At 39.6% G+C, this 72,089-nt stretch overlaps 2 protein-coding genes and 1 long non-coding RNA gene across 4 annotated transcripts; 1 reads left to right on the top strand and 2 right to left on the bottom strand.

Moving 5' to 3' along the window:
- The first annotated feature begins 17,216 nt into the window (after positions 1–17,216).
- LOC107779001 (uncharacterized) lies at positions 17,217–17,630 on the top strand. Its single transcript, XM_016599342.2, has one exon. The coding sequence runs from the start codon at positions 17,217–17,219 to the stop codon at positions 17,628–17,630; it is 414 nt and encodes a 137-aa protein (XP_016454828.2).
- Positions 17,631–18,599: 969 nt separating this feature from the next.
- Positions 18,600–24,341, bottom strand: LOC107779012 (serine/threonine protein phosphatase 2A 59 kDa regulatory subunit B' zeta isoform). 2 transcript variants are annotated; one of them, XM_075223409.1, is made up of 3 exons: positions 24,093–24,334; positions 22,643–23,707; positions 18,600–19,320 (listed from the first exon to the last, which is right to left on the bottom strand). In XM_075223409.1, the coding sequence occupies exons 2-3, from the start codon at positions 23,618–23,620 to the stop codon at positions 18,931–18,933; spliced, it is 1,368 nt and encodes a 455-aa protein (XP_075079510.1). In that variant the 5' UTR covers positions 23,621–23,707; positions 24,093–24,334; the 3' UTR covers positions 18,600–18,930. The 2 variants fall into 2 exon arrangements, with proteins under 2 accessions (XP_075079510.1, XP_016454839.2); XM_016599353.2 differs by having other exon boundaries at positions 22,643–24,341.
- Positions 24,342–30,499: 6,158 nt separating this feature from the next.
- Positions 30,500–43,194, bottom strand: LOC107778984 (uncharacterized). Its single transcript, XR_012695826.1, has 3 exons — positions 42,755–43,194; positions 31,216–31,407; positions 30,500–31,147 (listed from the first exon to the last, which is right to left on the bottom strand). It is a non-coding gene; the product is annotated as an uncharacterized LOC107778984 (long non-coding RNA).
- Positions 43,195–72,089: the final 28,895 nt, after the last annotated feature.

Here is a 72,089-nt window from a genome sequence, read left to right as displayed (position 1 = left end):
ACTCTCTTGTCACACAATACTTCAGATGCTAACCTCCATTTCATCCATCCTACCCCAATACGGTGTGTGACATCCTCATCGATATCCCCTCTCCCCTAGATAACTGACCCAAGGTACTTGAAGCTGCCTTTACTCGGGATGACATGTGATTCAAGCCTCACATTCATGACCACTTCCCCCTGCTCAGCACTGAACTTACACTTCAGGTATTCCGTCTTCGTCCTACTAAGCTTGAAACCCTTAGATTTAAGAGACTGTCTCCAAACCTCCAGCCTCTCGTTAACACCAGCTCGCGACTCGTCGATCAGAACTATGTCATCGGCGAACAACATACATCATGGCACATCCCCTTGAATGTGGTGTGTTAATGCGTCCATCACCAGGGCAAATAAGAACGGGCTAAGTGCAAAACATTAGTGTAACCCCATAACAACCGAAAAAGCATCAGAGTCTCCTCCTACTATCCTAACCCGAGTCTTTGCCCCATCATACATGTCCATAATCGCCATAATGTAGGGAACCGACATGCCTTTTGCCTCCAAGCTTCTCCAGAGAATTTCTCTAGGAACCTTATCATATGCTTTCTCTAGGTCAATAAACACCATGTGCAGGTCTTTCTTCCTATCTATGTACTGTTCAACCACCCTCCTAACAAGGTGTATAGCTTCTGTAGTAGAACGACCCGGCATGAACCCAAACTGGTTGTCGAAAACGGACATCGTCATCCCCAACCTCGCTTCAACCACCCTCTCCCACACTTTCATAGTATGACTCAGTAATTTGATACCCCTGTAATTGTTACAACTCTAGATATCACCCTTGTTCTTATACAATGGGACCACAATACTCCACCTCCACTCATCCGGCATCCTCTTCGCCTTAAAAATAACATTCAACAACCTAGTCAACCACTCCAAACCTGCTTTCCCCACGCACTTCCAAAATTCTATCGGAATCTCGTCGGGCCCAGTCGCTCTGCCCCTACTCATCTTACTCACAGCTCTCACGACCTCCTCCACCTTGATGCGCCTGCAGTACCCAGAGTCACTGTGACTCTCGGAATGCTCCAATTCACCAAGCACAATATCCTGATCCCCTACTTTATTAAGAAGTTTTTGAAAATAAGTCTACCATCTCCTCTTAATCTGGGAATCTTCCATCAATACTCTACCATCGTCATCCTTGATGTATCTCACTTGGTCTAAATCTCGAGCTTTCCTCTCCCTCAGCTTGGCAAGCCTAAATAACTTCTTATCCCCGCCTTTTTTCCCTAGTTCCTCATACATACGAACATAAGTCGCAGTCTTAGCCTTCGTGACCGCCAGCTTCGCTTCCTTCCTAGCTACCTTATACCTCTCCATGCATGCACGCCTCTCCTCCTCACCTATGCTCCCCACTAACGTCTGGTATGCCTCATTCTTCGCTTCCACTTTACCTTATACCACTTCATTCCACCACCAGTCTCCTTTGTGCCTGCCATAGACGCCCGTCGAGACCCCTAACACCTCTCTCGCAGCCTCTCTTATACAGTCTGATGTCGTTGACCACATAGTGCTCGCGTCAGCACTACTCTTCCAAGCTCTCATAGCCAACAACCGCCCCTCCAACTAATCAGGAGAAAAAGGAACACAATTGAAATTACTTAAAGAAAACTGAATTTTTAACAATTAGCTCAAGTACGCACTCGTCACCTCACGTACAAGGCATTTCAATTATCAAATATACCAAATCCTAAGGGGAAGGTCCCCCACACAAGATTAGGCAAGCCACTTACCTCGAATCAGCTCAAATCAATCCGAAACCACGCTCTTGTCACGAGTACTCAACTCCAAATGGCCCAAATCTATTCATTTCAATTTTATAATGTAAATAATACTTCAAGTAACTGATTCTACAATTAAGTTCTAAGCTAATACGCGAAATTAGGTAAAATAACCAAAATTCCCCTCAGGCCCACATCTCAGAATCAGGTGAAATTTACATCTTCAGAATCCTCATACTCTCACGAGTCTATACATAACAAGAACACTAAAATCGGAGTTCAAATTACCCTTCAAATACCCATTTTAAGGTCTCTTAATCTCAAGCCCTAATTACCCATTTTTCCCCAAATTTTTCACCACTAATTAGGTCTTTAATCACATATAAACCAATTATGAAGTCAAAAATATTACGTCCAAGTGATTCCCCTTTGGTTCCCTCACAAATCACCCTCAAAAGCCTCAATCCTGTTCAAAAATGGTGGAAAAATAAAGAAGGGTCGCGGATGGGCTATTTAAATACTGCCCAGATACTCTTTTTTTGCGAACGCGGAACGCCCCTCGCATTTGCGAAGCACAATTTCACTTGGGCCATATTTCTTCATCGCGAACGCGATGCCTAGGTCGCGAACGCAATTCAAAACTTTCTCCTCCTACGCGAACGCGGGAAGACCATCGTGAACGCGTAGCTATAGAACTCCCAGCTTCGTGAATGTGGGAGACACTTCGCGAACGTGAAGCATAAATTCCTCACTAGACCTAGCTCCTCGCGAACGCGAAGAAGGAAACCCGAACTGACTGCTGCAACATTTTCTGCAATTTCCTAAGTTCCAAAAATGACCCGTTGAGCATCCGAAACACACCCGAGACCCTCGGGACCTCAACCAAACCTACCAACATATCCCATAACATCATTCAAACTTGTTCCAACCTTCGGAACACTCAAAACAACATCAAAACACTAATTTAGCATCGGATTCAAACCTAAGAACTTCAAAACTCTAAAAATACGCTTTCGATCAAAAAGTCTATCTAACCTCGTCCGAATGACCTGAAATTTTGCACACACGTCACATTCAACACTACGAACCTACTCCAACTTCCAGAATTTCATTCCGACCCTCGGATCAAAATCTCACTATCGAACCGAAAACTTCAAAAAATCAACTTTCGGCATTTCAAGCCTAAATTGGCTACGGACCTCTAAAATACAATCCGAACATGCTCCGAAACCCGAAATCACCCAATGGAGCTAATGGAACCATCAGAATTCCATTCCGCGGTTGTCTTCACATTGTTCCGACTACGATCAAATTTCTAAAACTTAAGCTCTCATTTGGGGATTAAGTGTCCCAAAACTCTTTTAAACTCCAAATAAACCCTCCCAGCAACTCACAATTGCAGAAACAAACACGGGGAAAGCAGTTAATAGGGGATCGAGGCATTAATTCTTAAGATGACCGGCCAGGTCGTCATATCCTCCTACACTTAAATATTCGTTTGTCCTGGAACGAGCATAGAGACATACCTGAAGTAGTGAAAAGATGAGGATAACGGCTAAGCATATCCTTCTTGGTCTCCCAGGTCGCCTTCTCGACCGGCTGACCCCGTCACTAAACCTTTATTGATGCAATGTTCTTTGACCTCAACTTTCTAACTTTCCTTTCCAATATTGCCACTGGTTCCTCAACATAGGATAGATCGTTGTCCAAATGGACTAAACTGAAATCCAACACGTTCGACGGATCACCGTAATACCTCCAAAGTATCGAAACATGAAATACCGGATGAACTCCTGCCAAGCTGGGAGGTAAGGCAAGCTCATAAGAAACCTCCCAACATGCCTCAATACCTCAAAAGGGCCAACAAACCTCGTACTCAACTTCCCTTTCTTCCCAAATCTCATGAAGCCCTTCATAGGTGAAACCCGAAGCAGAACCCGCTCTCCAACCATATACGAAACATCACAAACATTCCGGTTCGCGTAACTCTTCTGTCTGGACTGGGCTGTACGGAGTCTATCCTGAATTAACTTAACCTTCTCCAAAGCATCATGTACCATGTATGTGCCTAATAATCTGGCCTCACCCGGCTCAAACCAACCGACCAGGGATCTACACCGTCAGCCATATAAAGCCTCATACGGTGCCATCTGAATGCTGGACTGATAGTTGTTGTTGTAGGTAAACTCCGCCAATGGAAAGAACTGATCCTAAGACCCTCCAAACTCAATCACACATGCACGGAGCATATCCTTAAGAATCTAAATAGTGCGCTCGGACTGCCCGTCCGTCTGAGGGTGAAATGTTGTACTCAACTCCACCCAAGTACCCAACTCATGCTGAACAGCTCTCCAGAATCATGATGTCAACTGAGTACCTCTGTCTAAAATGATGGAAATTGGAATACATGCAGATGAACAATCTCCCGGATATATATCTCTGCCAACCGCTCCGAAGAATAAGTAGTACACACAAGAATAAAGTGTGCGGACTTGATCAGTCGATCCATAATCACCCAAATAGCATCGAACTTTCTCAAAGTCCGTGGGAGCCTAACTACAAAGTCCATGGTGATTCGCTCCCACTTCCACTTTGGAATCTCTATCTGCTGAAGCAATCCACCCGGTCTTTGGTGCTCATACTTCACCTGCTGACAGTTGAGGCACCGAGCTACAAACCCAACTATATCTTTCTTCATCCGCCTCCACCAATAGTGTTATCTCAAATCCTGATACATCTTCGTGGCACCCGGATGGATGGAATACCATGAACTATGGGCCTCCTCTAGAATCAACTCTCGAAGCCCATCAACATTGGATACACAAATCTGACCTTGCATCCTTAATACCCCGTCCTTACTAATAGTCACATCTATGGCATCACCGTGTTGAACCTTGTCCTTGAGGACAAGCAAATGAGGGTCATCATACTAACGCCCCCTGATACGATCAAATAAGGAAGACCGAGAAACCACGTAAGCTAGAACCCGACTAGGCTCCGAAAGATCCAATCTCACAAACTGGCTGGCTAAGGCCTAAACATCCATCGTCATAGGCCTCTCCGGTGCTGGTAAATAAGCCAAACTCCCCAAACTCTCTGCCCGGTGACTCAAATAGGACACCACATTGGCCTTGCCTGGGTGATACAAAATAGTGATATCATACTCCTTCAACAACTCTAACCACCTCCTCTGGCGCAAATTAAGATCCTTTTGCTTGAACGGATGCCGCAAGCTTAGATGATTAGTATAAATCTCACAAGGCACACCGTATAAATAATGGCACCAGATCTTCAGGGCTTGAACAATGGCAACTAACTCAAGGTCGTGGACCGGATAATTCTTCTCGTGTACCTTCAATTGTCTGGATGCATAGGCAATACCCTACCGTCCTGCATCAAACACCGCTCCCAGGCCAATCCTCGAGGCATCACAATAGACTGTATAAGACCCCGAACATGTAGGTAGTATCAAAATTGGGGTTGTAGTCAAAGCTGTCTTGAGCTTCTGAAAGCTCGCCTCACACTCTTCCGTCCACTGGAATGGAGCACCCTTCTGGTTCAGTCTGGTCATAGGGGTTGTAGTCGATGAAAACCCCTTAACAAAACGGCGGTAGTAACCCACCAAGCCAAGGAAACTACGGATCTTTGTAGCTGAAGATGGTCTGGGACAACTCTGCATGGCCTTTACTTTCTTCGGATCCACCTGAATACCCTCACTCGATACCACGTGGCCTAAAAATTCCACGGAATCCAACAAAAACTCACATTTCGAGAACTAAGCATATAACTTCTCCTCTCTCAGAGTCTGAAGCACAGTCCTCAGGTGCTGCTCATGATCTTCCCAACTCCGAAAATACCCCAAAATATCATCAATAAAGACAATGGAGAACGAGTCAAGATACGGCCGGAACACACTGTACACCAAATGCATAAAGGCTACTGGGGCAATTGTCAGCCCAAATGACATAACAAGGAACTCGTAATGACCATATCGAGTCCTGAAAGCAGTCTTCAGAATATCTGGCTCCCGAATCTTCAACTGATGGTAACCTGAGTGCAAGTTAATCTTAGAAAACACACGTACGCCTTGAAGCTGTTAAACAGATCATCAATACGAGGCAAAGGATAACGGTTCTTCACTGTAACCTTGTTCAACTGGCGATAATCAATACACATACGCATAGAACCATCTTTTTTCTTCACAAATAAGATAGGAGCACCCCCAAGGTGATATATTAGGCCGAATAAAACCCTTATAAAGTAATTCATGTAACTGATCCTTCAACTCCTTCAACTCAGGAGGAGCCATATGATACGGAGGAATAGAAATGGGTTGAGTGCCCGAAAACATATCAATGCCAAAATCAATATCTCTATCAAGCGGCATGCCCGGAAGATCAGCTGGAAACACATCGGGGAAATCCCGTACTACTTGGACTGAATCAACTGAAGGGGTATCAATACTGATATCTCTCACATAAGTTAAATATGTGTCACACCCCTTCTCAATCATATGCTGAGCTTTAAGAAAAGAAATAACTCTTCTGGGAGTGTGATCTAAAGTACCCCTCCACTCAACACGCGGTACACCTGGCATAGCCAGCGTCACAGTTTTGGCGTGATAATCAAGAATAGCAAAATGGGGTGACAACTAGTCCATGCCCAAGATAATATCAAAATCTACTATGCTGAGCAATAATAAATCGGCTCTGGTCTTAAAACCACTAAGATCAACCAAACACGACCGATAAATGTGGTCCACAACAAGAGAATCTCCCACAGTAGTAGAAGCATAAATAGGGGAACTCAAAGAATCCCGAGGTACACCCAAATATGGAGCAAAATAAAAAGACACATAAGAGTAAGTGGAGTCTGGATCGAATAGAACCGATGCATCTCTGTGACAAACTAGTATAATACCTGTGATGACAGAATTAGAGGAAACAGCCTCGATACGGGCAGGAAGGGCATAGTATCGGGCCTGGCCTTCCCCTCTAGGGCGACCTCTACCTCCCCGACCTCTACCTCTGGCTGGTTGAGCAGGTGGGGTAACAATTGGAGCTGTAACCACAGCCTGAGAACTCTACGGGGTACGCTGTGGCTGAGAAGTCTGTGGAGGTGAACCCCTCCTAAGTCTAGGGCAATCCCTCACCACATGGCGTGTGTCACCATACTCAAAACAAGCTCTAGGAGGACGTGGTGGTTGTGACTAGCTCAGGCCAGTCGGCTGGACTGACCTCTGAAAGCACTCCGCGCAAGATGTGTGCTAGAAATCGGAGGTACATAATAAGGCTCCTGAGGTCTAGGAGGAGTTGGAGCACCACTGGCTGCTGGAAGAGCTGAATGAATGGGGCGACTCATATAACCCCTACCATGAAGACCTGCAACTGGGGTACGGGCACCAAAATAATGGCCCGACTCTCGAGACCTCTTGGCCTCTCTTTCCTATCTCTCTCTAGCATGCATACCCTCAATCCTCTTAGCAATGCTCACCACCTGCTAATAAGAAATATCTATCTCCAACTTACGAGCCATGCTAGACTTGATGCTGGGAATAAGCCCCTCAATAAACCGGCGAACCCTCTCGCGAACAGTAGAAACCAAGGCTGGGGCATGTCTAGCCAAGCGAGTGTAACAGACAGCATACTCTGAGACAGTCATAGCACCCTGGCGCAAATGCTCAAACTCTACACGCCATGCGTCCCTGAGGCTCTGAGGAACAAACTCTCTCAGGAACAGATCAAAAAACTGGGTCTAAGTCAGTGAAGCAGCCTCGTCCGGACTGTCTAACTTATAAGTGCGCTACCACTCATAGGCGGTGCCTCGAAGCTGGAAGTAGTGAAGGAAACTCGCTCGATCCTGATATACCCATGGTACGGAGAATACGGTAGCACTCTTCTAGAAATCCCAAGGCATCATCTGATGCTAACCCACTAAACACCGGAGGATCTTACTTCTTGAACCTCTCAAGTCTCCACTGCTCATCCTCTAAAGTTGTCGCCCTGTCCTTGGGCTGATGGCACTACAGGCGGTATAGGAATAATCTCTAGGACCTGATCAACATGCACTCGCTGCTCAGGAGTGCGGGCGGCAGGAGTCTTTGCTCCTCCCCTGGCTTGAGATGTGGCTGCGGCAAGGGGAAACAACCCTGCCTGAGCCAAGGTGGTGTACATGCTCATGAACTGCGCAAGAGTCTCCTGAAGAGCTGGAGTAGTAGTAGTAGGCATATCAGGTGGCAGGACTCCAGCTGGAACTGCTGGTGGTAACTCGACAGCAGCTCGCACAGGTGCTCTAGCTGCACCACGTGCGCGTCCTCGGCCTCTACCTCGGCCCCGGCCTCTGACGGCTGCAGTAGGGGCACATGTGCCTGATCATCTCGGGAAGCACGTGTCCTCACCATCTATGAGAGAATAGGAGACAGAAGTTTAGAATCGTTATATCAAAATCTCTCACGACAAGGAAATCAAATGAAGTGAAATTTTCCAAACAGTTACATAGCCTCTCATAGATAAGTACAAATATCTCTGTACCGATCAGCGAGACTTTAATAAACCGGTTTGTGATCCATGACTCCTATGAACCTAGAGCTCTAATATCAACTTGTCACGACCCCAGTTCACCCTCCGTGAACCATCGTGATAGCACCTAGTTTCTACGACTAGGTAAGGCTAAAATGCGGAAGATAAACCAAATTTGCGGAATAAAACAATTTGAAACAGAATATAATGTAATAAAACAACGTTTAAAAGTGTCGCTCGGCATACACAATATTAACTCTCAAAAACTAATATATTTTTCCAAAACCCGGAAACCCATGAATCACAAGCTTTAACTCCGGAATGTCTGCATCAAAACAAAATATAGAAGGGTTGTCACTACATAATATAATGGAAAGGGACTCCTCGGTCTGCGAACGCAGCAGATGTACCTCGAAGTCTCTGGAACAGTCGCCTCGCCTTAAGGGTGATGGGACTGAGTCGCAGTACCTAGATCTACACATGAAAAACATACGCAAAAAGGGCATAAGTACACCACAGCGGTACTCAGTAAGTGCCAAGTCTAACCTCGGTCGGGTAGTGACGAGGAAGGCCAGGGCCCTACTGAGATAAAATAAAAAATATAAGATATGACAGTATAAAATAAGCAGAACAATTGAAAACTAACAATAAGAATTTAATACGGGAAAACAAGGAATTCAATAACTGAAACAGAGGTAAAAACAATCACAAGGAGATAACCGGGGATCTCTCAGCATCCCGAGGATCTCTTAGTACCCTCAATACATGCCAGGGATCTTTTGGTATCCCGAGGAACTCTCGGTATCCTCAATATATGCTAGGGATCTCTTGGTATCCCCAATATACGTGCTAGAGATCTCTCGGTATCCCGAGGATCTCTTGGTATCCTCAATATTCGTGCTAGGGATCTCTCGGTATCCTGCACTTCAGCTCAAGTTATAAATACGTGCAGGGGATCTCCCGGGATGCCGTCCCGTAATCCCAAAGTAAAACACGCAGCAACAACACATGGAATACTCATTTAAGCTCAACTCCGTACTAAGTAAATAGGTAATTCTAACCTAACATGCTTCACATAATACAATTAAGGCAGTTTAAGCAAGTAAACAGTTAAGTCAATTAGACATGCTTTTCTAAGCTAACAACAGTTTTAAATTGCAAGTAAAATGAAACAGGAGAAAAAGGAACACAATTGAAATTACTTAAAGAAAATCGAATTTTTAACAATTAGCTCAAGACGCACTCGTCACCTCACGTACAGGGCATTTCAATTATCAAATATACCAAATCCTAAGGGGAAGTTCCCCCACACAAGGTTAGGCAAGCCGCTTACCTCGAACCAGCTCAAATCAATCTGAAACCATGCTCTTGTCACGAGTACTCGACTCCAAATGGCCTAAATCTATTCAATTCAATTTCATAATGTAAATAATACTTCAAGTAACTGATTCTACAATTAAGTTCTAAGCTAATACGCGAAATTAGGTAAAATGACCAAAATGCCCCTCAGTCCCACGTCTCGAAATCGGGTGAAATTTACATCTTCAGAATCCTCATACTCTCAGGAGTCTATACATAACAAGAACACTGAAATCGGAGTTCAAATGACCCCTCAAATACCCATTTTAAGGTCTCTTAATCTCAAGCCCTAATTACCCATTTTTCCCCAAATATTTTAACACTAATTAGTTCTTTAATCACATATAAACGAGTTATGAGGTCAAAAATGTTACCTCCAAGTGATTCCCCTTTGGTTCCCTCACAAATCACCCTCAAAAGCTTCAATCCCGTTCAAAAATGGTGGAAAATGAAGAAGGGTCGCGGATGGGCTATTTAAATATTGCCCAGATACTCCTTTTTCGCGAACGCGAAAGGCCCCTCGCGTTCGCGAAGCACAATTTCACTTGGGCCCAAATTTCTTCATCGCGAACGCGATGCCCAGGTCGCGAACGCGATTCAAAACTTCCTCTTCCTACGTGAACGCGGGAAGACCATCGCGAACGCGTAGGTATAGAACTCCCAGCTTCGCGAACACGGGAGACACTTCGCGAACGCGAAGCGTAAATTCCTCACTAGCCCCAGCTCCTCTTTGCAAACGTGAGACCCTACTCGTGAACGCTAAGAAGGAAACCAGAACTGACTGGTGCAACATTTTCTGCTATTTCCTAAGTTCCAAAAATAACCCGTTGAGCATCCGAAACACACCCGAGTCCCTCGGAACCTCAACCAAACCTACCAACATATCCCATAACATCATTCAAACTTCTTCCAACCTTCGAAACGGTCAAAACAACATCAAAACACCAATTTAGCATCGGATTCAAGCCTAAGAACTTCAAAACTCGCAAAATACGCTTTCGATCAAAAAGACTATCTAACCTCGTCCGAATGACCTGAAATTTTGCACACACGTCACATTCAACACTATGGAGCTACTCCAACTTCCGGAATTCCATTCTTACCCTCGGATCAAAAACTCACTATCGAACCGGAAACTTCAAAAATTCAACTTTCGGCATTTCAAGCCTAAATTGGCTACGGACCTCCAAAACACAATCCGAACATGCTCCTAAACCCGAAATCACTCTATGGCGCTAACGGAACCATCGTAATTCCATTTCGAGGCCGTCTTCACACTGTTCCGACTATGGTCAAATTTTCAAAACTTAAGCTCTCATTTAGGGACTAAGTGTCCCAAAACTCTTCGAAACTCCAAATAAACCCTCCCGGCAACTCACAATAATAGAAACAAATACAGGGAAAGCAGTTAATAGGGGATCAGGGAATTAATTCACAAGACGACCGACCGGGTTGTCATACTTCGATAAGCCGGATACCCATGGTTTGGTTTTTCCTCACTATAACGCTCGATTCACGAGATATTTTAGAGGAATATTCTCTACACTTGTACGTTCAGTTAGGTGAGAGATATTTCCCATATAAGTAGGAATAGAGAGAGAAGAAAGAGGTATGTAATATTCTATTAATAAGTTCTCTCATGAAAAGTTGACTCTCAAGTAAACTACAAACACTGTCTTTACAAAAAGATTCGATTTTGTTGTTGATTTCACATCTTTCTCGCATCAGATCCGAGAAAGCTTTCAATATTTCCACGTTTGTTTGTCTTACATCATTGTCATAGGGAGAATCATCCACCTTATTGAATATTTGGGTGAATCATTCTCCCTATTTATATTTATCGCCATTTAATATATTTATTGCTTGTCATTACTCCCCCATACATTTATAACATTACCATTAAATACCCCCTTTGTATTAAATCGGTTTAAGTGCAATTATTCGTTGTTCATATCAACCAATTTCAGATCTAGGATTTATTATGTTTAACTAGGATATTTTTTGGTCAAATACTACTGTCTGACGTTCTCCAAACTAATAGCTTGTTTAGTCAAGCTTACTTTTGGCCAAAAATATTTTCTCGGGTTAAAAGTATTGTTTTTAAAAGTTAAGTGTTTGACCAAGCTTTTAGAAGGCAAAAAATATATATTTTTGAGTAGAAGCAGAAAGAGTTTTTGAGAATTAGAAAAATAATAACTTTTCCCCAAAAGTACTTTTTTGAAATACATTTTTGAAAAAAACACTTAAAAATACTTTTTAAAAGCTTGACAAATACTAATTGCTCTGGTTTTAGAAAATTGGTCAAACACGCTACAAGCCTTAGCTCATCGGCAGGTAACTCTACCATTTCAAACAACCAAGATGATACTCCAAACCAACTGATTGTATTAGCTCAACACTAATTGTGATTACAACGCATATGCTGACGAGAGTAAGGATAGGAAAGCAGAAATCTAAGAAGAAAGGGGATGATAATTAGACCGATACATCAATGGGGATGAGAAGTAAAGGAGAAGGACAAAGATGAGAAAACAGAGCTTAACACTAGACAACTTTAGCATAAAATGGACTACGCCTTCTACTGTATTTATAACTAATTTTCTCACGCTGCACTTTCACACACTGAGAACCTGCTTATGCTCAAAATGGGTCTCACACATAATTTTCCAAATTGCCAAATATGTCCTCCATCGAGTTACTCACTGAGTTCACAATAATACAGCCAGCCTCAAAAAGAACCTTGTCCGCAAGGTTTGAGTAAACTAAAAATTGCAGCAATATCCACTTGACACTATCAACAGCAAACAAACAATTCAAAGCAACTTCTTTGCATTTGGTATAAGACATAATAATATGGTAATGGGAATAACCATCTGTCATCAAGGAAAGCCATCCAGATATCAGTGAATTAGTACCAAGGTTATCGTCTTGAAGTGAAATCAACTTCGTCCAATCAAAGGGATCCTCAACCTTATACATTATGTCATACCTTAAGGTACCCAAAAGAGCATCACAACAAGCTTAACGTATTGGCTTATCACTCCTGCATCAGTGCAAATAAATGCACATGAAAGAGCAACACAAATTAGTCTAATCTCAAAGTTAACAATTCCATTTCCTATCCCTAGTGTTAACATTGGGCAAGGCATTCCACGGAATTTTAACTTCCTCATTGAGATTATAGCCATGGAAAATAGATCTCGCCATCTAACACTAGGGATAAAATGATTGAAGGAATGTTGCACCCTTTTGTCCATGTAACGATGATCTGATGTCATCCAACCAGCATCTTACTCAACAATATCCGCAGCAGCTGCATTTAGTAATTTGGGTCGAGGTAGCAGCTCCACAGAATAATATGTACAACCACCACCAAGCACAACATTGGCAACAACCCCCTTCCTACATACCGGATCGTAGGCGTTAGCTAGTAGAACCTGAATTCCTGGATCATAGGGGTAAAGGTCGAAGCGTCGGCTCGCACTAACTTGCCCAAATAGTCATGCGTCCTCACATATTGCAAGAATAAAAACAACACATGATGCGGACTTCCCCTCACTATAAACCCAATCATACCATAGTGCAGCTATTGGATCATAAGTAGAAAAAATAACACTATTTGCAAACATATTCCCGTTGATAGCATATGTTATAACTATATTATGTATACCAGGATCAAAGAGAAGATTAGCAAACTTGAGATAAACAACCAAATCTACTATGGAAGATGAATAATGTTGCAAAAAATATATGATGGTTTGGAACCCCAGCTTGGCAAGCCCTCTAAATGGCTTCATGTTAAGCCCAACATCCAGTAAGTCCATATCCATGAATTCTACAACGTCATATATATAGTTTCCAGCATGAACTAATTGACTTGATCGACCAAGCATATCTACAATGATGACATATTGTGCATTGTCATGTTTGAGCTTCGACTCTTCCATTAAGTTGAAATAATGCAGTCCTTTTATCAAGCTTTAAGAAATTTGCTTGCACTTTGCTCTTCCATCCTTCTTTATTAGCCAACATAGCCAAGACCTTACTAGGTTGATACAACTTTAGAATTGTAGAAGTAGGAACTCCAACCCCGCAAGAAATCATCATTAAAATCTCGTATACGAGGCTGTAGCGAGTGATGTCTTCTTCATAATGAATGAGCTCCATTAGTAGCCAATGCATCACAGCAACTAGATACGCAATCTCACAGTGACACCACATCAAACCACTCCTAAAATACCTCAACTGAGTAAGCATGTACTGCTACTCAAGGTGAATCAGAGCACCATCAAAGGAATATAGAAATAAATGTGCTATAGACTCACCCAGTAGCTTGTATGATGTACAAGAATTTCGAAAATTACTACTGCATTCAACACCCGTTTCAACTCCACCCACAGGCTGCCAATCATACAACTTTGCAAATAAACAACTCCCTTTCCTAACTTCTTCAAAAAGTACATGTGCCTTCATGTTTTTTATCGAATCTGTTAGAGCCATGAACTCGGGACTAATTCCTGGATCCCATGCATAAAGAACCGTTGCAGTTACGGGCATGGTGATATCAAGAAAATCAAAACCAAGATCAAATGGAAACCGGCTCAGTTTATGGTGATAATTGAATTCCACATTAGATTTTCCATGCTCATCCTCATGCGTCATTTCATCTGGAAGAATTTCATTTGCTGGAATGCCATACACATTCTCCATAAAATATTTATCGGGGCATAGTTCAGCGAAAGTCTCAGGTTCCATGAAAAATTCAGCAACATATGTGTGTTCAAGTGTCTTAAATTCAATTTGTCATGTACTAGCGCCACAATCAAGAGAAAGTTTAGTCATACACCTATCTGGCCTATCTTTTTGAGGACTTTCATCAAATAGTTGGACTTTGTTGCTTTCAGGACCCATAGCTTTTTCATCGGTGTTGATTGGAGCATATGGTTGCACCTCTGCGAATTCTTTGGCACAACCGCTATGTAACATTTTGTCGAACACCGTAGGTGAGTGATTATCATCCAAATCAACTGCAAAGTGAGAGACATATGTGTTTGCATTTGTGTTTTGGGTCACTGCTGTAACAGGATAATTTTCCTCCACTGCTTTGGAAAAGACTCTAGTAGACATTTCATCGAACATATGTTTGGCCCCTTAGTTTCTATGTTTAAATGTGGATTGAAACTCAAAGAAGTTGGAAACAGGACTCATAGCAGTAAGAGGACTTCCCTGGGTCCTTGGTAGTTCTAACGTTTCATCACAATAAGAACAAAATTGGAGCTCAGCCGAACACCCTATCGGAGCAGGGGGGATCCATTTGTGATAATGCAGCTTCAATTTCTCCGTAAAATGCTTCCAGCCGACCAATTGCTTGTTCCGATAAAGCCACTGGAACCAAGCTAAAGCTTCGCCATCCAAGTAAGGTGATGCTAAAGCGAGCTTAACATCGTCAGCGATGGAGTAAAACTCAAAATACTTCTCCGCCTGTAAAATCCAAGACTCCGGATTTCCTCCGCGGAACCGCCCTAATTCCACTGGACCTTGGGGTGGAATGGACGTCATAGCCTTTTCCCCCACCAACTCTATTAACATCGAACGAATATCAGCGAAATCCTTAGAAAGCGAATCCTTCATTTCTTGTAGTGAATCACAAATTGAGTCATCAACGAAAGCCTTGAGTAACTTTTGGTCCTCCATTAGAGACCTCTGGATGAAAGCACCAATGTAACAACCCAGATGATACTCCAAACCAACTGATTGTATTAGCTCAACACTAATTGTGATTACAACGCATATGCTGACGAGAGTAAGGATAAAAAAGCAGAAATCTAAGAAGAAAGGGGATGAGAATTAGACTGATACATCAATGGGGATGAGAATGAGAAGTAAAGGAGAAGAATAAAGATGAGAAATAACTAATTTTCTCACGCTGCACTTTCACACACGAGAACCTGCTTATGCTCAAAATGGGTCCCACACATAATTTTCGAAATTGCCAAATATGACCTCCATCGAGTTACTCACTGAGTTCACAACAAATGCTCTTCTTTTTTTCTTTTTCTTTTTTTCATAGGTTGGATAAGATAAAGCGACAGTTGTGATAAACCCTCTCTATTCCTCAACACTCCACTCTCAAGGGTTTTAGAACAAATCTACCAGCCCCAGCTTCATCTAGGTTTACGAAAAGGGTAAGCTTATTTTTTTATTAAACCTCCTTTTGCGTTTTGGTTGCAAAATATTTCTCATTTTATTTCGTTTTTGTTCATAACATGTATAGATGGGAGCCCTTTTTTTTCCTTTTTCATTTTTACTCCTTTTTGTTTGAACAGAGTCTCTCTTTTAGAATTTGGTACTCCCTCAACTCCATTTTATATCAAGGTGTTTTAATGGACTATAGAGTTTGGATGTTAATCTGATTGTCTGTTATATTTGTGGTAGTGAAGGTTGAAATGTTAGTTTAGTAGAGAAAATTGACATCAAAATTTGAAATTTGAGTAAATAAAAATTTTTGGATGCGAAGGTTCTATAGAATCATATAATTAATAAATGGTGTAAATATTGTAGGAACCTCTCAAAATGAGGAAACTGTATTTCAAATATGAAGGGGGAGTAATTATTTTGCCGGAAGTGGATGGGACTGCTCTTCCCTTAACCAAAGGTCTCGGGTTCGAGCCCTGGGTATGGAAAAATCCTTGGTAGTGAGTGCTTCCCCCGAATGGGGCCCTACGCAGCGCGAATGCGAATCCGAATATAGTCGGGCTCCAATGTGGGTACCGGACACCGGGTGGGAAACCAAAAAAAAGGATTTTGGAAAATAATTCATATAGGCTAGAACATAACTGAATCAACTGCTGGTGCAAACCTGAAGTTTTGCATTTGCTTTAATCTATGCACTAAGCAAGGATGAAACTATCATTCTAAGCCCCTAATAGGTCAGGTTGATACCATCTTGTTGCTACTGAGCAAACCTGGTCTTGAATAGGCTTGAAATTTTCACATATTTCTTTGGAAAGTACGAGATAGGGGCCAGTTTCTCCCCAAGAAAAAAGGCTTTCTTTTGATTTTATCAGGTCAAGGCGACTTACTTTTATGAACTCAGAAGCAGTTGGCCAAAGCAGTAATGTACTTCCATATACATATACATTTGTTTGTTGTGATAAGTACAATTTGACTAGAAGATTCGAGATGAAATGCAGAACCTGCTATAAAATGCTCCAGACATATGATATTTGATTGGTTGGTTATACTTTAAACACAAATGAAGAAGCTTTAAAGAAGAGCAAATTAGGGCTATGGTAGTTCATTTGATTGAGATTCCTACATCAGGACTATCTATAAGTGATGCATCATAATCCATAAATCATGTAAATTATGCTTGTGGGATTTGTACAAGTAATTTGAGATTCTTGTATTTCTCTCGGACATTATGTTGGAAGACACAAGCAGTAGTTGCGTGTATTTTGATATACTTGCTTTGGACTATGTGACTAACTTCTGCTAACATTGTGCAGCTGAGACTGGCTCATTTTTCTTGTAATAGCAATACAAATAGAGTGCATCATATGGCGAGTCTCATAACAATGCCTGCTTTAAGCAACTTATCCACCAACACTAGCAGCCTAGAACGAACAAATTTTTCTGCATCCTCAAGGAGATATCGGGGAGTCAGGGCAATGAGGACAGAGAAACCACTGGAGGAGTTGTATAATGTGAGAGTAGAGAGAAATGTAACAAAAGATCGACTAATGGAGCTTGGAGTTCCACGATGGTCAATGTGGAAAACTGGCAAATGTAAGTTACCTTGGGATTGGCATGTGGATCAGCTGGTTTACATTGAAGAAGGTGAGGTAAGGGTGGTACCTGAAGGAAGCCAAAGATTTATGCAGTTTGTCGCGGGAGACCTTGTTCGGTATCCTAAATGGTTTGAAGCTGATCTCTACTTCAATGACTTCTACCAAGAGCGATATAGCTTTCGAGCATATGGAGATAGCTAGTGAATTTATTTCCTGCAACTAGGCTCATAAAGATTTAAATTTCCCGGTTTTTGTGGTGTAGTTTACTTATTATAAGTTTATTTGTTTCATTAGCATATTCAGGTTGCTGTTTTTGTAATACAAATGGCAGAACATGGTCTGTCTATATGTGTTAGTGGCCAGATAGCATTCAATTTAGTAAACCTTAACTTCTCCTTGGCCCTAGAAATAATGTGTTGCACTGTGATCAACTTTCTAATCCATCTGAGATTGTTTTGCCCGTGTTATAATGGACTGCTCAGGGTGATAAAAAGTCTTTTTCCCCAGCTGGGAGACATCTGAGACATGATATACTGCAAGCTGTTACTTCATCATCAGTGTTCTATTGGGAGGTTTGATCAGAATGTATATGGCACCAGACGCCAATAATAATACCAACATTATAATCCGTTACTTTGAGATTGTTTTTCATATAAGTGCATTCTGCATAAGCTTGGACCTTTAAGCTGTATTTGTTCTGCCTTGTGGACAGAAAAGATAAAGCACTACAAAAAAAAGGACTTGTGATCTTTTTTCTTAACAGTAGAACAAAAATAATAAAGCTCTTTAACTTAACAAGCCACAAAGGGAAATATCATAAACTCGGCATATTGAACTGCTTTAGTAGGTACAAGCATACGGAGAAACTTGGAATATAATTCCCCCATGAGTGTTTAGACAATATGGAGGGACAATCTGCCTCACCAGAAGACATACATATTTAAGAATGCTTGTTTGACTACACTTGCTGGTGTTAATTCTTTTTCTAAATGATGTAAAAACCTTTGTGGAGTTCATGGACTCATTACATGTAAGAAACCTTTGTGGAGTCACTGGAGTTCATCATGTAATAGCACCTGTAACAGGGACAGTCCCTCAAAAGGGTTGCAATTTACAGTACTCCGGTAGTGCTCAAGATGCTATTGCTGAAATTCAAAATTGAGCATCATATACCAAATAAATATTCCTTCTTTCAAAAAATATAACCAAATAAATATTACTATCAGCACCTTAAGTCTATAGTACAAACACCCCGTGCAGATGGGACCAAAAGCAATGAGCCGAGCACACCAGCTCCTCAGCCCCCAAAAGAAATCAGAAATTAAGAGAAAAATAAGAGAAACTTGGTATCCACGAAACCCATTTTGACCTTCATTCTCTGGCGGCTAAGCTCATTACCATGGATGTGGGACCAAGTAACAAAATACAATTCTTGGGCCCACATCTACGGTTCATCAACTAATTGAAAATAGTAAATTCTAGATTAGCAAGCAAGCTTTCTTCAACTACCCATATTTGTCCGTGAATTGTTGCTGGTAGCAATGACGACAGAAGAAGCATATCTAGAGACGAGCACAGCTTCATTACTCACAAAGTTGGAAGCTGCTACATCTTCTAAACGTTTCCAGGTCAATTCCCGTCTCTCCTGCATCTCCTTGTTTTTTATCTCAGCTTCTTGGAATTTCTCTAAACACTCATCAAAAAGTGCTTGATCAGCATCTGAAAAGATCTTCCTTACATTTGATGTCAGACTTTGAACAGCTTGGTTCCAGTGACCATTGGTGTTTTTCTCCAAAGGGGGGAAAATTATGGGTAAAATCACTTCACGATTCTGAATTATTAGGTTTCTAATGTGATCATTATTCCACAGGAATAGAGCACGTTCAGCTACCTGCCAATCAATGTGAAATGGAGACATTCAGCAGAATAGACTTATGCAGATGATGATTCTAGAAGTAACAACTTGACAATCGTTTCCAACAGGAAATATTGCCAGGGTGTATTTTGAGGTTTCTTGCAAATAAGAATAGGCAATGTGTATTTTGACGTTTCTCCAACAAGATTAGGTTGCTTTATTATTCTTATTAACAAAGAACACATGCAGCTTGAAATTATCCTCTAGGTTCTAGCCGTTTATGACACAATCCAATTCAAAAGTGACCTAGAATCATAATACAGAACCAATAAGGAAAATTGATAAATGGTAGTGTTAAAGAATTAGGACACCTTAGCAGAACAAGAGAAATGATCCATGAGCAAAATATGAAAGAAACAGAGGCAAAAGCATTTGACTAACAATTTAAAAGATTCTTTAGATTGATTACTGGAAAAAGTCAGGGAAGGCAGCAATGCCCAAGCCAAGCTATCTAAGTTAAATCTTCCATTCAAAGTGGCTTTTTATAAGGTAATAATTTTATTGATGTAGTGGGGGGAATCCAAGGCATACAGGGTAAACGAAAAGTAGATAACCTTGTCCAGAAAATTGCACCAAAATCATTCCTAATTGGACCTCATGGATGCCCCAAAAACTAACTAGAAGCAAAAGGCATGCCAAAGAGCTCAACTATTTCTTTATGTCCATATAACCCACATAAGGGCCAAAGGGCGAGAGGTTACATCCCAGCTCTGCATCTCAACGTTAAAGTGTTTCAAGGATTAATTCCCCCCCCCCCCCCCCAAAAAAAAAAACCCCAACCCCAAAAAAATTACGTGAAAGTCAAGAAAACAATTGTCCACCACAAAAACATTGTAAAACAGTATACAACAACTAAGCCTCAATCGATAGCTAGTTGGATTTGGCGGTACGGATCCTGAATATCCTGAATGCTTTATTTGGTCCATGAAATAGTTTTTTAGGAAAGGGAATGGGTGCCTATTCACAAGGAAAGCATGTTCCAACCATGTCTTAGAATCTTTTTTCAGCTTTCTCACTCAAGGAATTCCACATTCTGGCTAGAAATGGCATTTATCATTTACTTCTTTTTTCTTTGAGATCATTTATGTTTTCAAGTTAACTAACAACATAAAAGTCTTGCCTTCTCATTTATAGGTGGAACAATTATCCACTTAGTTAGACGCTCCATCAAGCTTAGATCCTAGAGAATATCAGAAAAGCGCTGAGGAAACTCAGCCAAGGAGAAATAACATAAATCACAAAGGAGATAGCACTCTGATCATGTGTTGTCGCTAAACACATAAATCACAAAGAAGAGTAGCACTCTGACCAAGTGTTGTTGCTCTACAGAACTCATAAATCACTAAAAGATATAGTTTTGCAGGAATAGAAGAGAAAACACCAAATACTACTTACTGTCCCTTTTCCCCATAGATTTTACTCATCCACTCATGAAAAGCAATACTTTTACACTTCCTGCACTAGCTTTTGTTATGCTTATGATGAATTGACAATGTTTGAGGTTATCATGCAAGTATCTCCTTCACTTCCTCTTTGATTTACAAAAGGCTATACACCTTCCATCTCATTTAGGAACCTGCTTTCTATTTTACTCCATAACAAATTAAACCTCTTTTCTGATATGCCAAAATAAACATTGCCAATCATAACAATACTCTACACATACTGGTAGCAATCATAGTGTAGCAACAATTATAGAACAGTAGTAGTAAATTGTTCTAACTTCTACCTCAAAGTTGCACAGCTTTCCAACATGTGCGAAAATCTTGTGAGCAGAAACAATCCACAAGAGTTTAATCGAATTCATTGGTGCTAACCAGTCAAAATAAATACAAGCTGAAACTCAACAAAGGAATTTTGCCTTATCTACTTGATACCACAACCAGGGAATGTGAAGGACAATTAATACTTAAATTCTGCTTCAAAATGAGTGACCTTAACCGTGAGTCATCCTTGATCAATCTTTTTTGCCTATTGCTGGAAAACTAAGAGCATGTAAATAATGTCTACGGAAACCATCCATCAACATATAACATGTCAAGGTTATTGGATAGACCTGACCTCTATTGGGAAAAAGTAACTTTAAGTGAAGCTTTAGCATCACAAATAGCTTGTGAATAATATTTATGTGTGTGTGTGTGTTTACCTGCATGTCTGTGTCTGTGTGTCATATAAGGTGCCTAAAATATGACAAGCTGCTGAGGCGAGCTGCGACAGCTTGAACCGAGTCTGATCATTTCCTCAATACTTCGGCAATCACAAATATCTTTAATGTACTTTTCAGTAAACAACGCTTGCTAGGTAGACTGGTTATTCTTTGTTTCCTATTTGCTAATTTGGTATGAGCTATATCTGCTATTCAGGTGGATTTGCAACTCTAACTAATATTAAAACTTAGATTAATTGTTTAATACTACTCACAGTTGTGTATCTATCTATTTAAACTGAATGTTTTTTGATCTTTTTGCCCTTCTCCGTTCATATGATTGATGATTTGATGATATATCACTTGTAAGTTGTAAGCCAATCCTAGAACCTGGAGCAGATATGCTCTTCAAAAAACCAACAGCACGAGGTTCCTAAACCTATGGACTGGTCAAATTGAACGTTGAATAGGTCTTCCAATCAAAGCAAAAAAACGATACTAACTAAAAAGAATGGTGACGCTTTGTGCATCATCAGCCTGTCAAAAGAAAGTAATAACAAAACCTTTTAAAGACAAAAACAGAGAAAACAAAAAACAGAATAACATGAGCAATAATAAGCATATACCATTATATCAATTTTAGTGTTTCATAATCATTCAGACATGACAAGTTCGCCAAATGGAATACCTCGTCATTTCTTCTTTATTATCATTCAAAAACCCACATTTGTGGTATTTCTTCTTTATTATCTTTCAAATTAAGCTACACTGAAATTATACTTTCCTCCATGCAGATACTGAAGATATGTAGCGTTCATCCCGCAATTTGTCATCTCTCCAAGACAAACATACTGAAAAAGCCAATCTCAATCCAGCAGCAAATTTGTCATTAGTTCAGCTAATTCAAACTAAAACTGAAGAGATCAGTCATTATTCTCCTCCAAATATTTAATAAACCCACACTCGACCTTGAGAATTCTCAAAGTGCGGGAAACCCACAATAGGCCCCCTCATCTAACGAAGCATCGAACCATAAAGATTTTTTAGCTTGAATTGCCAAGAAGATTGAGGTAGAAACAGGGACCAACCCCAACATAAACTGAGAATTTCGAGCTAACAAAAGATGAAATAAAAAGGACCAGGATATGATACCTGAAAATGCGAACTATTGAGACAACGACCAATCTGACGGAACAAAGGGACCACACACCGTTGAAACTCTGCAACTTGGGTAGCTTCCAGAACTTCCTCCAACTCACCAAGAAACATGACCTCCTTGCCACTATTGGTTACTGGCCAGTACTTCAAAAGTCCTCTGATCACAGTGTCTGCCAACTTGCAGTCTTTCTCCACAAATTGTGTGATGCAATACATGAGTTGTTGGTGATACATGGCTACACATTTAGGTTTGTGAAGGGGAATCAATGCACGGACAAGAAAAAGCTTGTGCTCTTCCTTTAAAGGCAGAGCAAACCCATTAATTATACTACCCAAGATCTCCAATAGTTCTGCTATTCCATTGTGCTTCTCAGTCTCAAAGATAAATCGGTAAAATATGTTATTTATGGCTTTCCTGATAAATGGCCTGTGCACCATGAACTTCCCATATACGCGATGAAGAATTGTCTTCAAGTATTCCCGCTCTCGTTGGTCCTCCGAATCAAACAGTTCAAGCAATTTCAAGACAAAAGAGTGGTCAATGTATCTTTTTGCAAGCTTAGCATCCGTCTCTGATGAAGCCACAAATCGCAGAAGAAACTCATAAACAACCTGAAGGTGAGGCCACGAGGGTTCCATAGTGGGCTCATCCTCTTCAGGATCAAACATATCCAGTAGCCCATTGTCATGATTCGGCGAGGGAAATGTCCTAAACAAATTGGCAGCAACCATTTTCGTTATTTCTTGCATCGTAACTTCATTAAACTTGAAATTCACAGATGAAATATAATCAACTAGTTCAAGCAATGTCTGCCTCTTGACATCCTTCTCCTTCAGATTCTTCGTAGGGTCGCCAAAATCAAACAGTACACAACACATTTGCAACTTCTTAATCAAAAGATTTTGCTTTTCTGAACTTGGGACATCTCGAAAACTTGGAAGAACCTCATAGGAGGATAACATGGAGTTCATAACAGAGGTTCCAGCCAGTTCATTAACCCGAAAAGGTTTTTTCCCTTGATTCGGCTTCACTGGGACATGATTCCCATTGCTAGTAAGCTGAGACACACCGGAACTTGTTGAGTTAGACATTTTCCCCATATTTCCCAACCCCTTTGAGTTATTACTACTATTAGAGCTCGAATTTGAGTTAACTGATGAGAATGCTGAAACTTCACTGTGATTCGAGTCACTGTTAGATGATGATGATTTTGACGGCTTCCGAGGAAGCTTCCCCAAAATCTGCTTAAACATGTCCACAAAAACCCCAAGCAAAAAACAAAACACTACCAACACTAGAACTACACAAAATGTGCATATAAACGCCACAAAAATTGCAACTCTCTGGATTCAAATCGGAACACGTCCATCCCATAGTAAGGCCATGGAAGGGCACAAAAGTAATTTGCTATATATTGAAACAGACCACAGGCTTAAGTCATACCTTTTGAAGAGTTACTGAAGAAATTCAAATCAACTATCGAAATGGCTCCAATTCCCATGCCGGAAATTGACAACACATTTTTGCCGCTATATTTGCCGCGGGCGGAGTTGACGATCGACGAATTGAATAAAAACAGACCGGAATTTGAATTTGGAAAAACCCTAGAATTTGAACTATGGAGAGTGATAAGGGGAAATATGAGCTAGATTTTTTTTAAGAAAGAGGGAAAATATGGCGAGAAAAAGGAATAGTGCAATAATACATAATAGTGGGACTGAAAGATAAAATCAAATAGTCAAAGGACCCACATGTTCACAAGATGGGCCCACAAACAGACAAATTATGTCATGCTATTCGTGCTCCGAGGTTGCCTATTTACGCCTAGTCAATTTATGTTTGACTAAAGGTTTCAAATGGGTGGATTTTTATACGGAACTCGTTTCGAATTTACTTCGAGCAAATTTAATTTGTAATTTTTATATACCTATACAATATTGGAAACTTTATTACCCTCCTAATTCAAGTTTTACTTTAATTGCCTCCTATATACAAAATTACCAATTATATACATTTAAGGTTAATTAATCAATTCTTACAATTACTCCTACTCCCACGTTCCTACAATCACTCCCTATTCAAGATTCCGTCGTGAGATCAGTCCACACGCGATAGAATCAATCCAAAGATGGACTATCTCCCTTAAAAAGAAAAGAGATAACTAAATCCCTTGATTGAAGGCACAGATAATGAATTTGGGAGCCTTTTAAAGTGGATTGTATATATTTTGTAAACAAAACTTGGTTATACCGGGTAATTAACTAAACATGGACATTAAGGGCAATAAAGTTTCAAATAGTGTATAGGTATGAAAAAATTCCAATTAATTTCGCCAGTATAAGTGGGTATTTGGACATTAGAACTGTAAAAAATTTAAAAGAAAAATGAAAATGGTATTTGAAAATAAGAGTTGTATTTAGACATGAATACAATTTAGGGTTGTTTTTTGAATTTTTGTGAGTGATCTTAGTAAACTTTGAGAAATAGCTTTTTGAAGTTTTTCAAATTTTTCGAAAAAATTCAAAATTCATTTTCAAGTAAAAATTAAAAATTTTATGAACAAACAATGATTTCAGAAAAGAAGTGAAAAAGATTTCATCGCCAAACGGGCTCTAAGTTATTAATTAGTTCTACTCGAAATTATTCTTCGTTTGTTCATTTAGTTTATAATAAGTTTAATTTCTAAACATGAAAAATCTTTTAACCATTTGAATAAAAATATTTTAAAAGGGTTTCATTTGGATCGACGAGTTAATAAATATTTTTGTATACAGTCAAAATCATACGCCCCTGATGTAAAAGCTCGCGCCCTAAGCCCGAGTCCGCAAAAAGGTCAAGTTCGAGGGATCAGCCCCGAGTTCGAAGGTGAAACACGATGCATACCGAGGTCGGGTGTATTATACCCCAAAATAGTATCGTTATAGATTTGTACCAGAACGAGCTAGATTCCTGCCACGTCCCCAAAGTCATGGCGCAAATCATGAAATAGGATTGTACAATTCTATACTAGACGGTTAGACAGCCGTATCAAGAATATTCCCTACTGTAGATAGAAATATTCGTTATTTAGGGTTCCTCCATTATATAAGGGGGACCTCAATCATTTGTAAGACCATCTTTTCACTAAGCAAAGAATATACCCTATACCTTTTTTGCCTACTATTCATCAGCATTGTCCTTTAGCATGATTGTTCTTACTTTGATTTTCCTACTTAGTTGTTCTTACTACCCTAAGCCATCTCGAGGTCACTATCTCGAGGTCACTACTGCTAACTAACATTGGTTTGATTCACTTTTATCTTTCATTTCTACTTCACATTTCTTGATTATTAATTGGTATTGAACTGAAACACATATCTTTAAAACCACAAATCAAGTTTAATTGTCACTCATATTTTCGAAATAAACAGTTTGGCGCCAACCGTGAGGCTAAAGATAATAGTGATTAATTTTTTACTGATTCTCGTTACACATGTTATCTTTACACTTTATCTTGTCAAGATTTTTTGATTTTCAGGCTTAGACATGTCTAGCATACAGAATGCACCTATTCATAACGACGAAGGTCTTGGAGAAAATATCCGTATAGGGGTTGGTGTACCACCCATAAACCCTGAGAAAGTGCCAAATATGGAGCCGATTGATATCAGTTTGCAAAACGCTCTAAACGCAGATTCAGGCGCAGACCCCGTAGGGAATGCATGCAAGGAAGCATGGTTCGGTGGCCAAAGAACACAAGGAATGGAAGAAGGGGGAGTCAACCTCCAAATGATATTCGAGATGCTGCAATCTCAACAAGTCACCATCGCTCAACTTCAGAGCCAGAATAGAACTCCAAACACTACCTAACCAGTAAACAATTGGCGTGCTGAACCAGCGCTAGAGAGGCCCAATGAAAGTGGTTCAGGGACTGACCCCATGATTATGAGAATGTTTGAGGAGCTAACTAAGAGGAACGAGTCCCGAGAAAAGAAAATTGAAGATAATGATAAGAAGGTGGAAACTTATACTCTCGGGTAGTCCAGATACCGGAGACACCTACAGTTTTGAAAGGTTTAGACGCTAAAATATTCATACAAAAACCATTCCCTCGGAGTGCGGGTCTGATGCCCATTCCCAAAAAGTTTCGCATGCCCGACATACCCGAGTATAACGGACAACACATCCTAACGAACATATTACTTCATACACTTGTGGGATCAAAGAAAATGACTTGAACTATGATGAAATCGAGTCAGTATTATTGAAAATATTTGGGGAACCACTCTCAAAGGGAGCTATGAATTGATACCACAACTTAGCACCTAACTTTATCGATTCATTTGCTATATTAGTAGATGCCTTCGTTAAAGCCCACGCCGGACCATAAAGGTAGCCACAAGGAAATTGGATGTCTTCAAAATAAAAACAAAGGAGCGACGAGATGTTAAGGGAGTTCATGTCTAGGTTTCAGATAGAAAGAATGAAACTGCCACCGGTCTCCGACAACTGGGCAGTACAGGCCTGTATGTATGGTTTGAACAAGTGAAGCTCGATTTCTTCCCGACAACTAAAGCAGAACTTGATCGAGTATCCAACTGTAACGTGGTCAGATGTGCACAACCGTTACCAGTCAAAAATCAGGGTTGAGGATGATCAATTAGGAGCCCCATCAGGTTTAGTCCATCCTAACAGGTTTGTTGCCAGGCCCCCGAGGGATACGAACTGGGAGTCGAGATCGAGTAGGGAAAGATATCAACCGTATGTCAATCGAAAGAACCATGGTTCAGGACGAACTCCTCGGAACAATCGGAGAAATGATCGAGGTCAGGGCTCTCGAGGACTCACGAGTAAGAGCGGGTTCGATAAGCATTCTGACTCCGTCAACGCACCTCAATTAACAGAATATAACTTCAGCGTAGATGTGCTGGGAATTGTCTCAACTATTGGGAGAATCAAAGAAACCAAGTGGCACAGGCCAATACAGACCGATCCATATTAGAGGAACCCGAACTTGATGTGCAAATATCATGGCATGCATGGTCATAAAATGGAAGATTGCAGGAAACTAAGGGAAGAAGTGGCTTGATTATTCAATGAGGGCCACCTTCAGGAATTTCTAAGTGATCGGGCTAAGAGTCACTTCAGGGAGAGAGACGCGAAGAAAAACGAGCAAGAAGAACCACAACATGTCATCCACATGATCATCGGCAGAATCGATATCCCGCAACGACCTATATTCAAACGCACCAAAGTATCAATCACAAGGGAGAAGCAGACTCGGAGCTGTGTGCCCGAGGACGTCCTATCATTCTGTAATGAAGAAGCGGAGGGCATATCCCAATCTCACAACGACGCCCTGGTAATTTCTATCCTTTTAAATAAAATTTGAGTTAAACGTGTTTAGGTAGATCCAGGTAGCTCAGCGAACATAATCAGATCGAAGGTCGTGGAACAACTCGGCCTACAAGATCAGATTGTACATGCATCCCGGGTTTTGAATGGCTTCAACATAGCAAGCGAAACAACAAAGGGGGAGAGTATCTTGCCGGTGAACGTAGTCGGAACCATACAAGACACCAGGTTCCATGTCATTGAATGTGACATGAGTTATAACGCACTCCTCGGGAGCCCATGAATACACAATATGAGGGCAGTGCCTTCAACTCTCTACCAAATGATGAAATTCCCGATAGGGGAAGGAGTGAAAACAGTTCACGGAGAACATCATGCTGCAAAAGAGATGTTTGCAATCAAGGAAGTGGTGCCGATACCAGAACCCTTGGCCTCAGAGAAATCGAGCTTCAAAGGTAAGCAGGCGACTGAGTAGCAATCATATCTCCAAGCCTCGACGGAAGCGAAGTAACAAGTAACCGAAGGCTAAGAAGGGGACTTCCTTCCTCCTAGAACCTTCATTGTTCCCAAGGAGTCAGATGCTACCAAGTCAACCACTCAAGAGAAAGGTACACCTGGGAACGAGATTAACTCCCAAGCTCAGGAAAAAACTCATTTAGTTTCTTATTAATAATATGGATCGCATTGCTTGGTCCTATTTAGATATGACAGGGATTCCGCCAGAAATCACCACACATAGGATGAGCGTAGATCCCATGTTTAAACCAGCGAAGCAAAAAGGGAGGCCTCAGCCCAAGTAGCTATGTACCAATGCCCAGCTGACAGGATGTTCAAAGAACAAACAGGTAAAATAATAAAAGCCTGTATTAATGATATGACTGGTTAAGTCCATGTGCGCAGAGGACCATTTTTAATTCACTTGCGGGAAATAGTCAATGTTTCGAAGGAATGCAACATGAAGCTTAACCCAGAGAAGTATGCCTTCGAAGTTGGCTCGAGTAAGTTTCTCGACTTCATGGTGTCAAATCGGGGTATCAAAATCATCCCCGACTAGGTCGAGGCTTTCAAAGGTATCACGATCGTGGATAGCAGGAATAGACTGTATCGAGCCCTCGGAGTGTTGGTAAATGATCTTACAAGCTCAGTACGATGGAATCTCTCAAAGGCGCTCGATCTCGAAGACACCCCTTTTTACATGAAGGCCTTAGGTTTTAAAGCACACGTTGCACTCTTTTTCCCTTAGCTCGGATTTTTGTCCCAAATGGGTTTTACCGGCAAGGTTTTTAACGAGGCAACAACTGCGTGCTGCCTAAGGAAAACTCAACAGTATGCAAGGTTTCTTTTCAATCAACCTCAAATACTGGGGGGCATCACCCTCGGAGATTATATTTTCAAGGAAAATACTTCACACCTAAGAGGGCCTCGATAAGAAAATATTATAATGGGCCAAACGGTCAGATGAACTATGCCATATAGAATAGTCGAGCCCTAACAGTGGAGCATGTACGTACGTATCAATTATTTGAATTAGCATTCTGTTAATATCAAAAACACTTCGTGTCTCAAAGAAGTTTACTATTATACGAGCTCTACACTTATAATCCTATGGGAAGCGGCTCAAGAGCCAAAGGATAAAAGCATCCCCAAATACTCGAAAACTGTCATCAATAGTCAGTATATCCGAGTCATCGAAAACTCGGACTTATAGGACCTCATAGAGAAACCCCCTCGAAATAAAGGTCAAGACTAATATACTCGGGGATAACTTTTCGAACAAGTTTGGAAAGTTATCGAGAAACAAGTCCAAGTGACATACCCAAAGGCTACGGCCATACTAAAGACTACGGTCATATAAAGGCTACAACCAAAATATTACGGCTCGGAGACGTCCGACTTCCACTATAAGTTAAAAGCCTTCAAACATTGAAAAACCAGTTAAATCAGGCTACCCTTGGCAAAAGCAAAATATGAATGGCTTCGATAAATTCGGCCCTCGATAACATCGGTCTTCGCAAATAACTCAAGATGTATTCAATTATGTTTAAAGAAACAAATTACTAAGTAGGTTCCGATATGTCAAACCTTCAAAAAACCTACGGGTACAAAAAACACATGCTAAGGCATAATTAAATTTTGACTAAGTCTTTTAGCCAAAATGAGGGGAAAATTATATAGTCATTCTAAGAGGCCGAATCGGCCCAACTTAAAGAGCATAAAGGCCGATATACAAGAGACTAAGGGCCAAATTCGAAAGGCTTAAGGGCCAAAAACTTATTGAACGAGACCCCGTTCTCACTCTACCCGGGTTCAAGGATCGCGATATCTCGAGTCCGCATCGCATCGATTGAAACATGGCTCGAGGATTATTATACCTATCAATAAAGATCTAAGGGTTCACCCCTAAGCCTAAGCCGATTTTCGGACTAATCATTCGAGTTATGCAAAAGAAGTATTCCATAAATAAAGACAATATGAAATCCAACACAAGTCAAAAATGAGAGAAAAAGTTCCTCTTGTATTTCCAAAGGATGATTACAAGGAATATTTACACAAAGGATACTTACACAAAATCAAAATAAGGAAACCTAAAACTACTCCGGAATCACATTTTCGGCAGTCGCATCTTTGAGAGCCTCATCCTCAGGGACTTACCGTCGTCTCCTCCACTCTCAGAGCCACTGACAGAATCATCTTCATCGGAAAGCATAGCGGCAACCTCTTCTTATAAAATCTTTGCCTTTTTGATATCGGCTGAAAGATCGAAGTCGCGCATGTACCTCCTCGAGGGTCACCCTCCGGGATTGTCACCTAGCATGATCAAGTGCACTTGATAACTTAACTTCTGCTGCAGAAGAAATCTCCTTAGCCCGAGCATTAGCTGCTTCAGCATCGGCTCGGTACGAAGACATAATTACCTCAACGTCAGATCTGGCCTTGGCCAACTCGGCAGCAGATTTAGCTTTAAGCTCCTCGATTTTGCGGTCACGAGCTAAGCTCTCCTCTTTCACACTTTGAAATTGACGTTCGAATGAAGCCAGCTTCTCTCGAAGAGTTTCCTTCTCAGAAGCGAGATTGTCCATACCTTGCCTCCACCTCAAGGTCTCGGCTTCTTTCATCTTAAGATCCTCCCGAAGCTACGCCTCCAAGTCGGCCTTCTGATAAAACTGCAAAATTAAAAGTATTAGTCGTTAAAACAAACAAGTACATAAAAGACCCTCAAGGGCTATATTACCTTCTCAACATATTTGGCTCGTCCTTGGCAGGCCTGCATCAACTCAACTCGTAGATTGTTGATCTCCATCTATTTCTTAACATAGAGGGTTTTAAGGTCGTCCCTCTCCTTCGAAATCTTCTTAAGCTCAGCCTCGCATCGAGCAAGATCAGTTCAAGACTTGGAAAATGCCCTTTTATGGAGCACCAAAACCTTCATAAAAAGGAGGAAAGATGGATTCAGAACAGCTAAAACAAAGGCGCAAGCATAAAAAACAGAAAACTCACTTGTTTGAAGAGTCTACAAGCCTCATCAAAAATAAAAAAAGCATCTAGGTCGGGGCCATCTTCAAGCCCTGCAAGGCATTCTTGAAAAATGTCATGCCCTTCATGGATTGCTTCCACTTCAGAATACCTCATATTCTAAGCATCTCGGATTTGCCCCTCAGAGAACTCGGGGCCAGGAGGTGAATCATCCATATTGATTACCCCATGTGATTTACTCGGGGCGTTCTCTTTTATTTGAAGAGGCTCGGGAATGGGCCATTCGGCCTCGCCCTTCAAATGGACTCCTAGGCGAGGTGTTTCTTTTTTGCACGATGGCTCGGTGAGTTTGTTTGAACTCCCCTCGGAGATTTCTTCAGCTCTGGAATGAGCCACATCAACCGTCACCAGCTCGATGGACTTTGAAGCACCGGCATTTTCTTTTTCACGAGCTACCATCAGGCAGTCATCATCTTCTTCTTCCTCCTGATCCCGAAGGCGTTTGGCCATTTCCAGAGATAAGGTCGATGTATCAGCCTTGGACCTTCAAGCCACACTCTTCTTAGGCTTTGGGGGATTTGCAGATGACTCTCTTCTTCTTTTTCTTTCTTTAGAAGACTTTGGAACCTCGTCTTCATTAGCCGGGGCCGTCCGCATAGCAACGCTGTCTCCAAGACCTACACAAAATCGAAGTAAATATCCCATAAGAGAAGTACAAGAAAACAAACAAGAGAACTCACCATGGTTTTTGGCCTCCCATCGACCCTTGACCAGATCTCACCAGCAACGCTCCGAATAAGAGGAGGCGGAAGCCAGCTTTCGGACCCAGCCCTCGAGGTCCGGGACCCCACCAGGAAACCAAGCAGTGGTTGCACTATCATAAAGGGGTTAGACCAAGGAAAAGTATAAAGCTGGGGAAAAGAAAAGAAAGCAGGGTATAAACCTACTATGTACTCACATTTCATGTTCCACTCCTCGGGGAACGACATCCAATCAGCAGGAATCAGGTCGGAGGTCCTGAATCGGACAAACTGGCTCATCCACCCTCGGTCTTTATCCTCGTCGATATTGGAGAAGAGAGATTTCAAGGATCGGCATTGCAATTTTATCAGGCCCCTACGATAAAGTCGAGAACTGTACAGTCTGATCAGGTGGTCGAGGGTAAAAGACATCCCCTCAACCTGGCTCGTAAAAAACCTGATTAAGTAAACGATTCACCATAATAAGGGGTAGATCTGGCCAAGCGTCACTCGATATCGTTGGCAAAAGTCACGAATAACTGGATCTTTGGGACCCTGAGCCGGAATTGCAGGACCCAACGTGAATGGGTAGGTATATACGCTTAAGTACCCCGCTTTATATGTAGTGATGTCCTCCTCGGAGGAAGGAATCACTACTTCTTTATTATCCCACTTGCAGTCCTCCTTTACTTGCCCAAGCTCGGCCCTAGTTATCAAATAAACATATCGAGACATGGGCTTGCATCAACCTGGTGTCGACATAGGTTTCTCGATTTTGAAATCGGATGTTATTTCACATGGCAGGGGAATGCACTCCTCAATACGAGGGTTTGCTTTTGGTCGGTCAAGAAGATGAAGAAGCTTTTTCTTTTTGGGGAACCGGCTTAGAGGTTTTAGCCATCGCGATACAGAAATTCAAGAAAATAGAGAGTGTTAACAGTGAAGAGAAGGGAGAATTCAGAGAAATTTAAAAAGCTAATGAGACTTTGAGAACAATATGAGAATAAAGTGTAAGGTTGTGAAGTTTATCTATTTATAGAGGTCATTTAAGCGTGCTGCGGAAGCCAAAGGCCGACCGTCAACCGCCTCCAATTAATGACTTTAATAATCGCATAAAAAGCAACCTTTCAGTCACTTCAACCGCTGATGTCACGATATTGGCATCAGGATCAAGACATCGAAGATCATAACGGGCAGCCTATAAGTCGAATTCTAGCAGAGTATCCACTCGATTGCTAAGCCCAACCTATCCAAGTTTGAGAAATTTCTCACTCGAGGACTACAAAAAAGCCTAAGGGTTAACTTTATTAAAAGTTCGAGCAAATGCTCGCTCGACTACTAAGCCCAAGGGCTATCCGAGTTTGAGAAATTTCTCACTCGGGGACTAAAAAAGACCTAAGGACTAACTTTATTTCAAAATTCGAGACCTTTCTATCACCTAACTCGAACTCGGGAATCACGATGTTCCAAGTTCACATCAAATCGATTTAAGCTCAGCTCGAGGATTAAAAACCTAAGGGTTATTATGTCCTGAGTCCGGTATTTGGACTAGTCATTAAAGTTATACAATCAAGTCTTTTACAAGTAAAGATAGAATAAAATTCAACATAGGACAAAAGGGGGACAAAGGGATCCTTTCATATTTCCAATATATGGTTACAAAATACAACTACAACACCCACGAAGGATACTTACACGGGAACAAAGAAGCAAAAAATAAAAGCCAAGAACCTAATCTACTTTTAAAGCCACGTCTTTGAGAGCGTCATCTTCGGGAGCATCTTTCCCGGGGGCCCCCATTTTGATCTTTGGGAATGTCTATGTGCCCGAAGAGATATAGGGCAGAGAGCCCTCGATGAATGTAACTATATTTCCAGCAGTATGGATCAAGCATTCTGTTGAGATTTTGGGCCATTATCCGTTAGAAAAGAGCAGCAAAAGGAAAAGACCAGAATGGAATAGATGAAAATGTAGCTTCGCCTTCTATCACAAGAAAAAACAAAAAGGTTGCAAGATGCACGAGTAACGATCCAAGAATGTTCGTCCATGGGACGTTATGCTGATGTGGGATGCAAAAGTTAGTAGACGGTAATGTCACCGCATTCCATGTAGAGCAAAAGGAATGAAGTGCTACACTAGGTTGAAGTTAAGAGAGATGACCAGCAGTATAAAGTTCGCATATTTTCTGATGCGAGAAGGATTCGGCGTCCTTCTCACATTGTTTCGAATCAAAGCTTTGAAAAAGGGAACCTTGGCATGACTGGTAAAGTTGCTGTCATATGACCTTATTCGCAGGCTCGAACCATAGAAATGGACAATTAAAGAAGGAAGCAAAGAAAGGAAAAGATCAAAAGCAGATAAAGAAAAGTACAGTTCTTTGTTCAACAGAATAGCCTCCTATTTGAAGAAAGGGGGCGACGAATCGGCGACACAAGTGGCCAACCAACACTGACACGCATTTGATGTTTTGGGGAAGAGCGCCAACGTGACAGTTCCGGTCATTTCAAGCACCTACATCACAAGCCTGACATCATTATGAGAAGCTCGGGGAGGTCGAGGTGCAAATCGTTTCTTGTCATCTAATTCTAAGAAACGCGAGGACTATCTATATACAATCAATATCATACGCCCCTGGTGTAGAAGCTCGAGGTTCTGCCCTAGGCTCGAGTCCGGGAAAGGTCAAGTTCGAGTTCGAGGGATCAGACTCGAGTTCGAAGGCAAAACACGATGTTGATACCCAATTTTTCCCATAATATTTTTAAAACTATGCCTGGGCATCAATTAGTATTTTTCATACAATTTTTGCACTTTTAAAATATTTTAATTAATTTATCCCAACATTCATTTTATAAAAACAATTACTAATTGCATCACAAATAGTTTTATAATAATTTTTGTGGTTTAATTTATCATTTCTATTTGTACTAAGTCTCAATTATTTTTGTATTTTTAGGCTGCAATTATAATTACTTTGCAATTATAGCCCCCACACACATTACTACATTATTTTACCAGAAAATAGGCTTTTATATTTTAAAATATTAAGTAATTATTTTAAAATATTTACAAGCATGAAAATCATTTTTTACAACCTATTGGTTATTATTAAAAATTGTTTTATCAATTAAATAGGGTATTTAATAAATGACCCTCTTTTTTCAAATTTAGCCTAAATATCCAGCCCAATTTTAACCCCAATTTCAAAATTAAACCATCCCAAATAGACCCAGCCCAAGCCTTAATGTCTGATCCGGTCCCAAACCCTTTCAATCTCGGCTATTGATCACAGAGATCAACGACCACAATTAACCCTTTCTTTTTTTAGTTCCAAACGACCCCCCAAACCTAGCTATTTCTCACCAACAGTCACCCTGAAACCCCCTTTCCTCTCTAATTCTCTCTGAGATATAAACCTAACCCTAGCCGCCGCCACCCAAAACCAGCCCTAATCCTTATGATTCATACTCGATCTATGGCATCCTATGGCTGTATGAAGCCTATACTCATCTCCTATCTCCATGGTTGTTCGATTGTGTGGCTTTTGTGGAAGGACCTCCAAGAGATCTGGTCCAGATCTCGTTTAAGGCTCTTCAAGAGTTTGTCCATGGTCTGTGAGTGATTTCTATCAAAGTTTCACGGCTCAAATCCTTGATTCAAAGGCCAGATTCTCTTACCCTTTCTCTTTTCTTCAAGAAACCTAATGTCGGACTTGAATCAGTTCAGATCTCCGTAGATCTGGAATGATCCTGAGTTCATCGTTGATTTTCCTAAAAATTCCTTTACTTCTTTACTAGTTAATTGATGTCTGAACATTTTTTTGTTTGTTTTCTTGTTGTTTGTTGGTCGAATCTTTAGGTATCTGAAACATTTTTAAACTTCCATGGCTACTCTTCTGGGTTCTTTTACTCCTTTACTACTGACCGATTTTTAAACACTATAATACTTCAGGTTTTGACTTCTATGACTTCTGTTTGTTCGAATCTCTGTATGCTGACATGCCTTCAAGTTTTCTTCTTTAAGTGTTTTCAAACTAGGGTTTCATCCTTTTAAGTTTCCTGCAAAAATTCTAAAGTATTTGACTGTGGTTCTCTTTACTTGTTCGATCGATTTTTCATATCTATGTTCTAATCCCTAGGTTTTCCGCTTACTTCACATGATTATTTCAATATTTTACCCATTATTCTTTAGTTCCGTCAATTAAAAGGGATTGACTGATTTTGTTTGCCTAATTAGGGTTCAAATTATATTTTTTGCCGAGATTGGTACTTCTCTGTGATTTCTTTCCTTATTTGTGGCTCGTGACTGGTACTACTTGCCTTGATTGGTTTATTTGCCTGACTTATGAGATTCAATTGCTTTAAACAACTCCTAGGGGGTCTTTGATTGATTTATTTACCTTATTGAACCTATAACTTGGCTGTTAATTGATTCTCCCTAATTTAAGGGGTGCTTTCCGGATTTTGTTGAATTATTTGATTAGGTTTAGCCCCAATTAACTATTTAATTTTACTTGCATACCTTATTTGGAACTCTTAGTTATTCTTTGCCTTATTTGTTTTACTCTGCTAAGTGCTATATAATCTCTCAATTCTGACTTTTGAAAGACACGAACACTAGTTCATCCATACTCTCACACTCTCAAAAGCTCTCTATTCTCTTCTGTTACTTTCAATTCTCACTAATCTAGCCGGATGTAAGCCAAGGCTGGCTGTTTGCACCATTTCTGCTTCATACTCTGTATTCTCTCCTTAACTGGTATGTCCTGATTCAATTCACATTCCAAAATTATGTGTTTTCTTTGTTGCTGCAGTTCATTAGTTGTGATTTCCAGTTCTATTTACTAGTGCTTAATGTGTAACCAGCATGCTTAGACTACACTGCCTAACTACTGTATCACTTAGCATGTTGAAGTCTGTTCTGACTAGTTTATTTGCCCATAAGGATTTGTTTACTATTTAGCATGCCCAGTCCTGCTTTTAGATAATTGCATGAATCCTATTTGTTCACTAGTATGTCCAAGCTGCATTGGTTGTTTACTGTCTCATCCAGCATGTCTAAATTCTGCTTGTTCTTTATGTGATTAGTATTTTCTAAAACTGTGAATGCTGCATGAAGTGCTTACCTAGTTTGTTCATCTAAGTCTTACGTACTTTACTAATGAGATCCTGCTAAGTCATCTAGCCCTACAAAGTACTCTGATTGTGTGTCCAATATCCATGTGTTCTCAACATGTCTTTGTTGTAACCTTTGTAATTAACTTACAATTTCTTGAGAAGCTTGCGCACATGTTTGCTTATACATTAGGGTGTATCCTATGTGTCCCCTACCCATTTCTCCTTGTATGAAGTTTGTTTGCCAAAGTGTTTTCCTGAAGCTGTTCTGGACTCGTATTCTGATTTCAAGATATTCTTTTTCATACTTTTCTAACTACTGTTTTACCCAAACTAGTACTGGTTTTCAAAAAGTCTTCTTACTCTTAAAACCCTTCTCTGCACTGTTTACCAAAGCCCTTTTTTAAAATTATGCACTCCCACTTACTCTTAGTCCATTAAGTTTTGCCCCTCTGGTATGTGTATTGCTTGGAGATCCCTGAGGTCTCCTTGAACTCTGGCATATCAGGGCTGGCACTTCCACACTGCACACAATCAGTTTTTGTTTGAGGAAAGTCTGGGTGTGAGCACTGTCCGGAATCTTTGAGGTCCTTGGGGAACTCTTTCGTACCTAGACATGAATTGGGATATGGAACTTTGGGCATTTGAGACTAGTAAAGGCTTGGTACACCATGATTGATTTGGGCCTGCTTCAGGCTCCCTATAGCTTAGTTTAGTTGTACACTTCATATAATTAGACATCATGCCTATAGGAGAAAAGTAACTGAGGTTCAGTTCCCATTACAGCATGTATTCAAACTTATCTCCTTAGAAATCATGCCTATAGTCCTCAACAATGCGTTAATTAATATTACTAGAAAGCATACCTATAGGATCCAGATTGCCCGTTTTAAAATAGTTTACTGGTTTACTGCATCCCTAATTAATGATTAGATACCATGCTCATAGGACATCACTATTATACACCTAGGCAAGCCTGTAGGGCGACTAAATTCTGCAAACTGTAAAACTACGCCTTGTTATTTGTGATTGCTCATATTCAACAGGTCTAAAATCAGTAGGCAAACTGAATAGGTCTTTTACACTTTGGTCCTAACTCAATACTGCATATTCTATGTTCGCCTAGATATCTTGTTCTAGGGCTTCTTTTAAATACCTGAAATTATGTTTAAGACGTGCACTTGCGTGCTCTGTTTGTGGAGGTAAAACTTGAGCCTTTAATTGTTCTCTTTTAGTCCAGTCCTAATTGTTTTGATTGTCGCCTAGATTTTTCTCCTTTAACTACCTTAGGATGGTCTAGAACTACCCAAACTAGAGGTCCTAAATACCTCCATCCACAAGGAAGGGACGGGTAGTGCACGCATAGGATATCTTTTAAGGTTGCTAGAACGCTTTAGGCTATGACCAAGGGGAGGGAATTGGGTAGTAAGGATATGATGACTGCGCGCTAATGTCACGTGTAGCCCCTCATTAAGGAGTGATTACCGGGCATTGCATGGGTATGATCCTATAGGCTAACCAACCTAGGACGCCATCTTTCCCAATTCCTATGTGTTTAAATGAACTTCCTTTTCTTTACATATATGCAAGTTGTTCAAACCTTTCCCTTGCTTCCATTACTTGAATCATACATGTACTTAGAATGTCAAAACATGCCTTTATTTGCAAATATGTGTTGAAATTGTTTACTTGTAATATGACTAATTCACATGGTTTAAGTTCGGTTAGGACCCATCGTTGTGGACCGCGAGGGGTGCCTAATACCTTTCCCTCAAGGTTATTTCGAGCTCTTACCCTAATATCTGGTGATGCAAACTAGTTCATGAGTTAATCGCTCTAGGTGCCCTAACGCACCGTAATCCGTTAGGTGGCGACTCTTCAAATACCCAATTCCCAAAAGGAAACGAGTTGTTCCCATGAATGTCAAAACCTGGACTCCACGAAGAAAAAGGGGGCGTGATACACGATGCATACCAAGGTCGGGTGTGTTATACCCCGAAATAGTATCGTTATGGATTTGTACCAGAACGAGTTAGATTCATGTCACATCCCCAAAGTCATGGCACAAATCATGGAATAAGATTGTATAATTCCATACTAGACAGTTAGACAACTATATCAAGCATATTTCCTACTGTAAATAGAAATATTCCTTATCTAGGGTTCCCCCATTATATTAGGGGGGCAATCATTTGTAAGACCATCTTTTCATTGAGCAAAGAATAGACTTTATTCATTTTTGCCTACTATTCATCAGCATTGTCCTTTAGCTTGATTGTTCTTACTTTGATTTTCCTACTTAGTTGTTCTTACTACACCGAAGTCATCTCGAGGTCACCGCCCCGAGGTCACTACTGCTAACTAACACTGGTTTGATTCACTTCTATCTTTCATTTCTACTTTACATTTCTTGATTATTAATTGGTATTGAACTAAAATCACACATCTTTAAAACCACAAATCAAGTTTAATTGTTACTCATATTTTCGAGGTAAACAATTTTCTAAGCTCAACTTGCTAATTTGACAAAAAAACTACAAAAATAGTCATTTGTCGGACTTGGAACTTAAAAATATCTATATAATGAAAATTCATTTGAATTTATGATTACTATCTGAAGGATTGCGTACAGGTGTTCGTAACACGCAATGGAAGACAATAACAATCCTAGGCAGATCTTTTCGTGTTTAAAATTTATTTACATGTCAAAGATTGGATCTAAGACATACCTGGTGAAGAAAGTCTCGTTTCAAAATTTCTTTGATAGTGCGAAGACTCTATGTGTATCCACACCGAGACTAATCCTTGCCATCAACTCTTTTATCAATAAAACCCACGAACAAATTGAACTAAAAACTTGTGTTGAAATTTTTCTCAAAAATCTCAACTCAAATTAGAAGAACAAGAAACACTTTTCTTGTAATTGTATTTTCTCTCTTGGCTTTGTAGTACATTCTCACTTTCACAAAGTGATTTTCTTCTTAAGAATTAGTTCGGCAAATTTTGTCCATCACCCCCTTTATATAGCATCACTTATCAACTCTTTTCCTATTTGGTTGAGGTAATAATTTACTTTGGGTAAAAGTTTAATTCCAAAAAACTTTTATGGAAAACTAATATTAGGGTACGCGCTTTGCGCGTGTATCCTATATCAATAAAATATACTATTTAAAAAAATACAAAAAAAATAATAAATAATGTGTTTGACCTTTAAAATTGTAACGACCCGACCGGTCATTTAAGCTCTAGCATGCCGTTTAGCAGTTTGAGGTAATGAGCAGCTTCACTTCAGTTATTATGACTTGTGAGCACGGTCGGAATTGAATTCCGGGAAGTTCGGAGTTGATTTGGAAAGAGAATTCTCATTTCAGAATCTTTAAGTTAAAAGAATTGACTAAAGTTGGATTTTTGAGTAAATGACCTCGGAATCGGGATTCGAAAGTTTTAGCAGGTTCGTATAATGACTTCGGACTTGGGCGTATGTCCGGACTGGGTTTTGGAAGACCCGGAACGTTTCGACGCCTATTGTGGAAGTTAGCATTTTTGGAAGAATCTCATAAGTTTGGATTGAAGTGCATTTCAAGGTTATGAATGTCCATTTAAGATTCTGAGTCTTGGAATAGCTCCGTATGGTGATTCTAGTATTGGGAGCGCGATCGGAAATGAATTCGGAGGTCCGTAGGTCATTTTGGAGTCATTTGGCTAAAGATAGAAATTTGAAGGTTTTTGAGAAGTTTGATCGGAAGTGGACTTTTTGATATCGGGGCCGGAATCCAATTCCGGAATTTGGAGTAGGTTTGTAATGTCAAATATTACTTGTGTGCAAATTTTGAGGTCAATCAGACGTGATTTGATAGGTTTCGTCATCGAATGTAGAAGTTTGAAATTCTAAAGTTCCTTAAGCTTGGATTGGGGGTCGATCCATGATTTTAGCGTTGTTTGATATGATTTGAGGCCTCGAGCAAGTCCGTAATGTGTTTTGGGACTAGTTGGTATGATTGGTTGGGGTTTCAGGGGCCTCGGGTGGATTCCGGATGGTTAACGGAGCAATTTTGGAAATTGGAAGAGGAAGTGCAGCAACTGTCTTCTGGTGTAACCGCACCTGCGAGGCTTGGGTCGCAGGTGCGGAGCTGCAGAAGCGGCCAGGAGAGACTGTCACACCTCCTTTTTACCACCCGAGAGGTGATATAAGGGAGTTTTTCCAATTAAAGTGACATAAATCGATATGAGATTATTTATTTATTTTTCAGAGTCGCCACTTGGAATATTTAATGGTGTCCCAAGTCCCCGATTTATTTTAAATCCCAAATCGAGGAAAAATTCGACTTTCCTTTTGAAGTCTGCGAACCAGAAATTCTGAATAAGGAATTCTGTTAACCGAGGGAAGGTGTTAGGCACCCCCGGATTCCGTGGTTCTAGCACGATCGCTTTAAACTATTATAATTGACATATTATCTGATTTTATACATGTTTTAGCCTATGGTACATTTTAACTTATTTAGTTGCTTTTAATTAATTTTAGGAAGATTCAACGTTATTTAAAACATGCATTGAATCACGCCACATGAAATGCACCCGCGGTCCACGACACATTTTATTTAACGTTGAGAATTGGAGTTGGGTCACATGAAATGCACACCCGAGTTTAAGGAAATTAATTTAAATTGCGCGCCTAAAACAACTACGCACTTAATAAAGTTTGCGAAGGCCAGGGAAAATTCAATTGATGGCACACCCCAATTTTTAAAGAGTTAGTATTAATTACGTGAGGGCCATGGGTTATTTCATGAAAATGGCACACCTCAAATTTTTTATAAAAGATAACTAGTTTTGTGAGGGGCATGGACTTAGGGGTTTTATTTGGCATGACACGCCTCAAATTATTTCAAATAAAAGTAATTGTATATTTTTAAAGGCGAACTAAAGATGTTCCTACTTTAATCTAATTAAAAAAAACACGTATCACAACCACATCATGGGAACCGTACCCGTAGCTATGACAATTTATTTACGCGTCAAAAAATTCGCCTACCCACGTGGTCGGCCTAAACATGCTCCTAGCGACTAAAATTAATAAGAATAAAATAAAATGATATTAAGATAAAATAATAAGATTGTTCCCTAAACCTCTCAGTTCATCTCAAGCTAATTAGTAAATAATTCATGTCTCACTTAGTTCTTAATTTTCAACTTTTCGAACTTGTTAAGTTCCAGGTAAAGACAATTTCAAGGAAATGAAGCATGTCCAATTGCTTTTGTTAATCAGTGAAATTCCTACATGATAACAGACACCTATTCAATTTAAGCAACTAAGCTTAACATAATTACTAGAACAAGTAAATCCATTCAATAGTCACACATTAAAATATCCACAGGATCGCACCAAGGAAAACGTCATCTATATATGAGATTCAAAGGATTAAATAGATAGGGAGAGAAGCTGGACCTTTTATTGATTAGTTCAAAATTGCAACCCAGAATACGAACCGGAAAACGACCATAAACAGAACAAGGACTCAACTTTCTGCGATTTTCCAACCGCAGAACCCCCGATCAGTACCACCTTGAACAGTACTCTATCTTTTGATTGAAATCCTCGCTATATAACTTTGGCATCTTCCTAAGGTTCCACTATTATTTATTGTAAGCAAAACCAAGAGAAAGAAACTAACTCAAAATGAGCTCGCACTGCTATTTCATAAACTTCAGGCGTTCGATTTAATATACAGACAAAGCAGAGACACAATCAGAATTCATGGGGTTAAGATTTAATGGAAAATGGGAAAGAAATCAAAAAATGCAAGTTGTAAAGGGATATACGTATAGATATTTGTATGAGTAAACTAATCAACAGTTGGGAAAAGCCAAATAGGCAAAGGGAATCGGTTGTTCAGTGGTCGATTTGGCTCAAGGTTTAGGATTTTAGGGTTATATTTAGGTTAAGGGGTATGGGCCTAGGAATTATGGGCTTGAGAATTATGTGCTAGGTCCAAAAATTATGCCTAAAAATGGATTGTTTGAGCCCAAATTTTATTCTTTCCCCGCAAACGAGATTACAATACGATCTCATTTATTAATTAATCCTACTTAAGTAAAATAACCATTAAAATAAGACTAACCAGTAAAACAAAACTATTTTTTTTTATTTTTCAAATTAAAAATGACAACAACACATTAATGAAACTATTTTTTTTTGTAATTTTTGTTTTCTTGTAATAAAATAAAGTAAAAGAGTAAAAATGAGTTGAAATAGCTATATTAGGCCTAAATTAAATATTTACACGCTAAAATATATAAAATCTTGGGGAGGGTAAAAAATCACATGTCTACAGAGACGCAGATGCGGAGTTGCAGAAGCGGTCATCTCGCCGCAGAAGCGGAAAAGGGAGCTCGGAGAGAAACCGCAGGAGCGGTAGAGGAGTCGCACCTGCGGAACCGCAGAAGCGGTTGTGTGACCGCAGGTGCGGAATTGTTGGAAGAAGTAAGGTTCTTTAAAAATCGGGGGTCTTGGCCATTTTCTTCCATTTTACTCTTGTTTGGGCGATTTTTGGAGAGCTTCAAGAGAGGGATTTCATCATAAAAAATGAGGTAAGTTAATTTCACCCCTTTTGAGTTAAATACATAGTTTTGTTAGGGATTTGAGCACGAAAATTGGTAGTAACTTGGGGTTGAGGGAAAACCTAGAAAATTGATATTCTTGGATTTTGACCACGATTTTGGGTATGAAATTAGGAGAAAATCATATATTTGATTTCATAAGTTCATGGGTAAACTTTATCTTCGAGAAATTATTTAATCTGGGCAAGTGGGCCCGAGGGCAATTTTGTCAACTTTTCAATCGGGGTTAGGAATTGTTATAAATTAGATTGTAATGAGTAATTGAACATATATTAATGGATTTGCATAATTATTGGCTAGTTTTGGAGCATTTAGCATCGAATCGAGTCTTTGGAAGGACGTGGAATGCCGGTTATGGATCTTCGGAGCGAGGTGAGTCTCATTTCTAATCTTGTAAGAGGGAATTGTCCCCATAGGTGATATAATTGATTATGTGCTCCTATTTGTGGGGTCTACGTACGCACGAGGTGATATGAGTCCGTGCCTAGCTACTATTATGTGTAAGTCTGGGTAGTCTAGGACCCAAAAGCATGTTATACTTGGAATATCTGTAATCTTGTTGGCAGTTGAATTGCTTAAATCTTATCGAATTGGTAAATGAATTTATAAAAGGATTAAACTTCTTTTTCTTAAATCGCTAAAAGAGAATTGGCTTTTATTTGGATAAACGTTCCCCGATAAATTCTTAATTTTCTATTTGAGCATGTATTTCTATGTGTACCTGCGTCGCATGTATGATTTGCGAGCAGGGCGTTTGTTTATTTATGTTGACCGCATCGCATGTATGATTCGCGAGCGGGGTAATAGATGCATCAATAGTTTGCGCCGTTCGACCCTCGGCAGTGCACATTTTACATTTATGTTGGATTGGGTAATACGACCTCGGCATGATATGCGCATGCTTGTATTGTTTTCCTGAGATTTATAAATGTTGATAATTGCCTTTACTGGCCAGAGATAAATTGATAAAAGATGATGAAAAGTAAATCTTTGGAATCCGTTATTATTTGAGAAGTTGTTTACCTATTATCCGGCTTTATGAGTTTATAATTGCTTTATAAAAATTCATGACCTCCTCCCATTTTTTTTACAACTATTATTATTGGACCACTAGTAAATATCGAAGTAGACTTCTCGTCTCTACTTTTTCGAGATTAGACGGGATACTCATTGGGTACACGTTTTTTTCGCACTCATACTACACTTGTTGTGCATTTTTGTTGCACGGGCACATGCATCTCTAGTGGCCTAGTGGGCGTAGCAGCATGGTTGATACGGAGACTTAGGTGAGCTGCACTTCTCGAGACGACCCGCAGCCAGCAGAGTCTCTTTCAGATTATTGTATTTACTTTCTGTACAATATTGTAATCCGGACGGTTGTTGTATTACATTATTTCCTAGAAATTGCTTATGTACTTGTGACACCGGGTTCTGGGACGATTATGGATATCTTGTATTAACTTCTTAACATTCATATTTGATTTGAAATGATTGCCTTTACTAATGAAATTGAAGGAAAATCATAGTTTTCAAAATTATTAAAACGAGAATTAAATTAAGTATTTTGGTTGGATTGCCTGACAGCGGTGTCCGGCGCCATCACGACCCTTAGTGGATTTTGGGTCGTGACAATATGGTACCAGAGCACTAGGTTCCCTTAGGTCTCATGAGTCAGGAGCAAGTCTAGTAGAGTCTCGTGGATCGGTACGGAGTCGTCTGTACTTATCGTCGAGAGGCTACAAGATTGTTAGGAGCACTTCCCTTTCTTGATTCCTCATCGTGCGGTTTCATTCCTTGAGACTTATGACTTTATTTCCTTCTTATTCAATCTTACGCGACGCAAAACGCTTGTTATAAATCGATAATTGAAGAATTGTAGTGGTACCACAGATGTGGTGCGGGATGTTTCTCCCGGTATAGTTGGTTGGGATATTGTCATCGCCTTGCGAAAGGATTTTTCTATCATTTCGGCTTGGTAGTTGTGCTTCTAAGAGCTTGGAGGCTATGCACAGGTTGCCATGATGCTCACGATTGGTTATCGCACAGTATTGACTTGATGATAGGATACTTGTCTATGTGTTGGGGCGATGAATGATTTGAAAGGAAGTTCACCCAGTGCACGATTCAGAGATCTGATATTTTATTTCCGACGGAGGAAAAGCAATTGGCCTATGAATGTCCGGATTTGGGGTGATGGAGTAACGAGACTTGGAATTTTCGAGCATGGTGGAATTTTCATCTGTGATGTAATGTCATCGTCCTCGATTGTATGTGTTAAGTTTGCCGGTGTTATGATCTTCTGCAATTCGCCTTTGGGGCAAGATATTGTGAAATAATATTGGAGAAGCGGCTGTCAGAGATCGCGGGGTGCGGTGGTTCAGGATTGAATCAGTGTTTCTAATGTTGAAGGCTCGAGAAAGATGATCTTCGGAAAGGTTTAAAGTTAGAAGCGATTTGTGGGTCCAAGTGCTACAAAGATAGATTTTATTTAAGGTAATAACTGAGCAACAAAGGATGAGGAAAGACATGTGGGGAGTGTCAGGCGGTGGTTAAAATTTCTAGAAGGCCAGGTATAAGAAGTGAAGGCCGAGTAGTTGATTAAAGGAGTGTGTTCCGCCAAAGTGGGAGAGTGGCAAAGTTGCATATGGGTTTTGTGGTAGGGTGATTACGCACCTTAAGGAGAGTTTGAAATGATTTGGGAATTTTTGTGATTGGTGATTGGGGTCTACGGATTTAATTTGAAGTATTGGCTATTATGTTGTGGGAGATTGGATACGTCGGAAGGGAGTTGCTTGATATGAAGAAGGGTACAACATAATTTTGAATTGGAAGGATATTGTCGCACATTTAATCGATGTCCATGAGAAGTGAATGGACTTGTGCAGTTAGAGAGTGAGCTCGGACTCAGGATGGGTTATTGATGTCGTAGAGATTGTATCCCGTGCAGCAGCGTTGGAAGATGTCGGCACTTAAATTCCACAGGTGGATTATCTCCAGTGAGCAGATTGGCAGTCACATGGTTGGCGAAGCGTCTGGGAAGAATTCTATTGGTTATACAGCAAAAAGATCGGTCGTGCGAATATGGTTGATGATTCAGAGTATAAAAAGGGGTTTTATACAAAAATTTCGAGAATTTTGGCGATTGATTGTGCAAGGTTATGTCAATAAGAGATAAAAATCCTGGAGAATTCCAGAGTTGTGTAATAGTGGCTTCAAGCTTAGTGGGAGAGTCCCACCGCCTACGGTTGGATTGCATGGTCGTCCGTTTGTGAGATTTCTGGTTATTAGCATATTGGTGGGTTATTTCAGCTAAGGGAGTGTCACGACCCTAAATCCAACCCGATCGTGATGGCGCCTCTCATGAAGACAAGGCCAGCCGACTCACTTTTAATTCACTTTAAACAATTAAAATAATAATTACTAAATCTTTAATCAGAAATAAAATCCCAAAATAAGCATTTAACGGTATAATTTGCGGAAATAAAAGCCAACACAACCCGACATCGAGGTTCACCAGCCATGAGCATCTAAAACAATACTATCAATCTGAAAGTCTACTCCACTACTAAATACTGAATTAGAAAAGAAATAAGATAGAAGGAGGTTGTACTGGGTTGCGAATCGCCAAGCAGCTACCTAGTAAACCTCTGAAGATCTGCTAGAACTGTCAACCCTCAGTAGCAGGACCTGTAGTGCCCAAATCTGCACACAGAGGTGCAGGGAGTAAAGTGAGTACTTCCAACTCAGTGAGTAATAAGAATAAATGAAGATTGAACGATATAAAATCATGTTAAACACAACATTTAGCTATCAGAGACATAACAAAATTAGCAACACAATATAACAATGAAATCTCATAAAAACACCTTTTTAAGCAGTCAACAATAGATAGGAAAAACAACTAGGAATGATAAACACATAAGAACTGCCCCTCGGGTACAATAACATCAAATCAGCCCCTTTGACAATATCACAGAACAATACTAGCCCCTTAGGCTATATCTCATGTCACAATGGGTACCCGCGCTCGCTAGGGGTGTGCAGACTCCTAGAGAGGCCCCTTACGGCCCAAGCGCAATATCAAGCCATCTCGTGGCATCATAAACAGGCTCTCGGCCTCATATCAATATCAAGCCACCTCGTGGCGTACAATCTTAGGCGCTCGGACTTATTATCATAATTAGTGTATCACTGCTCCGGCGTGCAGCCCGACCCAAAAGTATCCTCACAATACAGGCCCTCGGTCTTACTCACTCAGAATCTCATAAGCCCTTCGGGCAATAGTAAAAATATGCAGCTCGGCTCAAAATATCTTTAAAACATCATTTAAGGTTTCTAAAACAGAATAACATAACTGAGTTTTGAAAACATTGAAAGATCTGGCATAACTGAGCACAAGTATAAAATCAAACAGTGAGGAAAATATCATTAACGATCCCCTAAGGGTTCAAATAGTTGGCCCGAAGCCCAAATATGGCATTTAGCCCAAAGTATAATAATATCAAACAATTAGCTACCAAATATACAGGAAAATAGTCATTCGGGATGGACTAAGTCATAATCCCCAACGGTGCACGACCCCACGCTCATCATCTAGCATGTGCGTCACCTCAACACAGTCGAACGTTGTATAATCCGATGTTTCATACCCTCAGAACAGCATTTAAAATCATTACTCACCTCGAAATAGCCCGAAAAGCTACTCTGCAACACACTTGCCTCTCGAACCAACTTTTGAGTGCTCCAAATCTACCAAGTTCAGATTTTTATCATCAAATTATGCTAAACGAATGAATTTCAATTGAAAAATATCGATTTTAAGAACAAAACCCGAAATCAGTCAAAACTCGACCCCGGACCCGTGTCCTGGAACTATAAAAACTTTATATCAAAATGTTCTTCATCATCTCACGAGTCCGTACATATAAAGAACTCGAAAATCGGAGTTCGTTTGACCTCTCAAATCATCCCTAGAAGGTCTCAAAATCTCAAGCCCTAACTCCACCTTTTTCTACTGATTTTCATGAATTAAACACTGGTATTTTGTTCCTTAATCACAAATAATCGAGTTTTAAGGTCCTAAATCCTTACCTCAATGAAGAACAATGATTTCCTCTCTTCAAAATCGCCTCAAAGCTCTTTTCCCATTCAAAAATGGTGTAAAAGGGTTTAATAGTAGCGGAGGGTTTATTTAAATACTGTTCACGCGTTTTACTGTTCACGTGTTTTACTGTTCACCCGAGTTACTATTCACCTGAGTTATTGTTCATGTTGCTGTGAAAAATGCAGCAACTTTTCTTCTAGTCTAAATTGATCCGTTAACCTTTCGGGATCCACCTGAGGCCATCGGAAATCTCAACAAATATACCAACACGTCCCATAACATCATTCGAACTTAGTCGAGCCTTCAAAACACCAAAAATAACATCAAAACACCAAAATCACATCAAATTCAAGCCTATGAACTTTGAAATTCCTAAATTCCACCAACGACGCCGAAACTATCCAAAACAACTCCGATTGACCTGAAATTTTGCAGCCATATCCAAAATGACATTACGAACATGTTCCAACTGTCGGAATTCCATTCCGACCCCGGTAGCCTATTTTCCACTGCCGACCAGAAATCGCCACAAACTAACTTTCGCCAGTTCAAGCCTAATTCTACACCGGACATCACAAAAATATTCCGGACACACTCCTAAGTCCCAAATCACCTAACGAAGTTATCCGAGCCATAAAATCCGCATTCCAAGTTTGTTTACCAATCAGTCAACTCTCGATTGACTTTTCTAACTCTAAAGCTACTTTTAGAGACTAAGTGTCCCAAACCTTACCAAAACTATTCCGGATTCGATCCGACCAACCCGATACCATATAACACGGATAAACAAAGTATAAAGAAGCAAAAATAGGGAAAACGGAGCGGTAACTCATGAGACGACTGGTCGGGTCATCACATCCTCCCCAACTTAAACAAACATTCGTCCTCGAACGAGTCAAGAAACATACCTGAAGCCTCAACCAGGTGAGGATATCTGCTTCGCATCTCCCGCTCGGTCTCCCAGGTAGCCTCCTCCACGGGCTGACCTCTCCACTACACTTTCACTGAAATTATATCCTTTGACCTCAACTTTCGAACCTGACGCTCCAAAATAACTGCTGGATCCATATCATAAGTCAAGTCACTATCCAGCTGAACCGTGCTAAAATCTAGAACATGAGACGAATCCCCAATATTCTTCTAGAGCATAGAAACATGAAATATCGGGTGCATACTCGACAAGCTGGGTGGCAAAGCAAGCTCATAAGCCACCTCCCCCATTCCTCCTAAGCACCTCGAAAGGCCCAATGAACCGAGGACTCAATTTACCCTTCTTCTCAAATCTCATAACACCCTTCATGGGTGAAACCTTCAACAGAACCTTCTCTCCAACCATGTAGGACACATCTCGAACCTTCCTGTCAGCATAACTCTTTTGTCTCGACTGCACTGTACGAAGCCTCTCCTAAATCACCTTCACCTTGTCTAAAGCATGCACCAAGTCTGTCCCCGATAGCCTAGCCTCACCGGGCTCGAACCAACCAACTGGAGATCTACACCGTCACTCATACAAAGCCTCATATGGAGCCATCTAAATACTCGACTGGTAGCTGTTATTGTAAGAAAACTCTACCAGCAGTAGAAACTGATCCCATGACCCTCCGAAATCATTGACACAAGCACGCAACATGTCCTCCAATATTTGAATAGTGAGCTCGGACTGCCCGTCCGTTTGAGGGTGAAAAGTTGTGCTCAACTCAACCTGAGTGCCCAACTCTCGCTGCACAGACCTCCAAAACTATGAAGTGAACTAAGTGCCCCTATCTGAAATGATGAAAACTGGGACACCATGCAACCGAACAATCTCCCGAATACAGATCTCTGCCAACCGCTCTGAAGAATATGTAGTACACACAAGAATGAAGTGTGCGGACTTGGTCAGCCGATCCATAATCACCCAAATAGCATCGAACTTCCTCAAAGTCCTTGGAAGTCCAACTACAAAGTCCATAGTGATCCTCTCCCACTTCCACTCTGGAATATCCATTCGCTGAAGCAAGCCACTTGGTCTCTGATGCTCGTATTTCACCTGCTGACAATTGAGACACCGAGCTACAAATTCCACAATGTATTTCTTCATTCTTCTCCACCAATAGTGCTGCCTCAAATCTTGATACATCTTCGCGGCACCCGAATAAATGGAATACCGTGAGCTATGGGCCTCCTCCAGAATCAACTCCCGAAGTCTATCTACATTGGGCACACAAATCTGGCCCTGCATCCTCAACACCCCATCATCGCCAATAGTCACATCTCTGCATCATCGTGCTGAACTCTGTCCTTAAGGACAAGCAAATGAGGATCATCAAACCGGCGCTCCCTGATCTGATCATATAAGGAAGACCGAGAAACCACACAAGCCAACACCCGACTGGGCTCCAAAATATCCAACCTCACGAACCGATTGGCCAAGGCCTGAACATCAACTACAAGAGGTCTCTCCCCAACTGGAATATATGCCAGACTCCCCATACTCACCGCCTTTCGACTCAGAGCGTCGGCCACCACATTGGCCTTCCCCGGATGGTACAATATAGTGATATCATAATCCTTAAGCAACTCCAACCACCTCCGCTACCTCAAATTGAGATCTTTCTATTTGAAAAAGTGTTGGAGGCTGTGATGATCAGTAAACACCTTACAAGACACACCATACAAGTAATGCCTCCAAATCTTTAACGCGTGAACTATGGCAGCCAACTCCAAATTATGAACGGGGTAGTTCTTCTCATGGGGCTTCAACTGACGAGAAGAATAAGCAATAACTCTACCCTCCTACATCAATATACAACCAATATTGACCCTCGAAGCATCACAATACACGGTATATGAACCTGAAACTGACGACAAAACTAATACTAGAGCTGTGGTCAAAGCTGTCTTGAGCTTCTGAAAGCTCTCCTCACACTCGTACGACCATACAAATGAAGCACCCTTCTGAGTCAACTTGGTCAAGGGCGATACGATAGATGAGAATCCCTGAACAAACCGACAATAATAACCCGCCAAACCAAGAAAGCTACGAATCTCTGTGGCTGAGGACGGTCTGGGTCAACTCTGGACCGCTTCTATCTTCTTTGGATCAACTTGAATACCCTCACTGGACACCACGTGTCCCAAGAGTGCCACTGAACCGAGACAAAACTCACACTTGAAAAACTTTGCATAAAGCTTCTTATCCCTCAATCTCTGCAATACAACCCTCAAATGCTCTGCGTGCTCCTCCTGAATACGCAAATATACTAGAATATCATCAATGAAGACTATGACAAACGAGTCAAGATAAGGCCGGAACACGCTGTTCATCAAATGCATGAATGCTGCTGGGGCATTAGTCAGCCCAAAAGACATCACCAAGAACTCATAAGGACCATATATGGTCCTAAAAGCTGTCTTGAGAATATCCGAGTCCCTGATCTTCAACTGGTGATAGCCTGAACGGAGATCAATCTTGGAGAACACTCTTGCTCCCTGAAGCTGGTCGAATAAATCATCAATGCAAGGCAAAGGGTGCTTGTTCGTAACTGTTACCTTGTTCAATTACCTATAATCAATGCACATTCTCATAGTGTCATACTTCTTCTTCACAAATAGAACTAGCGCGCCCCAAGGCGACATACTAGGTTGAATGAACCCCTTATCAAGGAGTTCCTAAAGCTGCTCCTTTAACTCCTTCAGGTCCGCTGGTGCCATACGATACGACGGAATAGAAATGGGCTGAGTGCTCGACACCAGGTCAATACCAAAATCAATGTCCTTATCTGGTGGCATGCTCGGTAGGTCTGTAGGGAACACATCGGGAAAATCCCTCACAACTGGAACAGAATCAATACTGGGAGTCTCAGCTCTGGCATCCCTCACAAAGGCTAGATACGAAAGAAATCCTTTCCCAACCATACGTTGGGCCTTTAAGAAGGAGATTACCCTACTGGGAACATAATCAGTCACACCTCGCCACTCAATCTATGGCACACCCGGTATAGACAATGTGACTGTCTTAGCATGACAGTCCAGAATAGCACGACACGGAGATAGCCAATCCATGCCCAAAATGACATCGAAATCCACCATACACAATAATAAATGATCCACACTCCAGACCCCCAATAGTCACCACACACGACTGGTACACACGGTCTACAACAACAGTATCGCCCACCAGGGTAGATACATGAACAGATGAAGCAAGAAACTCACGGGGCATACCCAAATAACAAGCAAAGTATGATGACACATATGAAAAGGTAGAACCGAGATCAAATAATATAGAGGCATCTCTGTGGCACACTGAAATAATACCTATTATAACAGCATCTGAAGTAATAGCATCGGGTCTGCCTGGAAGTGCATAGAAACGGGCCTGACCGCCACCTGATCGACCTCCCTCTCTAGAGTGGCCCCTAGCTGATTGACCTCCACCCCTAGCTAGTCGGGCGGGTGGCAGGGAAGTAACTGGCACTAAAGCCGATAACTGATTCACCCGCACGCCTCAAACTGGAACCAACATAGCACATAACCGTGCAATCGACTAATTAATAGTGGATTCCCCCACTTGGCTCAAAGTCGTAGACCAAAACATACACAATAACTCATAACACATATACTTCATTGCTGCCATAATATTATAGTGAGATTAAACTCAATCCTTCATAAGCTTGTGGAACACGGATCATCTGGTACTTTATATCTTCTACAAATCTCGCATTTATCCTCGTAAGAGACAGGCCTACTCTCTTAAGCAACTCAAACTCAATTGTGACACATATTTTTCACAAGTAACAGAGTCAAGAGAATGATTCGGAGTTCTTGCAGAGTGGAACCATGCAGTACCAGACACGAGATAGATCTTCCAAAGAACAAGGCCTTTTTCGAATAAGCCAATTCATTTGGTACCCTGCAGATCCACTCTTTTTCCTATTCAAAGATCAGCCCCTGGATCTGTGTTTTCACATCGAGAATTATTTGCAGATGAAGAGATGTCAAAGATCTCCTAATAAACGACATAAGGATCACACAAACTTCAGAACAATTCATAGGAGATAACCCTCCTGCTTCGCCTTAAACTGGTATCTCTCTACACTCTTCCATAATCATAACTATTACACAATCACTTAATCTCCTTAGGTCTGAACCCATATCACAACATGAAATCTACTTCACTTCCCAACTAGACAATAGGAAAAGGTCATTCAACACACCCACACTCGGGGCTACATATTAAATCAAGATGGAAATCAAGCACTAAATAGTTCTTTCTAACCTCAAGCAACCTCTTCTTGCCACATCCGAACAATCTGAACACATCTCGCAATCAAATCATACTCATCACGAAGCTATCCAGTCATCACTTTCCTTAATAGGGACACTACCAAACATATAAATCCAGATACACGTGCTCACACAATCAGAACCTCGGTGCTCAAGTTGCAGGCAAAATCTGGGTTCAAGTCCTCCAGACTGGCCCAAACTCAACGCACAGAAAATCACATCTGATACTGAGCGCTCATGTGCGCATACGAATGCGTGGAAGGAATTCAAAGTGTTACATTTCAAGCTGAATCAAGGACGCATGATAAGAATTTTAAGAATGTGAAGCTTTTCCAAAAGGTTCTGTAGCCTCTCGAGGATAAATACAGACGTCTTCGTACCAATCCGCGAGACTCTACTAAACCTACTCATGACTCGTGAGACCTATGTAACCTAGGCTCTAATACCAACTTGTCACGACCCTAAACCCAACCCGGTCATGATGGCGCCTCTCATGAAGATAAGGTCAGCCGACTCACTTTCAATTCACTTTAAGCAATTAAAATAATAACTACTAAGTCTTTAATCAGAAATAAAATCCCAAAATAATCATTTAACAGTATAATTTGCGAAAATAAAAGCCAATACAGCCCGACATCGGGGTGTCACCAGGTATGAGCATCAAAAATAATACTACCAGCCTAAAAGTCTACTCCACTACTAAATAACTGAATCAGAAAATAAATAAGATAGAGGGAGGTTGCACTGGGCTGCGAATCGCCAAGCAGCTACCTAGTAAACCTCCGAAGATCTGCTGGAACTGTCAACCCTCAGTAGCAGGACCTGTAGCGCCCGAATCTGCACAAAGAGGTGCAGGGAGTAAAGTGAGTACTTCTAACTCAGTGAGTAATAAGAATAAATGAAGACTAAACGATATAAAATCACGTTAAACACAACATTTAGCTATCAGAGGCATAACAAAATCAGTAACACAATTTACTAATGAAATCTCATAAAAACCTTTTTAAGTAGTCAACAATAGATAGGAAAAAACAACTAGGAATGGTAAACATATAAGAACTGCCCCTCGGGCACAATAACATCAAATAAGCCCCTCGGGCAATATCACAGAACAATACCAACCCCTCGAGCTATATCTCATGTCACAATGGGTACCCGCGCTCACTGGGGGTGTGCAGACTCCTAGAGGGGGCCCTTACGGCCCAAGCACAATATCAAGTCATCTCGTGGCATCATAAATAGGCTCTTGGCTTCATATCAAGCCACCTCATGGCGTACAATCTCAGGCCCTCATCCTCATTATCATAAATAGTGTATCACTGCTACGACGTGCAGCTCGACCCAAAAGTATCCTCACAATACATGCCCTCGGCCTTACTCAGTCAGAATCTCATAAGCCCTTCGAGCAATAGTAAAAATATGCAGCTCAGCTCAAAATATCTTTAAAACATCATTTAAGGTTTCTAAAACAGAATAACATAGCTGAGTTTTGAAAACATTGAAAGATCTGGCATGACTGAGCACAAGTATGAAATCAAACAGTGAGGAAAATATCATTAACGATCCCCTAAGGGTTCAAACAGTTGGCATGAAGCCCAAATATGACATTTAGCCCAAAATATAATAATATCAAACAATTAGCTACCAAATATGCAGGAAAATAGTCATTCGGGATGGACTAAGTCACAATCCTCAATGGTGCACGACCCCACGCTCGTCATCTAGCGTGTGCGTCACCTCAACACAGTCGAACATTGTATAATCGGGGTTTTCATACCCTCAGAACAACATTTAAAATCATTATTCACATCGAACTAGCCCGAAAAGCTACTCTGCAACACGCTTGCCTCTTGAACCAACTTCTGAGTTCACCAAATCTACCAAGTTTAGATTTTTATCATCAAATTATGCTAAACGAATGAATTTCAATTGAAAATTATTGATTTTAAGCGCAAAACCCGAAATAAGTCAAAACTCGACCCCCGGTACCGTGTCCTGGAACTGCATAAACTTTATATCAAATGTTATTCATCATCTCACGAGTCCGTACAAATAAAGAACTCGAAATGGGAGTTCGTTTGACCCCTCAAATCATCCCTAGAAGGTCTCAAAATCTCAAGCCCTAACTCCACCTTTTACTGATTTTCATGAATTAAACACTGATATTTTGTTCCTTAATCACAAATAATCGAGTTTTAAGGTCCAAAATCCTTACCTCAATGAAGAACAATAATTTTCTCTCTTCAAAATCGCCTCAAAGCTATTTTGCCGTTCAAAAATGGTGTAAAAGGGTTTAATGGTCGCGGAGGGTTTATTTAAATATTGTTCACGCATTTTACTGTTCACCCAAGTATTGTTCACTCGAGTTACTGTTCATGCTGCTGTGAAAAATGCAGCAGCTTTTCTTCTAGTCTAAATTGATACGTTAACCTTTCGAGATCCACTCGAGGCCCTCAAAAATCTCAACAAATATACCAACACATCACATAACATCATTCGAACTTAGTCGAGCCTTCGAAACACCAAAAACAATATCAAAACACCAAAATCACATCAAATTCAATCCTATGAACTTTGAAATTCCTAAATTCCACCAAAGATGACTAAACTATCCAAAACAACTCCGATTGACTTGAAATTTTGCAGACATATCCAAAATGACATTACAAACGTGTTCCAACTATCGGAATTCCATTCCGACCCTGGTAGCCTATTCCACTGCCGACCAGAAATCACCACAAACTAACTTTCGCCAGTTCAAGCCTAATTCTACACCGGACATCACAAAAATATTCCGGACACACTCCTAAGTTCCAAATAATCTAACAAAGCTATCCGAGCCATAAAATCCGTATTCCGAGGTTGTTTACTAATAAGTCAACTCTTGGTTGACTTTTCTAACTCTAAAGCTACTTTTAGAGACTAAGTGTCTCAAACCTTACCAAAATTATTCCGGATTTGATTCGACCAACCCGTTACCACATTATAAGGATAAACAAAGCATAAAGAAGCAGAAATGGGGAAAACAGAGCGGTAACTAATGAGACAACTGGCCGGGTCGTCGTAGGGAGAGTAACATAAGAGGAGATTTGAGCAAAAGAATTGTTAAAGGTGTTCTATGGTTGGCCTTATTGGCTCATGTTCAGATGCGGGGAAGGATTCTAGATTTATGCCTTGTATAGATGCGGGCTTCAAGAGAAGTGATTCTGCCGGGTGCTTCGTCGAGAGGGTATTTATGTGCTAGAAGATTCATGGAGTTGATTATATTCGGGGCCAAGTCAAAATGGGTGGCTCTCAACAACGGTCCTAGTGTATTCAAAAGGGTAAAGTGTGGTGCCTAATGATTGCGAGCCTATATATACGGTTAAGAAGCAAGCTTTTGTAGCAGCTTATGAGAAGAGGCCCAGAACGTTCTATGATGTTTTGACTTGCAGTGTAATATTTAAGAGGAAAACGAGAAAAGACTTCGGATTCGTAGAGGGGTTATCAGAATGGGCATACCAGTTAAGGATGCGAATGTGTGCACAAGAAAGGTATGAGACGATTCATGGGTTTGGAGACAATGTGGCCTTGTGGAATGGAGTCACTCAAGATGAGTGCGGATTTGAGTTGGTGATGTAAGGAATGGAGCTATTATTATCTCTAAGGCAAGTTAAGGATGAATTAGAAGAAGTTAGATTGGTGGGCCATGGTTGAATTGGCATAATGGTGGCGGTGATCAGTTTCTTCAGCGTGATTAAGTTATGCATGTGATTTGTGGCAGTACGTGCAAGGCTTGACGGCCGCCGTAATTGATTTTATTTGGAAGTATTCGAGTATTATGGCCTTGTTATGTATAGGCGAATCTCGGAGGGGTTATGGTGGTTTAGACCACTACTTAGAGATTTGCATATTCTATGGTTATGCGAATTCACCTATGTGTTGCTATGGTTCTCCTGAAGTGAGTTAAGTAAAAAAAAATTATGATGAAGTGTTAATCTATTAGTGGTTCCGGAGTTATGATGAAAATCGTGTTCTATCGTATATTGGCATGTTGGGTGCAGTGAGTGGTATGGAATTGGAAGTGAGGATCAAGGTTGCAGTTCGGTGTTGACAAGGATGTCACAAGCTCGGATGAGAAGGAAAGGAGTTTGGATGTTTAAAGTAAGTTGGTATTGTCTTCAGCGTCACCTGAGATCGGTGTTTTGTGAAAAAAAGCTTTGCATCCTGGTTAAGGATTCTTGATTGCTTTTCAGCATTACTGCGGCCGGTGGTTTGGATGTACAAACCTGTTATCTGTTACAGAAGGTTGTGGTAGCGTGCCCCATGGGGAGATTGTATAAGTGTGGCATGCAGTCACTTGATTGATTGAAGAGTTAAACCAAGTATGAAGATTGTGATGATGTCGTTAAATTGAGAATTGATGCTTGGAGGGCACTCAGTTTATTGGGTTGTGGACTGTGGAGGATTACTCTGGTTATGATGGTTGTTCTTGTGTTATGAGAAAAGGGGAGTTATTATGGACCTTTGAAAGGTTATTAGCTTAGTTTAGTGCGATTAGAATCAGCTTGAGGTCCGTGGATGTATTTAAATGTGAATATGCGCTCCTTTTGGAAGAGTAGTCGGGGTGTTATTTCGTCATAAGCTATTTCATGTAATGATATATTGCGCCGTGTGAGTTGTGAGACGACTTGGTGAATTTTTTATGTGTTGTGGTTCTGTGTAGAGATGATGTTATATGAGCAGAATGACTCTTGAGACTCAGATCGTATATGGCACCTCAGTGGTGCTTGAGTTTGTAGCTTATGGCGCTATATGTCTCCCCAGGGATGGTATTATGCACTTAGCGTGCTTGTGACTGACATTTGGCATTTTGTTGTAATAAGAAAGATGGCTCGGTGTGTATCTCCTTATGTGAATTTTATGTGTGGATCGAGTGGCACGCCGCCATGGGTATGTTGTTTGGATCGGGTTGCGCGCCGCAATAATGTGATGTTGAGTACAGTTCCCCATACCTGTTTTTATATGTTTTGTTTCCTATTTTTCTGAGGAAAACTCATATTAGATGTGTGCCCACGTGGCAGGTATGATTCGCGAGCAGGGTGTTTGTTTAATTATGTTGACAGCGTCGCATGTATGATTCGCAAGCGGGGCAACTGGATTTCCTTTTCAGAGTTCATTTTCTTTTGTATCACGTTCGAATTGGTAGCCTATTGGCACATTGTGGCATCATATGAGACTTTTGATCATGTCCGGGATGGCTTATTGTCTGAGCAGCTCGTACTGGGTGAGATGAGATCATTGGATTTAGGATCAGTGCAATCTGATTATATGAAGTATATTAAGGAGCTAAGACCATTATTTGGTTCAAAATGAGGTGATGGTTCTTGTCAGGTGTATAAACCCAATGATTTATTGATTCAACAGTTGGTTATGAATTTATACACATCTTCCATCGTGGCGGTATTGTAAGAGTTAGAGCAATACCTATGTATGTCATGAGGTGTAATGGGAGCATCAGAGTCATGGAATTTCGACTAAATTGATCAGAGAATGTTATTGTGGTCCTGTGAGTAAAGTGGTGCAAGGTGTAAATTCAGCTAAGGTATGCAGTCATGTTTTGGTGTTGCATGTAGTTATTGATTCGGTGAGCGTATGTTGGAACAGGCCTGGCAGAGAATTCCGAATGTTGGAATTGGGCTCTAAGGCTTATTTGCCTAAGTGAAAAAGGGTATATTCAGATTGATCAAGCTAGGGTGCCTATCTGAGTTGTGGTAGCACGGGTAGGTGCTCAAGGTGTTAAACAGTGATTTCAGGCAACCCCAGCATAGTTCTTAGCACGTTCGAGGACGAACATATGTTTAAGTGGGAGAGAATGTAACAACTCGATCGGTCGTTTTGAGCTCTAACACATCGTTCAGCAGTTTGAGGCCATGAGCAGCTTCACTTCAGATATTACGACTTGTGTGCACGATCGGAATTGAATTTTGGGAAGTTCGGAGTTGATTTGGAAAGAGAATTCTCACTTCGGAAGCTTTAAGTTGAAAGAATTAACTAAGGTTGGATTTTTGAGTAAACGACCTCGGAATCGGGATTCGAAGGTTCCAGCAGGTTCGTATGATGATTTCAAACTTGGGCGTAAGTCCGGACTGGATTTTGGAAGACCCGAGAATGTTTCGGCGCCTATTGTGGAAGTTAGCATTTTTGAAAGAATATCATAAGTTTGGATTGAAGTGTATTTTAGGGTTATCAATGTCCATTTAAGATTTCGAGTTTGGGAATAGCTCCGTATGGTAATTATGGTATTGGGAGCACGATCGGAAGTGAATTCGGAGGTCCGTAGGTCATTTTGGAGTCATTTGGCTAAAGATAGAAATTTGAAGGTTTTTTAGAAGTTTGACCGGAAGTGGACTTTTTGGTATCGGGGTCGGAATCCAATTCCGGAATTTGGAGTAGGTCCGTAATGTCAAATATGACTTGTGTGCAAAATTTGAGGTCAATCAGACGTGATTTGATAGGTTTCGTCATCGAATATTGAAGTTTGAAATTCTAAAGTTCCTTAAGCTTGGATTGGGGGTCGATTCATGATTTTAGCATTGTTTGATATGATTTGAGGCATCGAGCAAGTTCGTAATGTGTTTTGGGACTGGTTGGTATGATTGGTTGGGGTTCCGGGGGCCTCATGTGGATTTCGGATGGTTAACAGATCAATTTTAGAAATTGGAAGAGGAAGTGTAGCAGCTGCCTTCTGGTGTAACCACACCTACGAGGCTTGGGCTGCAGGTGCGGAGCCGCAAAAGCGGCCAGGAGAGCCGCAGATATGATTTTGGGTTGGAAGTGTAAGGACCGCAGATGCAGTCATCTCGCCGCAGAAGCGAGACCGCACCTGCGGGAGTCGAGGAGCAGAAGCGGAAAGGGGAGCCCGGAGAGAAACCGCAGGAGAGGTAGAGAGGCCGCACATGCGGAACCGCAGAAGCGGTCGTGTGACCGCAGGTGCGGAATTGCTGGAAGTAGTAAGGTTCTTTAAAAATTGGGGGTCCATTTTACTCTTGTTTGGGCGATTTTTGGAGAGCTTCAAGAGAGGGATTTCATCATCAAACATGAGGTAAGTTAATTTCACTCCTAGTGAGTTAAATACATGGTTTTGTTAGGGATTTGAGCACGAAAATTGGTAGAAACTTGGGGTTGAGGGAAAACCTAGAAAATTGATATTCTTAGATTTTGACCACAATTTTGGGTATGAAATTATGAGAAAATCATATATTTGAGTTCGTGAGTTCATAGGTACACTTTATCTTCGATAAATTTTGGAATCCGGGCACGTGGGCTCGAGGGAAATTTTGTCAACTTTTCGATCGAGGTTAGGAATTATTATAAATTAGATTGTAATGAGTAATTGAACATATATTAATGAATTTGCATAATTATTGGCTAGTTTTGGAGCATTTAGCATCGAATTGAGTCTTTGGAAGGGTGTGGAATGCCGATTATGGATCTTCGGAGCGAGGTGAGTCTCCTTTCTAACCTTGTAAGAGAGAATTGTCCTCATAGGTGATATAATTTTTTATGTGATCCTATTTGTGGGGGCTACGTACGCACGAGGTGACGAGAGTCCGTACCTAGCTACTATTATGTGTAAATCTGGGTAGTCTAGAACCCAAAAGCATGCTATACTTGGAATATCTGTAATCTTGTTGGCAGTTGAATTGCTTAAATCTTATCGAATTGGTAAATGAATTTCTAAAAGGATTAAACTTCATTTTCTTAAATCGCTAAAATAGAATTGGCTTTTATTTGGATAAATATTCCCCGATAAATTCTTAATTTGCTGTTTGAGCATGTATTTCTATGTGTACCTGCGTCGCATGTATGATTCGCGAGCAGGGCATTTGTTTATTTATGTTGACCGAGTCGCGTGTATGATTCGCGAGCGGGGTAATAGATGCATCTATGGTTCGCGTCGTTCGACCCTCGGTAGTGCACATTTTACACTTATGTTGGATCGGGCCGTGCGACCTCGGCATGATATGCACATGCTTGTATTGTTTGTCTGAGATTTATAAATGTTGATAATTGCCTTTCCTAGCCGGAGATAAATTGATAAAAGATGATGAAAAGTAAATCTTTGGAATCCATTATTATTTGAGAAGTTGTTTACTCATTATCCGGCTTTATGAGTTTATAATTGCTTTATAAAAATTCATGATCTCCTCCCATTTTTTTACAACTATTATTATGGACCACTAGTAAGTGTCGAAGTCGAACTCTCGTCTCTTCTTCTTCTTCGAGATTAGACGGGATACTCATTGGGTACATGTTGTTTTCGTACTCATACTACACTTGTTGTGTATTTTTGTTGCACATGCACATGCATCTCTAGTGGCCTAGTGGGCATAGCAGCATGGTTGATACGGAGACTTAGGTGAGCTGCACTTCTCGAGATGACCTGCAGCCAGCAGAGTTTCTTTCAGATTACTGTATTTACTTTCTGTCCAATATTGTATTCCGGACGGTTGTTGTATTACATTATTTCCAAGAAATTGCTCATGTACTTGAGACACCGGGTTCTGGGATGATTATGGGGTATCTTGTATTAACTTCTTACATTCATATTCGATTTGAAATGATTATCTTTTACTAGTGAAATTGAAGGAAAATTATAGTTTTCAAAATTATTAAAACGAGAATGAAATTAAGTATTTTGGTTGGCTTGCCTGACAGCGGTGTCCAGCGCCATCACGATCCTTAGTGGATTTTAGGTCGTGACAAAAATAAAAATTAAAAAAAATGTATCAATTCTTGAAAATGGTGACTACTAAATATTTTATTTAGCCGACTGAATGAAGAAAGAATTCTTTTATAAATGTTCCTAGATGTCTTATTGTAGTTTTTCAAGACTTCTATAGAAATATCTTATAAAAGAATATTGTTATTTTTATGATCTAATGCAAAAATAAATTTAATTTTTTTAAAATATTATTATCAACAAAGATTTGTCAATTAAAATAAAGTTTAAAAAAATCTCTGCCATTTTGGGAATGAAGAGATTGGTGTTTTGTTCCTAGAAAAAATTGATAAGGGGAAACGTAAAGTGTAAATGACTTATATGTTTTTACAACAAATAATTTAATATAGAACATAAGGGGAGTTGTCAGTAAAATAATAACAATAATAATAATAATAAATGACAATTCCTTCAGAATATAGTTTGTATTCCATTGTTTCCTCCTTATTGCTTCAAGTTTTATTTTTACGAATTTGACGCTTAATATAATTATAACCAAATTTGCCATTTGCTAATTCTATTCATATCAAAATAAATTTATGTATCCTATAAGATTTTTTAGTTTGAAAATAATTTACTTATATGATGAATATAAAAAATAATTAAATTAATTCTTGTTAATTTGTTAATTCAAAGTTTTAATTATTTGTTTGGATGAGTAAAGGAACTAATTACTTTTTGTTGATTCAAATTTTTTATATTAACTCAACTAATTTTAAATAATTAATTATAATTATATTATCAAAGAGTAAAAAAAATAATTTGATATTTCACTTTTTGAATTTTTGTGTTTGTAAAATCATTAATGTACTTGACTCTTGTCAACCACCTAAATATTTTATTAGTGATTTGTTAAATATTAATCGGTGTTTTTGTTATGTAATTACTATTATTATTATTATTATTATTATTATTATTATTATTATTATTGCTATTTCTTTTATTACTAAAAGCGATTAGAAAGAAAGAATGATAATTCATGCGCCTTGTCTTGGATAGTCTAACTAGGACCCGGTTCACCCTCCGTGAACCATCATGATGGCACCTAGTCTCTACGACTAGGTAAGCCTAATTTGCAGAAGAAAAATCAAAATTTGCGCAAATAAACAATTTAAAACAGAAATAAAGTAGTAACAGTGTTTAAATGTGCCGCTCGGCATACACCATGTTTAACTCTTAATACCAAAACATAAATCCAAGACCCGAAAACCCACGAATCACAAGCTGAGATCAATACTACATAGCTCTAACTCCGGAATGTCTAATAAGAACAGAAAAAAGTACAGAAGGGCTAAATACTAAAAGCAGGAATAGAGGACTTCTCGGTCTGCGGACGCAGTAGATGTACCTCGAAGTCTCTAGAGCAGTCGCCTCCTCAAAGATGATAGGCTTGAGTAGCGCTACCTGGATCTGCATATGAAAAACATGCGCACAAGAGGCATGAGTACACCACAATAGTACTCAGTAAGTGCCAAGCCTAACCTCGGTTGGGTAGTGAGGAGGAAGGTCAGGGCCCTACTGAGATTAAATAAATATAAAGATGACAGGATAAGATAAGCAGTAAAATTGAGAATCTACAGTAAGAATCTACACATGATAATAAGAGTACAATAACAGAAACAGAGATGACGGTAAACCACATGGAAGTAACCGGGATCTCTCAGTATCCCAAGGATCTCTTAGTACCCTCAATATATGTCATGGATCTCTTGGTATCCCGAGGATCTCTCGGTATCCTCAATATATGCTAGGGATCTCTTGGTATCCCGAGAATCTCCTGGTATCCTCAATGTATGATAGGATCTCTCGGTATCCTCAATATATGCTAGGGATCTCTTTGTATCCCGAGGATCTCTCGGTATCCTCAATATATACTAGGGATCTCTTGGTATCCTCAATATGCGTGCCAGGGATCTCTTGGTATCCCTCACCTCAGTCCAACTAGGGATCTCTTGGTATCCTCAATATGCGTGCCAGGGATCTCTTGGTATCCCGCACCTTAGTCCATATCATAAATACGTACAGGGGATCTCCCGGGATGCCGTCCCGTAGTCCCAAATTAAAAATACATAGAAGCAACACAAGAATACTCAATTAAATACAAATTTTGTACCAAGTAAGCAGTTAATTTTAACCTAACATGCTTCACGTAATGCAATTAAAGCAGTTTAAGCAAATAGGTAATTAAGTCAACTAAACATGCTTTTCTAAACTACAAAGGCTAAATTCACAAGTAGAAACTCAATTGAAATACTTAAAGTAAAACCGTATTTTCAATAATTAGTTCAAGTACGCACTCGTCATCTCACGTACAAGGCATTTCAATTACCAAATATATCATATCCTAAGGGGAAGGTCCCCCATACAAGGTTAGACAAGCCACTTACCTCGAACCGGCTCAAAATTAACCCGAGATCACGTTCTTGCCACGAGTACTTGACTCCAAATGGCCCAAATCTATTCAATTCAATTTCATAATGTAAATAACACTTCAAGTAACTGATTCTACAATTAAACTCTAAGCTAATACGCGAAATTATGTAAAATGACCAAAACGTTCATCGGTCTCACATCTCGGAATTGGGCGAAATTTACATTTTCAGAAATCTCGTACTCTCACGAGTCTATACATAACAAGAACACTAAAATCGGAGTCCAAATGATCCCTCAAATCCTCATTAAAAGGCCTCTTAAACTCAAGCCCTAATTACCCATTTTTTCCAAATTTTTCACCACTAATAAGGTCCTTAATCACATAAAAATGAGTTATGAAGTCAAAAATATTACCTCCAAGTGATTCCCCTTGAATCTCTCTTCAACCCTCCTCAAAAAGCTTCAAAATCGCCTAACAATGGAGGAAACTAGGCTAAAATTCGCGAAATAAACCTTTTAAAACATTTTGCCCAGGCATATAATTCCTTCTTCGCGAACGCGGTCAAGGCCTCGCGTTCGCGAAGCACAAAAATAACGTTGACCAAAAGTCCTCTTACGCAAAAGCGACAAGGCCCTCGCGAACGCGATGATTTACCCAGACAAGCCTTCGCGAACGCATTCCTATCATCGCAAACGCGATAAGTAAATTCTACTGGGCCAATTTTCCTCCTACGCGAACGCGAAGACCAACCACGAACGCAGTTCACAAGTATCCAGCCCTTCACGAACGCGGAGCCTTTCTCGCGAACACGAAGGCTAAAATTTCACTAACCTCCACTGACTCTTCTTGAATGCGAGGGTCTACTCGCGCATGCGAAGAGTAAATATCTGCAATAGCTAACCTGCAATTCTGCAACTTTTTAACAACTAAAAATGATTCTTTGAGCATTCGAAACACACCAGAGGCCCCCGGGACCTCAACCAAAGGCACCAACATATCCTAAAACCTTATTCAAACTTGTACAAATCTTCAAAACACTTCAAACGGCATCAAATCAACCAAAACACATCGGATTCAAGCCTAAGCTTTCCAAAATCTTCCGAATTACGTTTTTGATTAAAAAATCCAACCAAACTACCTCCGAATGACCTGAAATTTTGCACACACATTTCAAATGACATAACGGAACTACTGCAACTCTCGGAATTCCATTTCGACCCTTGTATCAAAATCTCACTATTGAATCGAAAACTTCCAAAATTCAACTTTCGGCATTTCAAGACTAAATTAGCTACGGACCTCCAAAACATAATCCGAACACGCTCCTAACCCCGAAATCACCCAACTGAGCTAACAGAACCATCAGATTTCCATTCTGAGGCTGTCTTCATACTGTTCCGACTATAGTCAACTTTCCAACACTTAAGCTCTCATTTAGGGACTAAGTGTCCCAAAACTCTCCGAAACTTAGAACCGAACATCCCGGCAAATCAAAATAGCATAAATAAGCTCGGAAAAAGCAGTTAATAGGGGATTGGGGCATTATTTCTTAATACGACCGGCCGGGTCGTCACAATTAAAAAAGTTAACAATATAACTTCTTTAGGTGAATTAAGTTCCTACATATTACAGACTTTGCATTATTGCAAATAAGGAACATTTTAGTTTATTTAAAAAATTTAAATATTAAAAAAATAATTAATTTACAATTACAATTTTATCCAATGTGAACCCTATTCTAAAGGGGTAAAAAAGCGAATAATATTTTGATAGGGGCTTCGCGCTTTTAATATAGAATTATGTTCTATTTTTCTTTTAACCATGTAAATCAAAGTACATTTCATAATTTATATTAGACAAAATTGTAATTAAACTCAAGATATCTCTCCTTTATTTAAATTTAAAATAGCTAAATACTATAAAGACAAAATTTTGTTCCTTATTAAAAAGATAATTTTCTTTTTTAGCTACATATAGGATACTTTTTTCTAAAAAATTATTTCAAAGGAATCATATTAACAAAAAAAAATTTGGAGACCCTTTGCTACCCCCTTGGTTGTGAGACGAACATAATTGAAAGGCAAAAGTAGACAAAATTTCCTTCATACTTATTTTGAAGGAATTATAGTTTAATTCAAATTAATTTTTTTCCTATAAATTTTGGAGTACGTCTTTTATCGTAAAAAGATATAGAAAAGCCAAAATGGTTTATTTATAGTAAATTTTAATAGTTCAAAATTATGAGTTTCTATATGATTCAAATAAGGAAATATTTTATAAGCAAATTTTATTTAATTTAAAAATTCTATATATTAGGAGAATAATTATTACAACTTTGTCTTATGTGAAAGTTATTTTTAAAGGGTAAAAAAGACGAACGACATTTCGTTAAGGGCCTTCGTGCTTTTAATATAGCACTAGTCTTAGAGTACGCGCGTTGCGTGTGGTCTTCGTGTTAATGAAAATAAATTTTGAAAAATAATATAAAAAATATTTAAAAGATGTATTTGCATTATATATAAAAATTAATAAAAAATTGCAAGTTTCAAAATGATAGATATTAATCACATTTAGGAATTTGATCCACTCTATTCTATTCATACCATTGTAATCATATAGACATCCAAATTCAACTATTACTAACATTTTTTATAAAGTTTTAGCTCAATATTTATCTTATATTACATATGATTTCTTTTTAAGTACTTCTTTTATTCGGGACTAATCAACTCTTTTGTTGAACTCCCTAATCAAGTCAAACGACGCCAACATGGATAGATGGAATCTACCATCATATAAGATAAAACAGCCAACCAGGCATGTCGTATATAACCCACCATAGATTTTGTAAAATCATGTACAATTTTAGTTAGGACTAACAACAAAAGTCTCATCTTAATGATCATGTACAAAGTTTGGGATGTCAAACTCAATATGTTTACATAAATGATCAATGGAGACAATGTTTTAACCAAAAAATAAAATAAAATACATATATATGTCATTTTCTATTCATATTCCTTTGTATAAAATATTAATCAATATATTTACCGTTTAAAATAGATTTCACATTTAAAAAAGATTATCATTTAATTATCTTCTAGTATCTAGACAATAAAAGTAGACAAAAGAATTTGAGTATGTTCAAAAAAAAAAAAAAATCGTCCAGATTGCTCTTTAAAGTCTAAAATCATGCCTACTTTATTTTTTTTAATCAATTTATGTTTTTCATGCATTTTTAACGTTCCCTTTTAAATATTAGCATAAAAATTGTAGGATCACGTAGTTTAGTTTCATTAATTTACTCCTTTTCATCCACGAAAAGTAACATGTAAAAAAGATAACAAGTTACCTATATAGTTCAAATACGGAAAAAATTATGTAATGTGGAATTTTAATTAATTTTAAATTCCTAAATTTTAGAAATTCTTATATAGTTTAAATAGGAAAAGATTTATTAACCAAAATTTTAGTCGATTTTAAAGTACTAAATATTAGAATAATAATTAAATGACTATTTTGTCCAGTGAAAACTTTATTTTAAAAGGACAAAAAAGGCGAACGACAATTCGTTAAGGGCCTTTGTACGTTTAATATAGTGTAGATATAAATATAGATAGATATATAGATAGATAGATTCTATCTAATCCCAAAGGTAACGTGACTGCCGAAGGTAATTTGTGCTACTTAGTCCAATTGGACTTTCACGCCTGTTCGTCCAACTCAACATTGGACTTTCACGCCCTTATGGACTTTACAATTCAAATTCCAAATTGGAGAATAAATTAATACTCATATTATATACATAACCTTTATATAAATCAATACTAAGTTATTTTATATATATCACATATATATTTCAATTAAGAGATATAATTTAATTTATATTCTAAATAAAAAAAAAAATATTTGTTCACAATATTAATTATATCCTCTGTGCTAGCAAAAAATATATGAACTAATAACTAAATTTATTTGACTAATTAAATTCTTTAATTTAATTATCAAATAATAAAGTAATTAATCCTTTAGCAAAGATCAGAACACTCGTTAGTGTGCGACCTCATAGGTTCAATACTAAGCCGGTAGTAAATTGATCACATCAATATACTAATCAAGGGTGGCGTCTAGCAACACTCCTTAACGACCGAATAGCATGAAGTATACAATCTACTCTCAAGAACCCGTAGAAGAATAATGTAGTAATTCCTTCTGTTCTTATAGCTCTGGGTCACCCTAGGATATGGTTCAACTGTCAAATCCTAATAGCCGACTAACTATGTGTTCATGTCAAATATAATTGACCATTGAATGACCTAAGAAACTCTTTTCTTCTTTCATTCAATTGCCCTGGCCAAGGTCTTAGTTTGGTCATTTATAATTCATGATAACATGCAGCTTAAACTCATTACCAAGAGTTGACAGATTCCATCTTGATTAATCACTAATTCTACAAGTATTTAATCGTACCCAATATCCTTTTAACGATCGTCCTAGGGTCATATGTGTTTAGTATCAAAACACAATAAATAACTTGTTAATTACTATAACTATCTCATGTCAAAGGAAACTCTTACATCACATTCTTCAAGAGAATATCCTATTGACAGTTTATGGTACTTGTAACCATTAGGAATTATCCAATGAGTCGGTTCAATGATCATATTTCTATATGCATCATCTATCTATGTGATTTAGTTAATGAGATCAACTAATCTTTATCCAATAAAGACGATCACATAAATATTAATATAACCTAATTACTAATGTCCAAATTAATAATCCTATGGTCAAGAACAAATTTAAATTAAATTATAAGAAACTTCACTCTCATTATCATGATCTCCATCACAATGTCAAGTCTCAAAATTTAATCAAGGACATTATCAAATTAATCAAGCAATTAATAATAATGATAAAAGAATATCAAATGACATATATATTTTATATCAAATAATATTCACAAAAATATGTCCAAATCATCAAATATGAGATTGGATCTAGGGCATATCTACTATATCCCTAACAATCTCCCACTTGCACTAGAGCCAATTGCACTTGTACTTCTTTCCCAATTTCCACTTGTGCTTGTCAAACTCCTTTGCACCAAGAGTTTTAGTGAATGGGTATGGAGCATTTTCCTTTCCATCAATCTTTTGAATCTAGACGTCTCCACGTCCAATGATTTCTCTTATCCAGTGATCCCTTCGCAGAACGTATTTGGATTTTTGGTGTGATTTTGATTCTTTTGCTTGAGCAATGGCTCCAATGTTGTCACACAACAATGGAACTGTACCTTTTATTGAAAGAACCACACCAATTTCAGATTAGAACCTTTTCATCCATACAACTTCCTTAGTAGCTTCACTAGCTGCTATATATTCTGCTTCAATCACTGAGTCAGCTACTCTAGCTTGTTTGGAACTTTTCCAACTCACTGCACCACCATTTAAGGTGAATACATAACCAGAAATAGATTTGCTATCATCTCTATCTGAAGAGAAACTTGCATCAGTATAACCTTCAAGTTTCAACTCAGAATCTGGATATATGAGGAATTGGTGTTTAGTTCTTCTTAAGTACTTAAGAATGGTGTTCACTACCTTCCAATGTTCCTCACTAGGATTTTCCTGATATCATTTAGTCACTCCAAGTGCATAAGCCACATCAGGACATGTACATGTCATGGTATACATGATAGTTCCCACTGCACTAGCGTATGTGATCCTACTCATGCGTTCTCTCTCTTCAGGTGTTTTAGAACAATCCTCCCTACTGAGAGTAATTCCAGTGCCTATTGGTAGATAGCCTCTTTTGGAATTATCCATATTATACCTCTTTAAGATGGTATCAATGTACAAAGACTGGAAAAGTCCAAGCAGCTTCCTAGATCTGTCTCTATAGATCTTTATTCCTAATATATAAGCTGTTTCTCCCAAGTCTTTCATGGAGAACTGGTCAGATAGCCAAATCTTGGTACATTGCAATGATGGTATGTCATTCCCTACGAGCAATATATCATCAACATACAACACTCAAAATATAATTGTGTTCCCACTAACCCTTTTGAACACACATGGGTATTCTTCTCATCTAACAAAATTGAACTTTTCAATTTTCTTGTTAAAGCAAATATTCCAATTTCGAGAAGCTTACTTTAGTCCATAAATGAATCATTGTAGCTTTCAAATCTTATTATGATCAGGCGAAGATGTGAAACTTTCAGGTCGTGTCACGTACACATCCTCTTTTAACTCACCGATAAGGAAAGCTGTTTTCACATCCATTTGCCATATTTCATTGTTAGAACCTTGTATCGCCTCTTCATAGGTCTTAAGGTTATCATCATTATGATCAACCACATTTGATATATCATCTTGTACCATTAGCTTTAATCTAGTTGGTACATGACGTTCTCGTGTAGACCTTCTAAGAGGGACTTGTACAACTTGTTTATTTTATGCTGGATTTGATTGTTGTTCAATTTGGTTTGGAACTGGTTCATTAACCTGTTCTTAAACTTCATTTAGTTCTTGAACTTCAACCCTTGAAGATGGAAACTTCCTTGGCAACTTCAAAATATCCAATAAAGGTTCTTCATCTTGGGTCTCATGATCTTTACATTGTGTTGATTCATTAGTTTCTTGAACTTC

This window comes from Nicotiana tabacum, chromosome 10, assembly GCF_000715075.1.
Source record: "Nicotiana tabacum cultivar K326 chromosome 10, ASM71507v2, whole genome shotgun sequence".
In the NCBI taxonomy this organism is placed as follows: domain Eukaryota; kingdom Viridiplantae; phylum Streptophyta; class Magnoliopsida; order Solanales; family Solanaceae; genus Nicotiana; species Nicotiana tabacum.
This window is presented reverse-complemented; position numbering and strand designations above follow the sequence as displayed.

What these genes read in the sequence shown, in the direction of transcription:
- LOC107779001 (XM_016599342.2), top strand. Translation starts at nt 17,217, where the DNA reads ATGCCTGCTTTAAGCAACTTATCCACCAACACTAGCAGCCTAGAACGA.
- LOC107779012 (XM_016599353.2), bottom strand. Translation starts at nt 23,902, where the DNA reads ATGTTTAAGCAGATTTTGGGGAAGCTTCCTCGGAAGCCGTCAAAATCA. An exon ending in TCAATAGTTCGCATTTTCAG is followed by an intron (nt 19,321 to 22,642) that starts GTATCATATCCT and finishes ATTGATTGGCAG; the next exon opens with GTAGCTGAACGTGCTCTATT.